This window comes from Rutidosis leptorrhynchoides, chromosome 5, assembly GCF_046630445.1.
Source record: "Rutidosis leptorrhynchoides isolate AG116_Rl617_1_P2 chromosome 5, CSIRO_AGI_Rlap_v1, whole genome shotgun sequence".
NCBI classification, from domain to species: domain Eukaryota; kingdom Viridiplantae; phylum Streptophyta; class Magnoliopsida; order Asterales; family Asteraceae; genus Rutidosis; species Rutidosis leptorrhynchoides.
Genome location: NC_092337.1, coordinates 116,361,165 through 116,433,253, shown reverse-complemented (window position 1 = coordinate 116,433,253; position 72,089 = coordinate 116,361,165). Strand labels below are relative to the sequence as shown.

At 34.0% G+C, this 72,089-nt stretch overlaps 2 protein-coding genes, 1 long non-coding RNA gene and 1 pseudogene across 3 annotated transcripts; 3 read left to right on the top strand and 1 right to left on the bottom strand.

Annotated features, from left to right (window-relative positions):
• Nucleotides 1–36,415: 36,415 nt before the first annotated feature.
• Nucleotides 36,416–36,793, top strand: LOC139848965 (norfluorocurarine synthase 1-like). The gene has a single exon (XM_071838643.1). It carries the CDS (start codon nucleotides 36,416–36,418, stop codon nucleotides 36,791–36,793), a length of 378 nt encoding a protein of 125 aa, XP_071694744.1.
• A 3,654-nt stretch (nucleotides 36,794–40,447) lies between these two features.
• Nucleotides 40,448–43,818, bottom strand: LOC139846708 (uncharacterized). Its single transcript, XM_071836198.1, has 9 exons — nucleotides 43,383–43,818; nucleotides 43,206–43,268; nucleotides 42,956–43,111; nucleotides 42,281–42,877; nucleotides 41,726–42,192; nucleotides 41,534–41,627; nucleotides 41,209–41,288; nucleotides 40,843–41,133; nucleotides 40,448–40,672 (listed from the first exon to the last, which is right to left on the bottom strand). Exons 1-9 carry the CDS (start codon nucleotides 43,443–43,445, stop codon nucleotides 40,630–40,632), a joined length of 1,854 nt encoding a protein of 617 aa, XP_071692299.1. The 5' UTR covers nucleotides 43,446–43,818; the 3' UTR covers nucleotides 40,448–40,629.
• On the top strand, nucleotides 43,782–44,839 carry LOC139846709 (uncharacterized). The gene is made up of 4 exons (XR_011759147.1): nucleotides 43,782–44,213; nucleotides 44,581–44,612; nucleotides 44,686–44,707; nucleotides 44,820–44,839. It is a non-coding gene; the product is annotated as an uncharacterized lncRNA (long non-coding RNA).
• An 8-nt stretch (nucleotides 44,840–44,847) lies between these two features.
• LOC139848963 (UDP-glycosyltransferase TURAN-like) lies at nucleotides 44,848–48,493 on the top strand (annotated as a pseudogene).
• The last annotated feature ends 23,596 nt before the right edge of the window (nucleotides 48,494–72,089 follow it).

Below are 72,089 nucleotides of genomic sequence, written 5' to 3'. Positions count from 1 at the left end.
CGTCATTTGACAACACCGGTACTTTATGTACGCAACACGTCATTTGACAACACTGGTACCGTGGGTCAAGATTAATCCCGACCAATACAAATACGATGGGGTTTTATTTATTTCGATGGGGGTTTTATTTATTAAACACCTAAATATGAACCATTAAAATTGAATTACTAACATCGGACTGCTAACTACGGACTAAGAAATTATTAAAACTATTAAAAGTATAATAAGTATATATATGTGACGATTGTTTAAAATGGAAATATATTGATAAACTATATATGGATAGGTTCGTGATATCAACCGGAGACCAAGTCAAAATATATATATCTTCAAGGCAAAAGTGAGTATATAGTCCCACTTTTAAACTCTAAGTATTTCGGGATGAGAATACATGTATTTTATGTTTTATGTTATGGACACAAGTAACTGAAAAATATATTCTACGTTGAGTTGTACCACTGGCATACTTCCCTGTAGCTTGGTAACTACTATTTACAGCGGTATTGTAAACGCGAATCCTGTTGATAGATCTATCGGGCCTGACAACCCCAACCGGACTGGACGACCAGTATTCACCGGTTGCACAGTACTTCGTTTCGTGACTACACTTGGTACGGTGTAGTAAGATTTCATAATAAAGGGAATATGCGACGTGATTAAATGTTAAGTATGGTTACCAAGTGCTCAACCACTTAGAATATTTTTATTAAAATGTTTACATATGAAATCTTGTGGTCTATATTTATATCGCTGCCGGTATTAAACCTATATCTCACCAACTTTATGTTGACGTTATAAACATGTCTATTCTCAGGTGATAACTAAAAGCTTCCGCTGCAACATGTTGAATTTAAGCAAGATCTTGAGTATGCATATTTGTGTCAAAAATAAAACTGCATATCCGAGGAATTGTAATGTAAAATATGCTAGAAATTGTATTGTTATCATCACATGTAAAGTTTGTAAGTCTAAGATTATCGCTAAACGATAATCATCTTTATATTGTCTAAAGCTTGTATTAACATAAGAGTTATGGTTTGTAATGTAAAATAAATGCAGTTGTTCTTTTAAAAATGTCGCATATAGAGGTCAATACCTCGCAATGAAATCATACGTTATCTAACTCGTTCTTATGGTTAAGGACGGGTTATGACATGTGGTATCAGAGCGGTGATCTTAGCGAACCAGGTTTTCATTAGTGTGTCTAACTGATAAGTCGTTAGGATACATTAGTAAGTCTGGACTTTGACCGGATCTGATTTAACAACCATTGCTTATCATTGTTGGTTAAAATTTATATGTAAATATTATGTAGTACTAATGGGTTAGTTGTTGTGTGATAGATGTCGGGCTCAAAACTTATTATCACATTCAGCGACTCCGAATCAGAATCTTCAGATGGTGTTTCAGTCATTAACCTATCCGATGACGAAAATAATATCTTTGGGGAAGACTCACAAATTCCGGATGAACCAACAATAAAGAACCCGGAAAGTGAACCCGAGGAGGAAAGTGAACCCGAGGAGGAAAGTGAACCCGAGGAAGAAATACAAGAAATTACGAAAGACAAGTTCGAACTAGGAAAGAAACGAAAGGCTAATGAATTAGAAAATTCAAATCCTGAGTTTAGTAAGGATGATGTGGCACCAACTCCACTAGACACTACCACCCCTATTCCCGCTATTCCTATTCGTTCTATCTCGGCATCTAATTCTTCAGCCCCACAGCCAAAATATAGGCAGACAGCTAGGATAAGCGTTAGGCCATTCCTTGAACCTAAACGTCCTAGAAAATAGACCAAACGATGCGCTGCCGTATTAAACCATGGGATCATATAATGTTTTATATAATATTATTAGTGTGGTTTGCTTAATGTTCGATGTAAGATAAGCATATGTAAAATAGTGAAGTATGAAATGCAATAATTTTCCATGGTTAAGTATTATTTAGATTGTAGTAATTGGTTCTGTACTAAGCTATTAAGTATGAACATTAACGGGTAGGTACTACCCTAGATATAATTATAAAATGCTAATAAGAAGAAAAGGCTTTTATAATAATACCTGGTTCATATTGTTAACAAGCTATAATGTACTATAAATACACACTACATCTATAATATTCCATGTGAATAATTATTTTCTTTCATTAGGAAATGGCGCGATTGAATCGAATGACGGAACAAGAAGTCGAGGAATTCATCAACCAGCGAGTGAACGACAGAATGTTATGGGTCGAAGCTGCAAGAGCTGCTGCAGTTAACCCAAATCCTCGTGTAGGATGTACCTACAAGACTTTTCAAGCTTGCAAGCCCTCATCATTCAGTGGAACGGAAGGACCGATCAGTTTAACTCGGTGGATAGAAAAGATGGAGACTGTGTTTAAAATCAGTGGTTGTGTTGAAAAGGACATGACCAAGTATGCATCGTGCACTTCACAAGATAGTGCACTCACGTGGTGGAAAAATTATGTGAAGGCTGTAGGAGGAGATGTAGCTTATGATACCCCATGGGAAGAATTCAAAATAATGTTAATCAACGAGTATTGTCCAAGGAACGAGGTTAGGAAGTTGGAAGAAGAATTACGAAGCCTGAAGGTTGTTGGTACTGAAATCACCAACTACAATCAGCGATTCATGGAATTAGTTTTGCTATGTCCTGAATTGGTTCCAACCGAAGAACGGAAGATTGAAATGTACAAAGATGGTTTGCCCAAAAAGGTCAAGGCAAATGTTACAGCATCGAAACCTAAGACAATTCATGAAGCTATAACCATGGCAAACGAGCTAATGGATCAGGTCATCATGGATAAGAAAGTATCCAATACTGATGTGAAGGTATCAGGTAACAAAAGAAAGTGGAATGGAAATTATGATCGAGGTAACCAACAACAATCTTTTAAGAAACAAGAAATCAGGCAAGGTGCGGGTAGTGGTTTAAGCTTTGGTTACAAAGGACAAAATCCTTTATGTAACCGATGCCATAAACATCACTCTGGCTACTGTAATGTGGTATGCAACAAATGTAATCGAAAGGGTCATCTTGCTGAAGATTGTAGGGCTCTCGTTACAAATACAAATGGTACCAAGACTCCTGCCACCAATGCAAATAGAACTGCTTTGGCTACCATTACTTGTTATGGGTGTGGAAAACAAGGTCACTATAAGAGCCTGTGTCCGAATCTAGAGAAGAATAATGGATCTGCACGTGGAAGAGCATTTGTTATTAATGCTAGAGAGGCGTGTGAAGACCCAGAGCTTGTTACGGGTACGTTTACCATTAATAACTTATCCGCATCTATTATATTTGATACTGGTGCCGATAGAAGTTACGTGAGTAGAGGCTTTTACGCTAAATTGAATTGTTCATCATTACCTCTAGATGCTAAGTACATGATTGAGTTAGCTAATGGTAAACTAATTAAAGCCGATAAAATTTGCCGTGATTGTAAAATAAATTTAGCCGGAGAAACATTTAAAATTGACTTAATACCCGTAGAATTAGGAAGTTTTGATGTAATAGTCGGCATGGACTGGATGTCCAAAGTAGGAGCTGAAGTTGTGTGTGCCAAGAAGGCAATTCGCATTCCTTGTAAGGATAAAATGCCGGTGATGATTTATGGAGAGAAGGGTAACTCAAAGCTAAAACTCATTAGCTGTTTGAAAGCCAAGAAGTGTTTAGAAAAGGGATGTTATGCTATTCTAGCACATGTTAATAAAGTCGAAAAGAAAGAAAAAGAGAAGTGCATCAACGACGTGCCTGTGGCAAGAGATTTTCCTGAAGTTTTTCCGGAAGAGTTGCCGGGATTACCTCCATTTAGATCTGTAGAATTTCAAATAGATTTAGTACCAGGAGCTGCACCAGTTGTCCGTGCTCCATATAGACTTGCACCGTCCGAGTTAAAAGAACTTCAGAGTCAGTTAAAAGAATTACTGGATCGTGGATTCATACGACCAAGTACTTCACCGTGGGGAGCTCCGATTCTATTTATTAAAAAGAAAGATGGATCTTTTAGGATGTGTATAGATTATCGTGAATTAAATAAGTTAACTATCAAGAATCGGTATCCACTACCGAGAATTGACGACTTATTTGATCAACTCCAAGGATCATGTGTGTACTCGAAAATTGACCTAAGATCGGGCTATCATCAATTACGCGTCAAAGAAGAAGATATACCGAAAACTGCTTTTCGGACACGTTATGGTCATTACGAATTTTTGGTCATGCCGTTTGGGTTGACAAATGCGCCAGCTGTATTCATGGACCTCATGAATCGAGTTTGTAGTCCATATTTAGATAAGTTTGTTATCGTTTTCATTGATGATATTCTTATCTATTCCAAGAGTGAGCAAGAGCATGAGCAGCATTTAAGGTTGATATTAGAGTTGTTGAGAAAAGAACAGCTATATGCTAAATTTTCTAAATGTGCTTTCTGGTTGAAAGAAGTGCAATTTCTTGGCCACGTTGTTAGTAGCAAAGGAATTCAGGTTGATCCAGCAAAAATTGAAGCCATTGAAAAATGGGAGACTCCTAAGACACCAACGCAGATACGCCAATTTTTGGGTTTAGCCGGTTATTATAGAAGGTTTATTCAAGATTTTTCCCGAATAGCTAAGCCGTTGACAGCGTTAGCGCAAAAAGGGAAGAAATATGAATGGACATCTGAGCAGGAGAGTGCATTTCAATTACTAAAGAAGAAGTTAACTACGACGCCTATTTTATCGTTACCAGAAGGGAACGATGATTTTGAAATATATTGTGACGCTTCGCGACAAGGTTTTGGTTGCGTTCTTATGCAACGGAAGAAAGTTATTGCATACGCATCCCGACAATTGAAGATTCACGAGCGGAATTATATGACGCATGATTTAGAACTGGGAGCAGTCGTGTTTGCATTGAAGATATGGAGACACTACTTGTATGGGGTTAAATGCACTGTGTTCACTGATCATAAAAGTCTTCAACATATTTTTGATCAGAAACAGCTGAACATGAGGCAACGTAGGTGGGTCGAGCTGATAAACGACTATGATTGTGAAATTCGTTATCATCCCGGGAAGGCGAACGTGGTGGCCGATGCTCTAAGCAGAAAGGAACGAGAACCAATTCGAGTACGAGCAATGAACATAAAAATTCGCATGAATCTCAACTCACAAATCAAAGAAGTTCAACGAGAAGCACTTACTAAAGAAAACATAAGAAATGAAATAATGAAGAAGTATGAGAAGCAACTCGTTATACAGGAAGACGGAATTCGATATTTTGCAAACCGTATTTGGGTACTGAAGTTGGGTGGATTAAGGAAGTTGATATTGAATGAGGCACATAAGACAAGATACTTGATACATCCTGGAGTTGGAAAGATGTACCAAGATCTTAAGACACATTATTGGTGGCCTAATTTAAAGACAGACGTTGCAACATATGTTGGGGAGTGTTTAACTTGTTCCAAAGTCAAAGTAGAACACCAGAAGCCGTCAGGGTTACTTCAACAACCAGAAATCCCAGAATGGAAATGGGATGGTATTACCATGGATTTCATCACGAAGTTACTAAAGACTGCCTGGGGATACGACACCATTTGGGTGATTGTTGATCGTCTCACCAAATCTGCACATTTCTTGCCTATAAAGGAAACGGATAGAATGGAGAAACTATTACGATTGTATATAAAGGAAATTGTTTCAAGGCATGGAATACCTATTTCCATTATATCCGATCGTGATAGTAGATTTACATCAAAGTTCTGGCAATCGCTACAAGAGGCCCTAGGAACTCGTTTGGATATGAGCACCGCATATCATCCGCAAACCGACGGGCAGAGTGAAAGAACGATTCAAACTCTTGAAGACATGCTCAGGGCATGTGTGATCGATTTTGGAAACGGATGGGATAAATATCTACCATTAGTAGAATTCTCGTATAATAATAGTTATCATGCGAGCATTAAAGCTGCGCCATTCGAAGCACTGTATGGAAGGAAGTGTAGATCTCCTATCTGTTGGAATGAAGTAGGAGATTGACAATTAACTGGTCCCGAGATCATACATGAAACTACAGAAAAGATAGTACAAATTAAGGAAAGATTGAAAACAGCCCGTAGTCGCCAAAAGAGCTACGCCGATGTTCGAAGGAAACCATTAGAGTTTCAGATCGGTGACATGGTTATGTTAAAGGTGTCACCATGGAAAGGTGTAATACGTTTCGAAAAAAGGGGTAAACTGAACCCAAGGTACGTAGGCCCGTTCAAGATTATCGAACGCATTGGACCGGTAGCTTATCGACTCGAGTTACCACAACAACTCGCTGGAGTACATAATACATTTCACGTCTCAAACCTTAAGAAGTGTCTTGCAAACGAAGATCTCACCATTCCTCTTGAAGAAATCCATGTCGACGAGAAACTACAATTCATCGAAGAACCAATCGAAATCATGGATCGTGAAGTTAAACGGCTCAAGCAGAGCAACATACCGATCGTTAAGGTTCGTTGGAATGCTCTAAGAGGTCCTGAGTTTACTTGGGAACGAGAGGATCAGATGAAACAAAAGTATCCACACTTGTTTCTTGATGACGCAAAATAGGTACAATTTTAAAATTTCGGGACGAAATTTATTTAACGGGTAGGTACTGTAATGACCCGGACTTTTTCGATCAATCTATACTTATAAGATTAATATTTACATAAATTAAACCTTACCAACATGATAAGAAATCCAAATTATTGAAACTTATGTTTTCGAAAAGAGTTTACACAACGTTTGACCGTCTAGTTTGACCGATGATATCACGAACTATATAATATATGATAATTATACGTTTGTGTATATATATGTATATATACATATTTAACATGATTTATGGATGTTTTAATATCTCATTTTGTATTAATAACAATAAGTTATAAGTATATTTTGAAACTACTAACTTAAGTTTTCAAAATGATAACCATACGTAACGTTATTTGACATAAATACTTATGACCTATAATGTTTATACATATATCGTATATATAATGTATTTAATCACTTTTTAAGGACTTAAATACATAAAACCATATAAGTATATTCACAAAAGATAGCTATATTTGAATTCTCATTCCGTTTTCACAAGATTTCTATACGTATATCTAGAGTATATGTACTCGTATCATACCTAGCTTCTATACGTATTTACTATTGGTAAATACACATCAAATCACCACCAACCAGCCCTTGTTCATGCCTTATGTATAAGGTAATTACTTTTGTATGATTGCTTGACTAAATACATAAAATTACAAACTAAAATCTTGTCTTGGTTCCCCCCCCATTCACGTTTTTAAGAGCCATGGGGGATCATCATTTTGATTCATTTTTACTTCAATTCTCTAGCTAAAAACACACACACTTATGAGCCTTAAACCCCTTAACCATCTCAGCTCACAACCATGAAGATCTAGTTTCAAAAACATCACTTAATTATCATAAGAAAACCCTTACAAAAACACTTCAAGAATCCTTCCAAGAACACAAGTTTACTTCCAATCTTTCATCCAATTCCATCACTCTTTTGGTTCTAGGTTTTTACTCCTCTTTTACAGCAATCTTGTCCAAGTAACTTGAGGTAGTAACTTTGTTCATAACCTTATTCGATTCATATATATATATAGCTATCTTATTTTATGGTATAAAATTTTAACAACAAGAACATAGTTTGAATGTTTTCAAACTTGTTTGCAAACTAAATAGATCCTTCTAACTTAACTTTTAAAATACTTCAAGACATGTAATATATCATAAATATATGCTAATTTAACAAGGTATAACTTGGTTTTTCAAAGAACACCTTAAAAACTGTTTTTACGACGTCGGAGTGCAACCGGGGGGGGGGGGGGGGGGGGGGGGGGGGGGTTGGATAATTAAAAACTATTTTGAACCTTGAATTGGAGGTTTATTTTCTGGAAAAATGATATTTACTATGAATATGATAACACATAAAAATTTCATGATTTAACTCAAAGTATAAGTATTTTTAGAAAAATAATCATTTAATGTTGTTTACATAAGGGAAAATGATTAACTTCATAAGTTTCACCAAAGTTTGACTTATGACCTGTGATTTCGAATACAAACTAAGGTATTTACAGTTCATAGTCTTAAAGAAGAACTCAATCCAAGGAAGTGGCAAGTTGAACCAACGAAAACGGAGTTGTAACGAAGAAACTATGACCAAAACAAGATCGGATATCCAAAACTAGTTTAGCCACGAAAATAATTGGAGAAAAATTAAATGAATCACATCTTTCTAAAATAACATGATATTTTATATATATGTACTCATAATTTAATTTTATATATTTCAGGACCACCCGTAAACAATACGAGAAGATTAATCATAAGATCTCATGATTGTACGCAACACGTCATTTGACAACACCGGTACTTTATGTACGCAACACGTCATTTGACAACACCGGTACCGTGGGTCAAGATTAATCCCGACCAATACAAATACGATGGGGTTTTATTTATTTCGATGGGGGTTTTATTTATTAAACACCTAAATATGAACCATTAAAATTGAATTACTAACATCGGACTGCTAACTACGGACTAAGAAATTATTAAAACTATTAAAAGTATAATAAGTATATATATGTGACGATTGTTTAAAATGGAAATATATTGATAAACTATATATGGATAGGTTCGTGATATCAACCGGAGACCAAGTCAAAATATATATATCTTCAAGGCAAAAGTGAGTATATAGTCCCACTTTTAAACTCTAAGTATTTCGGGATGAGAATACATGTATTTTATGTTTTACGTTATGGACACAAGTAACTGAAAAATATATTCTACGTTGAGTTGTACCACTGGCATACTTCCCTGTAGCTTGGTAACTACTATTTACAGCGGTATTGTAAACGCGAATCCTGTTGATAGATCTATCGGGCCTGACAACCCCAACCGGACTGGACGACCAGTATTCAACGGTTGCACAGTACTTCGTTTCGTGACTACACTTGGTACGGTGTAGTAAGATTTCATAATAAAGGGAATATGCGACGTGATTAAATGTTAAGTATGGTTACCAAGTGCTCAACCACTTAGAATATTTTTATTAAAATGTTTACATATGAAATCTTGTGGTCTATATTTATATCGCTGCCGGCATTAAACCTATATCTCACCAACTTTATGTTGACGTTTTAAACATGTCTATTCTCAGGTGATAACTAAAAGCTTCCGCTGCAACATGTTGAATTTAAGCAAGATCTTGAGTATGCATATTTGTGTCAAAAATAAAACTGCATATCCGAGGAATTGTAATGTAAAATATGCTAGAAATTGTATTGTTATCATCACATGTAAAGTTTGTAAGTCTAAGATTATCGCTAAACGATAATCATCTTTATATTGTCTAAAGCTTGTATTAACATAAGAGTTATGGTTTGTAATGTAAAATAAATGCAGTTGTTCTTTTAAAAATGTCGCATATAGAGGTCAATACCTCGCAATGAAATCATACGTTATCTAACTCGTTCTTATGGTTAAGGACGGGTTATGACAGTTAGGATGCATTAGTGAGTCTGGACTTCGACCGTGTTTACTTGAAAAATGATTGCTTAACAAATTTTGTTGGAAACTATATATTTTTAACATGTGAATATTATGTGATATATTAATCTCTTAACGCGTTTGATATTATGTGATAGATGTCTACCTCTAGAACAAGTCTCATTGACTCACCTAATAATAATGAAGAGTCAAATGTAAATTGGAATGATTCGTGGACTGATTCACAAGTTCCCGAAGAGGAACCGGAAGAAGAGTCGGAACCGGAAGAAGAATCGGAACCGGAAGAAGAATCGGAACCAGATGAAGAAATAGAACCGGTGGGGGAAATAATAAAACGGTTAAGTAAAAGAAAATCCTCAACCAACCGACCAAGGTTAATTATGGTCAATGGTGTTTCCGCCAAGGAAGCAAAATATTGGGAGGATTACCAATTCTCCGATGAATCGGATTCCGACGAGAATTCCGATGATGTTATAGAAATTACCCCAACTGAATTTAAAAAGGCAAAAGAAAATAATAAGGGAAAGGGCATAAAAATAGAGAAATCTAATTCCAACCCCGATGAACTTTATATGTATCGTCAACCCCCGAAGTCCTTAAGTTGTAACAATGACCCGGGAACCTCTAAACCACCAGGTTTTTCTAAACCAATGTGGAAAATTACGGCTCGTATTAGGGGAACATCATATATCCCTAGAAACTTGGCAAAACGAACCAAAACCGAAGAAGAAGAAACAAGCAAGTCGGAATAAGATAGTTGTATTCGTGTGGTGTAATATATGTAATATAGTGTGCTTATGCTTTATGATATATGTAAAAATTGCTTGTATTAATAAGTATTTTTTTTTATGAATCTAACTCTTGTCTATTTTACAGTATAAAAACACAAAATGGATAGACAACCCAATATTTTAAGAGACCTACCCGGAGACATGATTGATGAAATCTTGTCTAGAGTCGGTCAGAATTCTTCGGCACAACTATTTAAGGCGAGATCAGTTTGTAAGACATTCGAAGAACGTTCCAAGAATGCCTTGGTTTATAAAAGGCTTTCGTTCGAAAGATGGGGGATATCACATTGGGAAATCCATAAGTTACGATGTGTTTACTTTGATGCATATATTGCGAGGAACCCAAATGCTATTTTACGCAATGGGTTAAGAAATTATTTTGACTCAATATATCCGAATATTGGACTTCGTGATTTAGAAAAAGCGGCTAACATGCAACATAAAGAAGCATGTTATGCTTACGGATTAGTAATGTTCGCTTCTCACCAAAGTGAGAACAAGAACATCGGGCTACAACTATTAAACAAAACGTTCCCACAAGTGACGGAGTCGGTAATTGGGGTAAGAAATGAGGTTTTTAGATTGTTACGGGACTGTTGGACATTACGTAACCCTCGTCCCTTTGACGACGTTACAACACGCTATCTTATCAACGGCCATAACGGTTATGTTCCACAAGACCAAGGATGGGAAGTAATCCTAGTAAAACCAGAATGCATGACTTGTTTCTGGACGTATGAATTACGTGTCTTTATTGCCTTTGCTGAACGACTTGTGTACTAGCTAGAATTATCTTCACAACCATCTTGTATCAAATTTATTGTGTGCTATATTTCATGCTATATGTAAAATAAGCGGTATTGTAAGTTTGTAAAATATTGTGTAAAAGTTTGAACGCGAAATATTATTATAATCAGTTTTTCATATAGAATTGTAGTAGTTGAATTGTATATTAGCTACTAAGTATGAACTTAACGGGTAGGTACTACCCGAATTTAAACTTATAAAACGCTAATATGAAGAAAAAGCTTTTATAAATGAGTTCATATTATGCTACGAAATACTATTAACTACTCTTAATATTCTGTATGATTAACTTGTTCCATTTGACTATTTTGAAGGAAATGGCACCGACTACTCGACACACCGTGAATATGAATGAAGAGGAATTCCGTACTTTTCTAGCTTCAAACATAGCCGCAGTACAGGCTGCGCTACATACCAACAATAACCTTGGATCTAGCAGTACAGAAAATCGTGTAGGATGCACCTACAAAGAATTCACTGCCTGCAAACCTTTAGAATTTGATGGAACCGAAGGACCGATCGGATTGAAACGGTGGACCGAGAAGGTCGAATCGGTGTTTGCCATAAGTAAGTGTACTGAAGAGGACAAAGTGAAGTACGCTACGCATACCTTCACAGGTTCTGCGTTAACATGGTGGAATACCTATCTAGAGCAAGTGGGACAAGATGATGCGTACACACTACCGTGGTCAGCATTCAAGCACTTGATGAACGAGAAGTACCGTCCCAGAACCGAGGTCAATAAGCTCAAGACAGAACTTAGAGGGTTACGAACTCAAGGATTTGATATTACCACGTACGAAAGATGATTCACAGAATTGTGCCTATTGTGTCCGGGAGCTTTCAAAGATGAGGAAGAGAAGATCGACGCGTTTGTGAAAGGATTACCGGAAAGAATCCAAGAAGATATAAGTTCACACGAGCCCGCCTCCATACAACAGGCATGTAGAATGGCTCACAAACTAGTGAACCAGATTGAAGAAAGAATTAAAGAACAGACTGCTGAAGAGGCCAATGTGAAGCAAGTCAAAAGAAAGTGGGAGGAAAACGGTGATAAGAATCACCAATACAACAACAACAGCAATTACAACAATAATCGCAACAATTATCCCAACAATCGCAACATCAATCGTAACTACAACAAACGGCCCAACAACAACAACAACAACAGCAACTACAACAATCATCCCAATAACAATAATAACCGCAACAACAACAACAATCAGAAGCAGCTATGCCAAAGGTGTGAAAAGTATCACTCGGGGTTCTGCACCAAATTTTGCAACAAGTGTAAAAGAAATGGTCATAGCGCGGCGAAGTGTGAGGTCTACGGACCAGGGGTTAACAGAACGAAAGGAACAAATGGTGTCGGAACGAGTAATGGCGGAGCAAGTAGTGTCGGAGCAAGTTATGCCAATGTAGTTTGTCATAAATGTGGAAAACCGGGCCACATTATTAGAAATTGCCCGAACCAGGAGAACACGAATGGACAAGGCCGCGGAAGAGTTTTCAATATTAATGCGGCAGAGGCACAGGAAGACCCGTAGCTTGTTACGGGTACGTTTCTTATTGACAATAAATCTGCTTACGTTTTATTTGATTCGGGTGCGGATAGAAGCTATATGAGTAGAGATTTTTGTGCTAAATTAAGTTGTCCATTGACGCCTTTGGATAGTAAATTTTTACTCGAATTAGCAAATGGTAAATTAATTTCAGCAGATAATATATGTCGGAATCGAGAAATTAAACTGGTTAGCGAAACATTTAAGATTGATTTGATACCAGTAGAGTTAGGGAGTTTTGATGTGATAATTGGTATGGACTGGTTGAAAGAAGTGAAAGCAGAGATCGTTTGTTACAAAAATGCAATTCGCATTATACGAGAAAAAGGAAAACCCTTAATGGTGTACGGAGAAAAGGGCAACACGAAGCTACATCTTATTAGTAATTTGAAGGCACAAAAACTAATAAGAAAAGGTTGCTATGCTGTTCTAGCACACGTCGAGAAAGTACAAACTGAAGAAAAGAGCATCAATGATGTTCCCATTGCAAAAGAATTTCCTGATGTATTTCCGAAAGAATTACCAGGATTACCCCCACATCGATCCGTTGAATTTCAAATAGATCTTGTACTAGGAGCTGCACCAATAGCTCGTGCTCCTTACAGACTCGCACCCAGCGAGATGAAAGAACTGCAAAGCCAATTACAAGAACTTTTAGAGCGTGGTTTCATTCGACCAAGCACATCACCGTGGGGAGCTCCTGTTTTGTTTGTCAAGAAGAAATATGGTACATTCAGGTTGTGTATCGACTACCGAGAGTTGAACAAACTTACCATCAAGAACCGCTACCCACTACCTAGAATCGACGACTTATTTGATCAACTACAAGGCTCGTCTGTTTATTCAAAGATTGACTTACGTTCCGGGTATCATCAAATGCGGGTGAAAGAAGATGATATTCCAAAGACTGATTTCAGAACACGTTACGGTCATTACGAGTTTATGGTCATGCCGTTTGGTTTAACTAATGCACCAGCTGTGTTCATGGACCTTATGAACCGAGTGTGTGGACCATACCTTGACAAGTTTGTCATTGTTTTCATTGATGACATACTTATTTACTCAAAGAATGACCAAGAACACGGTGAACATTTGAGAAAGGTGTTAGAAGTATTGAGGAAGGAAGAATTGTACGCTAAGTTTTCAAAGTGTGCATTTTGGTTGGAAGAAGTTCAATTCCTCGGTCACATAGTGAACAAAGAAGGTATTAAGGTGGATCCGGCAAAGATAGAAACTGTTGAAAAGTGGGAAACCCCGAAAACTCCGAAACACATACGCCAGTTTTTAGGACTAGCTGGTTACTACAGAAGGTTCATCCAAGACTTTTCCAGAATAGCAAAACCCTTGACTGTAGGGATTTAACAAGTTTCATGATACTTAAAACCATTTAAGAACCAATTAAAAGCGGAAGCATGTAATTACCATTTTAGAACATGTTAATCTTTAACCATTTAAAGTTAAATCCCAATTAGGATCAAGTTGTGATATATACTTACAAACTACAAGCAAGTAAAGTGTTTATACCTTCTCCAAGCTATGTAGTTGATGATGAAGATGATGATGATGAATGGAGCTCCAAAACAATGAAACCTCAAGTGATTATACCCCAAACTTTGCACCAACACCTTGTACTTTGGTTAGGATTTGATAACACTTGAATATGGCTTGCAAAAATTAAATTTGTGAACCACCTATGGCCCTTAAACCCCACGGCTTTCAGCAGCTGTTGGGAGAGTTTTTTGCAGAATTTTTGAAGTGTTAATTGCATGTGTTGGTTCCTACAAGAGTCAAGATGCTTACATATGGAATTGAGAAAGCATGGGTGAAAGATTCCAAGTCTAAAGCATGTGTATCTCATTCCCCATGCCACTTCTCTTTCAAGTATTATTAAATAAGTTTTATAAAATGGGAGGATTAAATTTTATAAAACTTTTATAATACTTCCATATATATATTTGTTATGTACATTTATATTTTTATAAAACCAAACTTTATAAAATTGTAGCATAACAAAATAAATTATTTAACCTATAAATAATTTAAACTCTTGTTATATATATAAATTAATCCATAATTTATATATATATATATACACATCAAGTAATATTTCAGAAAACCATTTTTCTTGAAGTTCAAGTGTCGCGTATTTGATCAATGAACCAATCGTTAAAATCAAAGACGAATAAGGTGTCGGTAAGTTTGTTATTGGGTATGACCCGACTTGGATCATAATATATTAGCCACATTAATTAAATATGTCTCTCGGGCATACGAAATACCTTCAATCTCCCACTTGCACGAGAAACATAAGAAATTAATGCAAGTGATGGATACAGCCTAACACACCGTCCATCACCCCTAATATGTTATGACTTTGTGCCATTCAATAACATCATCCCTTTCGAGTTCCCATCTCGAATATGATTAGGTGAATCTTTCAATATTTCCTTTCGTCCTAGATGTCATGTTAAATCCAAGAGATACAGAGTGATCACTCACTTATAGATTTAACTTTTCAGGCCTTAGACATCTGACTCTCAACGAATAAGAGGGACAAATTCCATCTTGACTACATACGTCCTAGATATACACTTTGTAATATACCTGAGTTCTTCCTTATGTACTACCATGTTTCAGAATAGCGAAGGAAGGAATCAAGGCACAGTACTAGGTGAATATCCGAACCCAATATGTATCTCAGGTCAGAGGATACAATGATATTCGCCTTTACTCAAGATTACATGTGATCAACCACAAAGGCTCTATACAGTAATTCTTGAGAGCGGGTCTTCCAATATTTGTGTCCCACAAATATCTATGAACCTTGGTAGCAACCTTGCCCCCACATTCACCATTTGAATGTTAACCAATCCAAGTTCATAATAGTCTAGACCTCACACTTGTTCCCATAAATGTGATCAACTACGGAATTTAGAATAATGGTTTATTCATGGATAAAATATGCAAAATTGGAACATGACTCATAAATAAATTAATACCATAATTATATTAATGAGTTTGAACTAATTCGTTCCGTTACAATACATAAATAGATCAATTCCAATCACTAGAATATCGAAGCCCTAATGCACAAACATGTCCCTCATGTTTTGGCCCATGTAAAAGCTTCGTGAGTGGATCCGCAACATTATGATCTGTATGAACTTTGTGAATACATATCTTTCCTTTTTCAACTTCATCCCTTATGTAGTTGAATCTCCGCTCAATGTGACGAGTCTTTTGATGGGCACGAGGTTCCTTGATTTGAGCAATCGCACCCTCGTTGTCACAAAAGATCTCAAGAGGGTCCTGAATGGAAGGGACCACTCCTAAGTCGTCGATGAATTTCTTCATCCATGCAGCTTCTTGAGCTGCCAGTGAGGCGGCAATGTACTCCGACTCTGTAGTGGATAACGCAACAACCTCCTGTTTCGAGCTCTTCCAAGAGACCGCACCACCATTTAACATGAAGACATAACCGGATTGTGATCGAGAGTCATCTCGATCAGTTTGGAAACTCGTGTCCACGTAACCTTTTACAGCGAGTTCCTCCTCACCAGACCCATATATTAGAAACATATCCTTAGTCCTCCTAAGGTATTTCAATATGCTTTTAACAGCAATCCAATGACTATTTCCTGGGTTATTCTGGTATCTACTTGTCAAGCTTAGAGCGCATGACACATCCGGTCTAGTACATATCATTGCATACATGATAGACCCAATAGCAGATGCGTATGGGACTTTCTTCATTCTCTCTTGTTCATCTTTCGTGGCAGGACACTGAGATGAACTGAGAACGGTTCCCTTTTGAATAGGTACCAAACCTCTCTTAGAGTTTTCCATCTTGAACCTTTTCAAGATTTTATCAATGTATGTACTTTGACTTAAACCTATCAATCTCTTGGATCTATTCCTATAGATCCCTATCCCCAATATGTATTGTGCATCTCCAAGATCCTTAATGGAGAAGCAACTCTTTAGCCAAGTTTTGACTCCTTGCATTGTGGTAATATCATTCCCAAATAATAATATATCATCCACATATAGTACAAGGAATATGATAGTGCTCCCACTAGCTTTCTTATATACACAAGCTTCATCACCATTTTTAATGAAGCCAAATTTCTCGGCTTCCTCATTAAAACGATGATTCCACATTCTCGATGCTTGTTTCAATCCGTAGATTGACTTCTTTAACTTGCATACACTTTTAGGATATTTTGGATCAACAAAACCTTCAAGCTGGACCATATAGACATCTTCCATAAGATATCCATTTAGGAAAGCGGTTTTGACATCCATTTGCCATATTTCATAGTCGTAGTGAGCAGCAATGGCAAATAATATCCTAATAGACTTTAGCATTGCCACAGGCGAGAAAGTTTCATCATAATCAACCCCTTGAGTTTGAGTGAAACCTTTTGCAACAAGTCTAGCTTTATATGTATCCAAGTTTCCATGTATGTCGGTTTTCTTCTTGAAAAGCCATTTGCAATCAACTAGCTTAGAGCTAGGAGGTTGCTCAACAAGTTCCCACACTTGGTTTTCATACATGGATTGCATCTCGGCATTCATGGCTTCCTGCCATTCATCTTTATCAATCCTTGATAAAGCATCTTCGTAGTTTGTCGGTTCATCCAAATCAACCGTGTAGCAACCATCCACGAGAAACCCATATCTCTCGGGAGGATTACTAATCCTACTAGATCTTCGAACGTCTTGTGTACCTTGATCATCCACTTGATCACTTTCAACATCCTCATGTTGAGTACTAGTGCCAACCAATTGTGTATCATCGGCTTGATCTTGTACCTCTACAAGATCTACCTTCCTTTCACCATCACCTTCCATAAGGAACTTGGTTTCTAGGAATTCCGCTTTCCGAGCAACAAATACATTCTGCTCGGATGGATCATAGAAATAGTATCCCATATCATCCTTGGGATATCCTATGAAGATACACTTCGTGGATCGAGCATGTAGCTTATTTGCTACATAACGCTTAGGATAAGCTTCACATCCCCATACTTTCAGGTATGAAAGAGAAGGAGGTTTCCCAAACCACATCTCATGAGGAGTTCGTTCCACTTTCTTGGTTGGGGCCATATTTAAAATACGAGCCGCGGAGCTCAGACAATAACCCCAAAATGATAGAGGTAACGAGCTTCTTGCCATCATAGATCGAACCATATCCATTAGGGTTCGGTTCCTCCTTTCGGAAACTCCATTAAGTTGGGGTGTTCCGGGTGGAGTAAGTTGTGAGATAATCCCACAACTCCTAAGATGATCTTGGAAGGCATCGCTTAGGTATTCACCTCCTCTATCGGTACGAAGTACCTTAATTGTCCTATTGAGTTGATTTTATACTTCGTTTTGATATTCTTTGAATGCTTCAAACGTTTCGTCCTTATGTCTTAATAAGTAGACATATCCGAAACGACTAAAGTCATCAATGAAAGTAACAAAGTATCTTTCACCATTCCTAGTCATGGGTTTAAAGGGTCCACATACATCCGAATGTATTAATCCCAATAAATCTTTAGCTCTTTCATAGGTCCCTTTGAAAGGTGCTTTAGTCATCTTGCCTTGTAAACAAGATTCACATACTTCAAACGAATCCATTTCATTTGATTTCAAAAGTCCATTCTTTTGAAGTGTATGTATTCGGTTCTTGTTTATGTGACCAAGGCGACAATGCCATAAGTAGGAATCACTCAAATCCCTTTTGAGTTTCTTGGTGCTTGTATGGTACATTGAGCTACTAGATGATGTGTCATCATGAACCAATTCATAAATTCCATTTGAAGGTGAAGCCTTGAAATAGAATACATTATCTAAATAAATATGGATATCGTCATTAACAAAATTAAGATTAAAACCACATTATTTCAAACGGGAAATGGAAATAATGTTTCGACATAAATCGGGTGCATACAAAACATCTTTCAAAATAAGTTCCAAGCCACTTGGAAGTTTTAACACAAAGTCTCCTTGAGCCTTCACTTGCACTTTGGCTCCATTACCCATGTAGAGACTTGATGTTCCCGTTTGCTTGCTACTTCTTTTGAACCCCTGCAATGAATTGCAAATGTGAGTTCCACATCCCGTGTCTAATACCCATGTATTAGAAGAAGTAATACTAAGCTCTATATATACCATATATATATTACCTGAGGTTTGCCCTGCATCCCTCTTGTCCTTCAACTCCTTAAGATATACCGGACAGTTTCGTTTCCAATGACCCATCTCACCGCAACCGAAACATGGGTCTTCCTTGGGGTTTGCCTTCTCGGCTACCTTTTGCTTCTTAGCCTTGTTGATGGTTGGGGTAACCATCTTCCCTTTCCCTTTGCCTTGATGGGCGGGTCCTTTTCTCTTAGCCACCTTTGGCTTAGAGGTCTTACCTTTGGACCCACCTTGATCGATTGTTAACACGGGTAAAGCCCTTTTACCCATGCTAGTTTCGGCCGTTCTAAGCATACCGTGAAGCTCACCTATGCTCTTATCCATCCCATTCATATTGTAATTAATTACAAATTGATCAAACCTTTTTGATAGGGAGTTAAGGATAAGATCGGTGGCTAACTCATTGGAAATGTTTAGGTTAAGACGGTTAGCACGATCGATAAGGCTTTTCATCTTAAGTACATAAGATGAAACCGATTGGGTATCGTCCATACGACAAGCATGTAGCGCTCGAACCGTTTCGAAGCGCTCGACACACGCTTGTTGGAGGAACATCTCCTTCAATTGCGTTATCATGGCGTATGCACTATGATGTTCGAAATCCTTTTGGAGTTCGGGTATCATAGTCCCAAGCATTAAGCATGAGACTTGAAGGGAGTCGTGGCAATACTTATCGTAAGAGGCCATTGCCTCCACATCATTCTCATTCGGTTGATCGGGAATGGGGTCTTCAAGCACATACATTTTATCCTCTTGTTTGAGGACAATCCGAAGATTGCGGAACCAATCCATAAAGTTGGTATGGTTGAGTTTGTCTTTCTCTAAGAGAGACCTTAATGATAGGTGGTTTAGGTTAAGTGGTGCGTTTGGAATGTTGTTGTTGTTATTGGCGGCCATCTACAAAATTAACAAAGTTCGTTTAAGTATCGATTTTAATTTAACATTCAATACCCTTTTAAATTTTAATTGACTTATTAAATATTAGAATCCAACGGTAAATCAAATTTCGGTTAGGTGACCTTTATCCCGTTATTTGATTTAGCTAGGTAGTCATTATATGACAATTGCAATCCTTTTGCAACTTCTAAGTTATGGGATCATGCAATCCTTTTGCATGGCATATTTATCCCATCAACGCCTATTTGTTCATCATGCTTCGGTGACCCTAAGTTCATGATTCCCAAATCAAGTCGTCCTGCTTGTGTAAACATGTAGACTTAACATACAAGTGGTTAGGTGACCTTTATCCCACATGTATGCGAAGTGTACCTTATTCATATTAGTTCGCTCATGACGGTTAGGTGACCTTTATCCCATCAAGAGTTTCCTAATACGTCTAAGTGTTTCCACAAAAAGGAAGGCGTTTAACTTGTTTGCCTTGTTAGTAAGGGATTTTGAGTTTTCGTTAATTCTAGTTTGAGAAAACTTTGCACCATACACCAACATGCATTTAGTGTATGGTTTATTTGAAAATCCATTTTCATGTTATGTAATAAAGCCAATTTTATTACTTTGATATAAACCATTTTATATGTATGATCCTTATCATGTTCTTAATAACCGATTATTAATGTCCTTTTAGCCGTTTTTAATTTAACCATTTAAATTGACGTTTTGCATGTCGTTAATAATGTCAATTTTAACCAATTTAAATTGCCATTTTAGTTTGTTGTTAACTTGTGTGATTAACTTGTAGCATACAAACATACAATCCACATAATCATACAAAACAACCACGCATGCAAAATCATATGTTCACAATCAAGCCATTTTTGGTAGACATTTGTTTAGCCGAAAACAAATGCCACCGGTTAAGGGGTTATAACACAAAGTAGGAGGTTTTAACCTCCCACTTAATCTTGCATCCAAATGCTTCTTCATGTGTTCTTCAAGTCTTCATCATCTTCATCATTTTACAAAATATATCCTAATACATTTTGTCTAGAAAATGAAAATACAACCTAATCTATTTTACATACCAAATATAAAATAAATTACATAACCAAATGAATAATATTACAAACCAAATTGCATGAATATTACAACCACATGAATGAATTAATATTACATACCAAATGAATGAATTAATTCAACCAAACATGCAACCATTCAAACAAAAGGCCAAGGCTTGATTGTGAACTTCAACATACAACAAAATGACCAAAATGGAAGAACCAAACCCAATTTTTGGAGCTTCCAAATTCGGCCAAGACATCAAACCACCCAAAACCAATAATTTTTGCATTTTATTATCATGCATGTACATAAAATGCAAAGTTATGGTGAGTTCAAAAACCATCTCGAAGCATATTTCAACAACTTCGGCTCTGATACCATTGTAGGGATTTAACAAGTTTCATGATACTTAAAACCATTTAAGAACCAATTAAAAGCGGAAGCATGTAATTACCATTTTAGAACATGTTAATCTTTAACCATTTAAAGTTAAATCCCAATTAGGATCAAGTTGTGATATATACTTACAAACTACAAGCAAGTAAAGTGTTTATACCTTCTCCAAGCTATGTAGTTGATGATGAAGATGATGATGATGAATGGAGCTCCAAAACAATGAAACCTCAAGTGATTATACCCCAAACTTTGCACCAACACCTTGTACTTTGGTTAGGATTTGATAACACTTGAATATGGCTTGCAAAAATTAAATTTGTGAACCACCTATGGCCCTTAAACCCCACGGCTTTCAGCAGCTGTTGGGAGAGTTTTTTGCAGAATTTTTGAAGTGTTAATTGCATGTGTTGGTTCCTACAAGAGTCAAGATGCTTACATATGGAATTGAGAAAGCATGGGTGAAAGATTCCAAGTCTAAAGCATGTGTATCTCATTCCCCATGCCACTTCTCTTTCAAGTATTATTAAATAAGTTTTATAAAATGGGAGGATTAAATTTTATAAAACTTTTATAATACTTCCATATATATATTTGTTATGTACATTTATATTTTTATAAAACCAAACTTTATAAAATTGTAGCATAACAAAATAAATTATTTAACCTATAAATAATTTAAACTCTTGTTATATATATAAATTAATCCATAATTTATATATATATATACACATCAAGTAATATTTCAGAAAACCATTTTTCTTGAAGTTCAAGTGTCGCGTATTTGATCAATGAACCAATCGTTAAAATCAAAGACGAATAAGGTGTCGGTAAGTTTGTTATTGGGTATGACCCGACTTGGATCATAATATATTAGCCACATTAATTAAATATGTCTCTCGGGCATACGAAATACCTTCATTGACTGCATTAACGCATAAAGGGAAGAAATTTGAATGGAATGATGAACAAGAGAAAGCGTTTCAGTTATTGAAGAAAAAGCTAACTACGGCACCTATATTGTCATTGCCTGAAGGGAATGATGATTTTGTGATTTACTGTGACGCATCAAAGCAAGGTCTCGGTTGTGTATTAATGCAACGAACGAAGGTGACTGCTTATGCGTCTAGACAATTGAAGATTCACGAACAAAATTATACGACGCATGATTTGGAATTAGGCCCGGTTGTTTTTGCATTAAAGACTTGGAGGCACTACTTATATGGGGTCAAAAGTATTATATATACCGACCACAAAAGTCTTCAACACATATTTAATCAGAAACAACTGAATATGAGGCAGCGTAGGTGGATTGAATTATTGAATGATTACGACTTTGAGATTCGTTACCACCCGAGAAAGGCAAATGTGGTAGCCGATGCCTTGAGCAGGAAGGACAGAGAACCCATTCGAGTAAAATCTATGAATATAATGATTCATAATAACCTTACTACTCAAATAAAGGAGGCGCAACAAGGAGTTTTAAAAGAGGGAAATTTAAAGGATGAAATACCCAAAGGATCGGAGAAGCATCTTAATATTTGGGAAAACGGAACCCGGTATAGGGCTGAAAGGATTTGGGTACCAAAATTTGAAGATATGAGAGAAATGGTACTTAGAGAAGCTCATAAAACTAGATACTCAATACATCCTGGAATGGGGAAGATGTACAAGGATCTCAAGAAACATTTTTGGTGGCCGGGTATGAAAGCCGATGTTGCTAAATACGTAGGAGAATGTTTGACATGTTCTAAGGTCAAAGCTGAGCATCAGAAACCATCAGGTCTACTTCAACAACCCGAAATCCCGGAATGGAAATGGGAAAACATTACCATGGATTTCATCACTAAATTGCCAAGGACTGCAAGTGGTTTTGATACTATTTGGGTAATAGTTGATCGTCTCACCAAATCAGCACATTTCCTGCCAATAAGAGAAGATGACAAGATGGAGAAGTTAGCACGACTGTATTTGAAGGAAGTCATCTCCAGACATGGAATACCAATCTCTATTATCTCTGATAGGGATGGCAGATTTATTTCAAGATTCTGGCAGACATTACAGCAAGCATTAGGAACTCGTCTAGACATGAGTACTGCCTATCATCCACAAACTGATGGGTAGAGCGAAAGGACGATACAAACGCTTGAAGACATGCTACGAGCATGTGTTATTGATTTCGGAAACAGTTGGGATCGACATCTACCGTTAGCAGAATTTTCCTACAACAACAGCTACCATTCAAGCATTGAGATGGCGCCGTTTGAAGCACTTTATGGTAGAAAGTGCAGGTCTCCGATTTGTTGGAGTGAAGTGGGGGATAGACAAATTACGGGTCCGGAGATTATACAAGAAACTACCGAGAAGATCATCCAAATTCAACAACGGTTGAAAACCGCCCAAAGTCGACAAAAGAGCTACGCTGACATTAAAAGAAAAGATATAGAATTTGAAATTTGAGAGATGGTCATGCTTAAAGTAGCACCTTGGAAAGGCGTTGTTCGATTTGGTAAACGAGGGAAATTAAATCCAAGGTATATTGGACCATTCAAGATTATTGATCGTGTCGGACCAGTAGCTTACCGACTTGAGTTACCTCAACAACTCGCGGCTGTACATAACACTTTCCACATCTCGAATTTGAAGAAATGTTTTGCTAAAGAAGATCTCACTATTCTGTTAGATGAAATCCAAATCAACGAAAAACTTCAATTCATCGAAGAACCCGTCGAAATAATGGATCGTGAGGTTAAAAGACTTAAGCAAAACAAGATACCAATTGTTAAGGTTCGATGGAATGCTCGTAGAGGACCCGAGTTCACCTGGGAGCATGAAGATCAGATGAAGAAGAAATACCCGCATCTATTTCCAGAAGATTCGTCAACACCTTCAACAGCTTAAAATTTCGGGACGAAATTTATTTAACGGGTAGGTACTGTAGTGACCCGAACTTTTCCATGTTTATATATATTAATTGAGATTGATATTTACATGATTAAATGTTTCCAAAATGTTAAGCAATCAAACTTGTTAAGACTTGATTAATTGAAATATGTTTCATATAGACAATTGACCACCCAAGTTGACCGGTGATTCACGAACGTTAAAACTTGTAAAAACTATATGATGACATATATATGGATATATATATAGTTAAAATGATACTATGATAAGTAAACATATCATTAAGTATATTAACAATGAACTACATATGTAAAAACAAGACTACTAACTTAATGATTTTTAAACGAGACATATATGTAACGATTATCGTTGTAAAGACATTTAATGTATATATATCATATTAAGATATATTCATACATGATCATATAATAATTTAAAATCTCATTTGATATTATAAACATTGGGTTAACAACATTTAACAAGATCGTTAACCTAAAGGTTTCAAAACAACACTTACATGTAACGACTAACGATGACTTAACGACTCAGTTAAAATGTATATACATGTAGTGTTTTAATATGTATTTATACACTTTTGAAAGACTTCAATACACTTATCAAAATACTTCTACTTAACAAAAATGCTTACAATTACATCCTCGTTCAGTTTCATCAACAATTCTACTCGTATGCACCCGTATTCGTACTCGTACAATACACAGCTTTTAGATGTATGTACTATTGGTATATACACTCCAATGATTAGCTCTTAGCAGCCCATGTGAGTCACCTAACACATGTGGGAACCATCATTTGGCAACTAGCATGAAATATCTCATAAAATTACAAAAATATGAGTAATCATTCATGACTTATTTACATGAAAACAAAATTACATATCCTTTATATCTAATCCATACACCAACGACCAAAAACACCTACAAACACTTTCATTCTTCAATTTTCTTCATCTAATTGATCTCTCTCAAGTTCTATCTTCAAGTTCTAAGTGTTCTTCATATATTCTACAAGTTCTAGTTACATAAAATCAAGAATACTTTCAAGTTTGCTAGCTCACTTCCAATCTTGTAAGGTGATCATCCAATCTCAAGAAATCTTTGTTTCTTACAGTAGGTTATCATTCTAATACAAGGTAATAATCATATTCAAACTTTGGTTCAATTTCTATAACTATAACAATCTTATTTCAAGTGATGATCTTACTTGAACTTGTTTTCGTGTCATGATTCTGCTTCAAGAACTTCGAGCCATCCAAGGATTCGTTGAAGCTAGATCCATTTTTCTCTTTTCCAGTAGGTTTATCCAAGGAACTTAAGGTAGTAATGATGTTCATAACATCATTCGATTCATACATATAAAGCTATCTTATTCGAAGGTTTAAACTTGTAATCACTAGAACATAGTTTAGTTAATTCTAAACTTGTTCGCATACAAAAGTTAATCCTTCTAACTTGACTTTTAAAATCAACTAAACACATGTTCTATATCTATATGATATGCTAACTTAATGATTTAAAACCTGGAAACACAAAAACACTGTAAAACCGGATTTACGCCGTCGTAGTAACACCGCGGGCTGTTTTGGGTTAGTTAATTAAAAACTATGATAAACTTTGATTTAAAAGTTGTTATTCTGAGAAAATAATTTTTATTATGAACATGAAACTATATCCAAAAATTATGGTTAAACTCAAAGTGGAAGTATGTTTTCTAAAATGGTCATCTAGACATCGTTCTTTCGACTGAAATGACTACCTTTACAAAAACGACTTGTAACTTATTTTTCCGACTATAAACCTATACTTTTCTGTTTAGATTCATAAAATAGAGTTCAATATGAAACCATAGCAATTTGATTCACTCAAAACGGATTTAAAATGAAGAAGTTATGGGTAAAACAAGATTGGATAATTTTTCTCATTTTAGCTACGTGAAAATTGGTAACAAATCTATTCCAACCATAACTTAATCAACTTGTATTGTATATTATGTAATCTTGAGATACCATAGACACGTATACAATGTTTCGACCTATCATGTCGACACATCTATATATATTTCGGAACAACCATAGACACTCTATATGTGAATGTTGGAGTTAGCTATACAGGGTTGAGGTTGATTCCAAAATATATATAGTTTGAGTTGTGATCAATACTGAGATACGTATACACTGGGTCGTGGATTGATTCAAGATAATATTTATTGATTTATTTCTGTACATCTAACTGTGGACAACTAGTTATAGGTTACTAACGAGGACAACTGACTTAATAAACTTAAAACATCAAAATATATTAAAAGTGTTGTAAATATATTTTGAACATAATTTAATATATATGTATATGTATATATTGTTATAGGTTCGTGAATCAACAGTGGCCAAGTCTTACTTCCCGACGAAGTAAAAATCTGTGAAAGTGAGTTATAGTCCCATTTTTAAAATCTAATATTTTTGGGATGAGAATACATGCAGGTTTTATAAATGATTTACGAAATAGACACAAGTACGTGAAACTACATTCTATGGTTGAATTATCGAAATCGAATATGCCCCTTTTTATTAAGTCTGGTAATCTAAGAATTAGGGAACAGACACCCTAATTGACGGGAATCCTAAAGATAGATCTATCGGGCCCAACAAGCCCCATCCAAAGTACCGGATGCTTTAGTACTTCGAAATTTATATCATATCCGAAGGGTGTCCCGGAATGATGGGGATATTCTTATATATGCATCTTGTTAATGTCGGTTACCAGGTGTTCACCATATGAATGATTTTTATCTCTATGTATGGGATGTGTATTGAAATATGAAATCTTGTGGTCTATTATTATGATTTGATATATATAGGTTAAACCTATAACTCACCAACATTTTTGTTGACGTTTTAAGCATGTTTATTCTCAGGTGATTATTAAGAGCTTCCGCTGTCGCATACTTAAATAAGGACGAGATTTGGAGTCCATGCTTGTATGATATTGTGTAAAAACTGCATTCAAGAAACTTATTTTGTTGTAACATATTTGTATTGTAAACCATTATGTAATAGTCGTGTGTAAACAGGATATTTTAGATTATCATTATTTGATAATCTACGTAAAGCTTTTTAAACCTTTATTGATGAAATAAAGGTTATGGTTTGTTTTAAAATGAATGCAGTCTTTGAAAAACGTCTCATATAGAGGTCAAAACCTCGCAACGAAATCAATTAATATGGAACGTTTTTAATCAATAAGAACGGGACATTTCAGTACCATGGGTCAAGATTAATTCTGATCAATACGAATACGATGGGGTCTTTATTTATTTTATTTAAGCAACTAATTGTGGACCACTAACATCGGACTGCTAACTACGGACTAAGAAAATATTAAAAGTATTAAAAGTATATATATATATATATATATATATATATATATATATATATATATATATATATATATATATATATATATATATAACGATTACTTGAAAAGAAAATATGTTGATATATTATATATATGGTTAGGTTTGTGATATCAATCGGAGACCAAGTCGTGATAAATACCTTCAAGGCAAAAGTGAGTATATAGTCCCACTTTTAAACTCTAAATATTTCGGGATGAGAATACATGCATTTTATGATTTACGTTATGGACACAAGTGATTAAAAATATATATTCTACGTTGAGTTGTGTACCACTAGCATACTTCCCTATAACTTGGTAACTATTATTTACATGAGGTATTGTAAACGCGAATCCTGTTGATAGATCTATCGGGCCTGACAACCCCAACCGGACTGGACGACCAGTATTCAACGGTTGCACAGTACTTCATTTCGGTGACTACACTTGGTACGGTGTAGTAAGATTTCATAATAAAGGGAATATGCGACGTTGATTAAATGTTAAGTATGGTTATCAAGTGCTCAACAACTTAGAATATTTTTATTAAAACGTTTATATATGAAATATTGTGGTCTATATTTATAACGCTGCCGGCATTAAACCTATATCTCACCAACTTTATGTTGATGTTTTAAGCATGTTTATTCTCAGGTGATAACTAAAAGCTTCCGCTGCAACATGTTGAATTTAAGCAAGATCTTGAGTATGCATATTTGTGTCAAAAATAAAACTGCATATCGGAGGATTTGTAATGTAAAATATGTTGGAGGTCGTATTGTTATTATCACATGTAAAGTTTGTAAGTCTAAGATTATCGCTAAACGATAATCATTATTAAGTTGTTTAAACCTTGTATTTGTAATAAAAGCTATGGTTTGTATTGTAAAAACGAATGCAGTTTTTGAAAAATGTCGCATATAGAGGTCAATACCTCGCGATGAAATCATATGTTATTGTATTCGTCCTTATGGTTAAGGTCGGGTTATGACATTTCTAAATATGGAAACTTTCTAAATTTAGAAACTTTCCAAAAATAGAAACTTTCCTAAAATAGAAACTTTCCTAAAATAGAAACTTTTCTAAAATAGAAACTTTCCTAAAATAGAAACTTTCCAAAAATGGAAACCTGCTAAAAATAGAAACATTCTTGATCACTTACTTCGTTCATTGTTCGCATTTTTGTGTGATTACTACTTTTGCTTTAAGTTGAGTTATAGTATCGTTTTTACATACTTTTCAAAGTATATTTTTGGGATGTGATTACATGCATTTTGTTTGACGTTTAGACACAAGTGGCAATTAAAGTTAAATTATTCATTATGAGTTGAACAAAAATATTCCCTAGTCTGGTAATTGTAATCATTGGTTTCTACTGGTGAACGCGAATCCTACGGATAGATCTATCGGGTTTGACAACCTCATTTCGAGCTAGTCGCACTAGCAATTTATAATCGGAATGTTTAGTACTTCGTATTTAGTTGAAGATACACTTGTTCATTGTATATTATTTATTTTATTTGGCAAGGGTAGATAAAGGGTTAAGTGGTTACCAGGTGGCTCATTGATAATGGAATAATGTTTTATGTTTTCTAACATTTTAAATTTTGTGGTCTAAAGTTTATACGTTTATTTAAACCTATAATTTACTCAACATTTTTGTTGACGGTTTACTCGCATGTTTTCACAGGTACTTGAGTTTGTTTGATGCTTCCGATGTGTTAGAAGAGTCTGCATGCATTTGGGCAGATTTTGTTAAACATTTATGAAACTTTGAACTTGCATTCCATTTTTGAATAATTTAAACTTGCGGGTTTTATTGACAATGTTTTATGTCAACTTTGGTTATTAATATGTTGGGTTGTTTAAACTATATGTTTCCTTTTTGGGAAACTTTTGAAATAAAAGAATGCAATATCGTTTATTAAATTCATTTAAGTTCGATCAAGCTGTGGGACCAAGTGACGGAGCCGTTAAGTGTATTGACGGGGCCATCACAGTACAAAGTCATCACAACAAACAAGAATAGAACAAGAAACTTCGGCACGAGACGAACCGCAAAGTTTAAGTCGGACTGAATCAACTCAACAAGATATTCCAGTCGAACTACAAAGTTTAAGCCAGGAATCAACTTAATAGAATATTCCAGACGAATCACAAAGTTTAGGTCATGAATCAACTCAACAAGACATCTCAAACAAACTGCTAGATTCAAGTCAAGAATCAAGTCAACGAATTTTTGATGCACCACAGAGTTCAAATCATACTAAACCATCTCAAAGAGTCATGATGTATCAAACGAAGGATATGTCCTTCCTCCAAGAGCTAACAGGGGAGTTCCACCTAAAAGATATAATCCTGAAAAAGAAGCTCTCATATCAAGATATCTGATGGCAAATATAGCTCAAGGGAACCTATCAAAAGAAGCTCGGGATTTTATCTCTTCAATATACTCTGAGGAAATCCCAACAACTGTTGAACAAGCCCTAAAATCATAGAACTGGAAGAAAGCAATGGAAGCGGAAATGGAAGCTTTGAAGAAGAGTGATACATGGTGAGACGACCCGTCCTAATCCATAAGGATGAATACAATAACATATGATTACATCGCGAGGTACTTAACCTCTATATGATACATTTTACAAACATTGCATTCGTTTTTAAAAGACAAACTTTCATTTACATCAAAAGTTGACGGTATGCATACTCTTTTATAATATATCTAACTATAATTGACTTAATAATAATCTTGATGAACTCGACGACTCGAATGCAACGTCTTTTGAAATATGTCATGAATGACTCCAAGTAATATCTTTAAAATGAAAAATTGCACAACGGAAGACTTCTTTCATACCTGAAAATAAACATGCTTTAAAGTGTCAACCAAAAGGTTGGTGAGTTCATTAGTTTAACATAAATAATCATTTCCATCATTTTAATAGACCACAAGATTTTCATTTTCAGTTCTCATAAATAAACGTCTCATGCATAGAGACAAAAATATCATTCATATGGATTGAACACCTGGTAACCGACATTAACAAGATGCATATAAGAATATCCCCTATCATTCCTGGAAATCCTTCGGACATGATATAAAACAACATCGAAGTACTAAAGCATCTGGTACTTTGGATAGGGTTCGTTAGGCCCAATAGATCTATTTTTAGGATTCGCGTCAATTAGTAGATCGGTTTACTAATTCTTAGGTTACCAAGCAAAAGGGGCATATTCGGCTTCGATCATTCAACCATATAATGTAGTTTCGATTACTCGTGTCTATTTCGTAAAACATTTATAAAAATTGCGCATGTATTCTCAGCCCAAAAATATAAAGGGTAAAAAGGCAAATGAAACTCATCATACTGTATTTTGTAGTAAAAATACATATGACGACATTAAACAACTGAACAATGTAGGGTTGGCCTCGGATTCACGAACCTATATCATTTGTATATTTATTAATATACATAGTTGTAATCGAACAATTATATTTATTATTATTAGTGATATACTTGTTACTTAGATGATTTATGCATTCCATTAATAACTTACATATATTTATTTTATATATCTTACTTATTATAAAAATCATAATAGAGTTAAGTTATATATATATTAAATATATTTTTATGTAACTAATATTTATTTGGTTAAAATATTATTAATAAATAAAAGTCGTAATATCTTTATAACAATAACATCAGTAGTTATAATAATACTAATACTCATTTTAAAAATGATGATAATAATATCTTATAGTATGATAGTTATAGTAATACTTACCTTATTAATAAAAGCAATAATAATTATGTCAATCTTATTACTAATGTTAATCTTAATAATAATACTCTTCTTAATAATAACAATAATAAGTTTCAAATGATACTAATACTAAAAATAACATTATTAATACTTAATGGTGTTACTTAATAACAAAATGATAATAATATTAGTCGTAGTACTTATGTTTACATAATAATAATGATAATAATAATAATAGTTATAATGCTAACAATATTCTTTATTGTAATTATAATCATAATATTAATGTTAACTAATACTTTTAGCTGGCAAAATTTATAATAAAAATTAATGATGTTAATAATAATATTATTAATGATATTCATAATACATAATAACAATAATAATACTAATAATAATAATAATACCAATTCTTAATAATAATAATTATAATTATGATTCATGTAATAATAACAATAATAATAATAATAACAATAATAATAATAATAATAATAATAATAATAATAATAATAATAATAATAATAATAATAATAATAATAATAATAATAATAATAATAATAATAATAATAATAATAATAGAAAAAAAAATGATAACAAGAGTATACCCTTTATAATCCTTGAGTAAAAAAAATTGTTGCGGACGGGACTCGAACCCTAGACAACTCCCAGCTGGTTCAATTTTTCAGATTTAAACCCATTTGATATAATTATAAAATCGTATTCCTGTGTTCTATCTTCTTCCTCTTCACAATTTAAAATTTACCCAGGATCAAACCATTGCAGCAACACGTTATCTCTTTGATTTTTTTAGAATTCTTAAACAATACAGAATCGATCTTGGTTTGATTAAAATTATTTAAAATAAATAAAAAAAATAAAAAAAAGGCTGTAACAGCATTTATGAACACGACTATGAACTCGATATCAAATTTGAAAATCAAGGATGTTTTAGACAATAATTATAACATGAAGTAACTTTCATTTCATTCCTAGAAACTATTGAGATTGTTAATTGGACTTAAAACATTGATTTGAACTCTAATTTCTCCAAGAACGTAACGTTTTACTTTTTAAGTTTAAAACTTTGACTCAAGAATTAACAATCAATATTAAGAATTGATGCTTGAAACTTTGCAGAAAGCTTAAATGAAAGATTTCTAACCTAACTGCAATAAAGGATTTTGAAGTTTAACTCAAATTCAAGGTGATTGATTTAAAGTTGCACGTACAGAGTAATTTCCTGGGTATTCTTCAAAAATTACATTAATTTGACTATTTTTGACTCTGTAAAAGGTTTCTGTAGTTGTTAGAGAATAATGTGGGTTCCTTTGTATTACTTACACTCAATTGCATCGTTAATAAGCCAAATTTAGTCGACAGGAATCGTTTAGCAAGGACAGAAGATAATAAAATAAAAATATAAGTGAAAGAGATATGAAACTGATTTTGGATTGATTCTGATAATTGTATTCAGGATTGGTACGATTTTGTGGACAAAGAATTCCATTCACAACAGCTGGAAAGTGATGCACAAGAGATTATGAATTTTCTGTATTTGTTTATATATATAATAAATCGTATATATTCGCAGGTATATATCACTGTATATGTATTTGTATAAATATAATACTGGATACGTATTTGTATAATTATAGCAGTATATATGTATAAATAAATCTATTTTTATATATCTGAAATTATATTATATGTATTTTAGATTTAATCTTATAATTTAATAAATATAATTATAATAACATTCTTATTGTTATAAATAATAATAATAAAACATTATAATATAATATAATGATAATAATGTTATTGATAATAATATTTAAAATATTATTAATAATAGAAATATTAATTTATAAAGTTACTAATATTATTAAAAATAATAGTATTGGTAATAATAATACTATATCAATTTATATTTATTACATTTCATATTTATATATTAAAATGATAATACCCCTAATACTGATTGTATTTAATAATAATAGTGATAATAATATTAAGAGTAATGAGGATATTAATAATAATAAGGATAATTTTAATAAGTTTAATAATAATTAATAGTAATGACATTAGAATAATAATAATAATCTATAATAATAATAATTATTATAATACTAATAATAATTATGATACTAATAATAATAATATTACTAATAATCAATAAATGATACATGTATTAATCACATTAGCTAATAATAAATAAATTACAACTAGATAATAATTTTAATCAATCTTATAGTGATATTTATATATTAAGTATTTATTTTGATAATCATTACATTAGATTTATTAACATTTTAATAATTAATTTTAATGAAATTAGTAATAATAAAATTTGTCATAACAGTTATATTTTTAACTCGTAATTACATTTAATATATTTAGTTTACAACTTATTACTTATGTAATGTCTACTAATCACATTCATATATATAACTTTATTTTAACAACTTATTATTTTGCATTTTATTTTACTTGTTTGTTATTATTTCAAGTTATTATATATATATATATATATATATATATATATATATATATATATATATATATATATATATATATATATATATATATATATAAGTATTTATTAATTTGCAACCAATAGTTCGTGAATCGTCGGTAACAGTCAAAAGGGTAACTAAATATATATGAACACAGTTAAAAGTTTTTGAGGTTTCAACATTATAGACTTTGCTTATCGTGTCAGAATTATGTAAAGATTAAGTTTAAATTTGGTCGAAAATTCCTGGGTCATCACACATGGGAGATATGTACCCTTCCCAAAGAAACCAGTAGGATGTCGTTGGGTTTTCACAATAAAACGCAAACCAGATGGCACATTGAAAGATATAAAGCACGTCTCGTGGCAAAGGGCTACACCCAGACTTATGCAATCGACTATTCAGAAACATTCTCTCCAGTAGCCAAGATTGACACTATTAGAGTCCTCTTCTCAATCGCAGCAAATAAAGATTGACCACTACACCAACTTGATGTGAAAAATGTTTTCCTACATGGAGAACTCAAAGAAGAAGGATATGAAAGCACCTCCCGGATTCATGACAAACTTTAAAGAAAGGGAAGTTTGTCGACTTAAAAAATCTTTATACGGTTTAAAACAATCCTCACGGGCTTGGTTTGGAAGATTCGCTTTGTCAATGAAAAATTATGGTTTTAAACAAAGTAATTCAGACCATACCTTATTTCTCAAACAAAGAAATAATCTCATAACTTGCCTAATTATCTATTTCGATGACATGATAATTATGAGAAACGGTAAGGAAAAAATTTCAAAACTAAAAACAAGCTTATCAAATGATTTTAAAATAAAAGACTTGGGCAGACTTAAATATTTTCTAGGGATTGAGGTTTTACTATCCCAACAGGGAATCTTTATTTGTCAAAAGAAATATGTTTATGACCTCCTTGCTGAAACATGAATGATTGATTGTAAACCTACTGAGACTCCTATGATCCCGAATCAAAGACTATATATCGAAGAAAAGGCTGAGCACGTTGATCGAGAACCGTACCAAAAGATTGTGGGGAAACTCATATACATTACACATACAAGACCAGATATTGTACTTGCAGTGGGAGTTATGAGTTAATTTATGCACCAACCTCAAAATATCATATGCAGGCAATATGGAGAATTATAAAATACCTTAAAAGAACAGCCGGACATGGGGTCTTATTCAAACCAAATGGCCATTTAAAGACTCAGATATTTACATATGTAGGCTGGGGAGGAAAAAAAGGGGATAGAAGGTCAACATCAGGTTACTTCACCCTTCTTGGAGGAAACCTGGTCACATGGAGAAGCAAGAAACAAAAAGTAATCGCCCTTTCAAGTGCCGAAGCAGAGTTCAGAGGGATTGCACGATGAGTAACTGAAGCCCTATGGATCCCAAAGCTTCTAACAGAGATTGGATTTCCACCAGAAGACAACAACCAAATAATGTGTGACAATGAAGCAGCGATTGCAATATCAGAGAACCCTGTCCAACATGATCGAACAAAACATGTTGAAAAAGACAGACACTTCATCAAAGAAAAACTCGAAGCAAAAATCATCTCTCTTCCAACCATCTGATCAGAAGACTAGCTCGCAGATATTCTAACTAAGGCCTTCAACGAAAGACTCTTTAACGAAGTATTAGTCAAGTTAAATATTGAAAATCCCACTATTCAGCTTGAGGAGCTTGAGGAGGAGTGTTAGAACATACATCAAAGATAAATCATTGGGATCATAATCAAATTCATCATTTCCCTTTGAGATTATAGCTCACCAACAGGAGGATCACAACAACCAACGGCTAGTGCATTCAACATCAAGATACTTTCCAAAAATATTAACTTTCCATAGTTCCAAGGCTCCTTGCCTTTGTTAGAAAATATAGCCGTTTGTAATATGTGTATAAATAGGCATCCTTGTAAATGATAAAGTATCAATTCAGTTTGTAAACAAACGATCAATACATCATCAAATACAATTCAGTTCATTCAAATCCACAGTTTCATCTTGCAATTATTTCCAATTCACCCTTGAATCATCACCAATTGAAAATGTCAATTTCCTATACACTCTGAGCAATTTCTTTATCCGTCGAACAGATAGAGAGAGGACTTTCTCTACTCTCGGAGTGTTTCACTCTGGGTGAGGAAATGATTTGTCTGTATTCGAGAGGAAAGAGGAAAGATTGTCTACGTCTCACCTCCCCATACCCCATACATGTGAGATTGAGTGTTGTTGTTGTTGTTGTTGTTGTTGTCGTCGTCGTTGTTGTTGTTGTTGTTGTTGTCGTTGCTGTTGTTACTCCATAACAGCCGGCCTAAAAAAGTCATATTCATAGTTTCAGGTTTCATATTAGTTGTATTTCAATCTCAATTGTTTAATTGTTTATTCTGTCAACTTTTATTTTTAATTAAGTGGATTTGTTTTATACGTATGGATGAAATTAAATATATAACTGGAGAATATGCTAGTTGTGTTATACCAAATTAGAAATGGTTATTTAAACTCTTCTAATTCATAGTAATCTAATTATGAAAATGGAGAACAAAAAGCACTTTGTTTTGGTCCATGGGTCAGGTCACGGAGCTTGGTGTTGGTACAAGCTCATTCCCCTTCTCAAGTTGTCCGGACATCGAGTAACCACCTTCGACCTCAACAGTTGCGGTGTCAACGCTAAGCAAGTCAATGAGGTCACTAGTTTCGAGGAATACTCACAACCGTTGATCGAGTTCATGGCTTCTCTGCATTTGAGCGAGAAGGTGGTATTAGTTGGTCATAGTTTTGGTGGTTTTGTCATCTCTCTTGCTCTTGAAAAATTTTCAGAGAAGATTGAAATTGCAATTTATTTGGCTGCCTTAATGCCAAATCATATACACCCGCCAGTTTCTTTATTAGCACAAGTAAAGCATCTTTAACTTGTTTTGTTTTTCCTTGCGAAAAAATGTAATTTCATCCTACCACTTAATAAGCCTAGATAACCAAATTATGTGATAATTCCTTAATATTAACATGTTTATGCTCTGGTCTAAATATAGTCATTTAAAATACATTATGACTTAGTTAATGCATCAACATGTTACTCACACAACAACAACAACAAAAGCCAATACTACATGTGTGGTGTATGGGAAGGTGAGATGTAGACAATCTTTCCTCTATCTTTGAATAAAAAAAAGTCAATTCTCTACCCAGAGTGATACACTCCAAGAAGTAGAGAAAGTCATCTCTCTCTTCGACGGATAAAAAGATTGTTTCCGAATGGACCCCGACCAATAAATAGGAAAAAATTTCAAAAAAAAAATATAATAAAATAAAAAATAAAACATGAGACACCGTGAAAATGGTAGAATTAAATTTTCATGAGTTTTAAATCATACAGATTCAATTGAGCCTCTAAGTGACAATCAACATGTTACTGTTTATAATTTTTTGTTGTAGTAAAGGAAGTATATATATATATATATATATATATATATATATATATATATATATATATATATATATATATATATATATATAAAAGAAAACAACAAAATAATGAAAATTGAGTGAAAAGTTACTCGTATAATTTTTATCCTACATACTAAAAGACATCCATAATTTTGCAGTTTCAATACAAAGGAATAGTAGTTTTTTTTTTTTTTTTTGCGTTCACACACCAATATTTATATTTATTTTTTATTAATTTTTTTATTTTATTTTATTTTTACTTTTTGTTATCTCAAGCTTTGCTAATTTTTAATTAAATAATTGACTTTCTTTGTTGTTTCTATTTCTACTATTTTTATTTTTATTTTTGAATCTCAAGCTTTGCTAAATTTTAATTAAATAATTTACTTTCTTTTTTTTCTTTTCTATTTTTATGTACTCAATGAAATGAAATACTTAGTATATTTTATTTGTGGTAATCATGACTTCAAGGTCAGAGAGACACAAAGATACCACAAGACTAACGACTCTTTTAAAGGGCCGTTTTGTTTTAGATACATGTCCGCTCTTCTGAAATATTGATACATTATCCATATATGAAAACTTTTAACGTAAATAATTCTAACGAACATATATATGATTTTAGAATAATATGTAAGAAGTCGCCCGCATCAACGTGCGGGTTTGTCATAACTAGTTATAATTATTATAGGATTTATAGTCCAACAGAAGATATTGACCTCCCGGTTAAGCTCTTGCTCTGACTCAGGTCATTTCGTCTAGTTAATTTAGAAGTCTCAGTTTTGTACATAAAAAATTAGCCCTACAAACGTTATACCTTATTCAATTCAATAAATATAAAAGATGGGATTAAATTGTTTGATAAATGATTTTTCGTAATCTGATTTACATAAAATATATAAATGAATGAATTTGGCCTTTCAAAATTCTAAGTCTTATTATGTTGGACACTTTGTACAATTGTACATCGCCTTTGATTTGATCTAATCAACTTTATATCCCATTAAGTCAAAACGTTCTTTCTCATCTAAAGTACAAATTAAATTTCCCATCTCTTTTATAGCTATATGTTCAACATACTATCGTCTCCTGCTATGAAAAGTACTAATGTTTGATAATTTATGGACAAAACATAGTCGATGAAAGATCTAATGGACATGGGCGACAGTAAGCTTTTATTTGGAAATGGACCTGAAAACCCGCCAACCTCAGTCAAACTCGGTCCAAATTATTTGGAAACTCATTTATATCAAAATTGCACGAAACAGGTTAGTATTGCTTTATAGAAGACACAAATTATTATTCTCTGATGATTCCTAGATAAGTTAAGTCGATAATTGTTCTCAGGATATTGAGTTAGCAAGAATGTTGGTGAGGGAAAATGGATTATTTATAGAAGACTTCACCAACGAATCCATGTTAACCGAAGAAGGGTTTGGGTCAGTTAATCGAGTTTTTGTGGTTTGTAAGGATGATCGAGTAATGAAAGAAGAGTTCCAACGATGGATGATAGCGAATAGTCCCCCCAAACAAGTAAAGGTGATGGAGCGAGCTGATCATATGGCCATGTTATCACAACCTAATGAGGTTTCTATCCTTTTGCAAGAAATTGTCAACCATTGATATGATGTACCAACACTAAAAGAAAATGGAACAGTGAAATTGTCAATCATTGATACGTTCCGATTTATCATGCAGTATCAAAGAAATAAAACAATAAATGATGAACAACAACAACAACAACAACAACAACAACAACAACAACAACAAATGATGAACCTTGTGCAAAAAAAAAAAAAAAAAAAAAAAAAAAAAAAAAAACCTTATTTTGTTTATTTTACGTCTTGCTATGTATCTAGTACTCATCCAAACAATAACATTATGATGAACTGAGGTGACCTCTGAATATGATATCTATAGCATAATGTTCTTTATGTAGATAACCAAATATTTGTAATTGTTTGTTTTTGCAATGTTTCAATGGTGTTAGTTTCAATTGTAGCTACACTTTCAAGCAGACCAATCGAGATCTGTAGCAATTGTAACCCAAAGTCTTCGGATCTTTTTAAGTTAATTTAATATCTATTTTGCCCAAAAAAAAAAAAAAAAAAAAAAAAAAAAAAAAAAAAGCTAGTGTCTTTGTTTATGATTTTAAATAAGTTCCAATTTGACCAAACTAAATTTTTTTTACCTTTTTTTAATATGGAAAGGTGATCCATATACTACCATTTTTATTTGTACACCACTAAGACCTTGAATAATATAGCGTTTCTAGACCAAACCACTCTTTGATGTCGGTATAAACGCCCCACAAATGTTATAATTTGATGTGTGGCGTTGGTGTTCTAAAAACGCCAAGTTTAGTGGCTTTTGTTGATGATGTGGTAATATATAATTAGTTGGAGCAATTTTATTGATTTCAAGTTAAGAATTGTGGCTGAAGTGATATTTGGGCAAAGAAAAATATGAAGATTAAAATGGAGAAAACCTGCAACTTTATGATGGTTAAATGAAGAAGATGGGTTTTTTTTTTTTTTTTTTTTTTCCACTTAATACCCCTTATTGTATGTTAAAGTCTACAATTAAAATAAATAGGTCACATTCATGTTACTATGATGTTAGTCTAACCCCCTTAAGTTTTTACTCCATATATTTTTTTATAAACACATAATTTATATTTTATTTATATTTACTTTATTTATAGTATATTTAAACATATTTATTTAATAAAACAATACAATAAACAATATAATAAATAAAAATTAAATGTCACGTTAGCGTCAACCTTTCTCAACAAACGCCCCATTACAACTCCTCCATTTTCCCATCATTGCCATGTCAGCGTCATAACTCCAAAAAAAAAACCCTCATCCACTCCACATCAGCACCACCATTATCTATGATCTAAACGTGCATTATGGTGTTGTACAAGTATACAACACATCACTTCAGCCGTAAACTTTATAAGCTAATTCTACCAAACACTCGCTAATTTTATCAAACAAATGCTAATTTATCAAACATGCTTCTGTTTTTGAAAAAGAAAAAAGAAAAGGAAAAAAAAAAAAAAGGCTTGCAATTCTATCCTCCAAAAATTAAAAAGAAAAACCTTCCAACTTATTATACAGTTATCAGTAAGTTGATTTTATAAATTTGACAACCTAAATCAAACAAGTTAAAGTTGCTAAAATGTTGCTTTCAAAGTTGTTTTTCTAAGATAACAGATCGCAGACTTTGGATACTAAAAGATATAAATTAAACTTTTTTAGAAGCTCATACCAATACCAATCACCCTTAATTCTCAGCCATATGGCCTTAAACAAAGTTCCTGAAATCTTGATAAACTGCAAAAGAAATGAATTGTCACAACTCAAAAAGCTTCCAAATTTACCCATTTCCGATGAAAATATTTCCATTACAAGTTACCAAATTAACCATACGCAGCAAACGTTTAGTGTCTAGATCTTCTGTGAATGGAACATTATATGGATATCAATAGGTAACAGATACGTACCGACGCAGAAGCACTTGTGGATTATATGGAAACAAATCTTTCTGATGTAAACTCTCTACAGATTTCTTTAACAAAAGCAAGCAGTCGCGTGCATCATGAAATGGCCTTTTACAAGTTTTTTCATTATTATCATCTGTTTTATATGAAATTGAAATCTTGTCACTTATAGATTCTGAAGACAAATCTTCGTGTGTACATTTTCTTCGTTTGTTGAATTTCTGACTTCTAACCTCTACCCAAGATGGAAATCCTATAAAGGAGTTCCATTTATCACATATAATACGCAAGCACCTGAAAACAGTATTGATGTTTATTGGTTATAGATCACATGAACCAATGAACGAAATAACATATGGTGATACAGGCCTTAAAAGATACTCTGCGCAGCTGGCTCCAGTGTCTTTTGAGATAAGGTAATCAAGAAGCACCTGATGATCATAATGTAACTGCAAATAGCAGATATCAGTTCAAAGATTAACTTTTTAACATTAAATGTGATACAATAATAATATCTTTTTAAGTGAATTTTTCGACCCATGACCCGATCCAACCCGACCCATTCAGACCCAACTCGTCTGAGCCTTCCAAATAATCTGACCCGTTCGACCCATGACCCGTTTCAACCCAAAGCCATTCGGGTCTCGACCCAACCCGACCCGTTTGCCAGGTATAGATATTACTAATGAAATACCTCTGAAAGAAATAGATGGAATAAGTGTACAGGATCAAAGAGTAGGAAAAATATATCCTTCTCAACCGTTTGGTACTTCACATCTTCATGGATCCTATTAGGATGATACAAAAATGAGCGATAACAATGATCTAAAAATAAAAATCAAACAAAACCATATACGAATATACACTATTTAGTTGTGTTGCTCACTGATGTGTATCTCCAAAAGGTGCGTAAGTCAGCTGCAAAAGAACTTCAAATAGCATATCATCTTCGTGCATATAAAGCTGAAGAAAAGACTTTGTAAACTTCCTGCAATTATCATCGTACAATTCAACGTTCACAAGCATATTTCCAGGAAGTTGCTTTTGAACCCACTCGTAAATTGTTGTCAACCCTTTCTTTGAACAAGCGTTTACATCCCCGCATACGCATCTTTCTTTTAAGCCAATCAGTGTAAAAGCACACTTCAAATAAAGGAACACAACCCGTCTCTGTAAATGTTTATGAGACGTTTCATTAAACGGAGAGTCTTTTAAACAATCATCTTCATCATCCTCAGGTTCAATAAGAGATTTATATAATAAATCTTGAAAATATATATCGATAAGATTTAACCATGAAACGACCATTGTACAATCTAGATTGACCAAGGAACTAAGTCTAATCATCAGTACCTGCATATAACAATCACATAGCTTTTCATAATCCATAACAATCAAAGTCAAAATTTAAAATCCCGATTCAATTAAACAACTAACATACCAAAATCTTGTGACGAATGTATTGAAACGTTCTCGTGTAACTAAAACTTTCTCCTTGCTTGACTAAACACCAAGTTAGAATCTTTGGAAAGATATTGAGGATTTCACGAATAGCCACAGTTTCAGGTAAACTACTACATGAAACGATAGAACAGAACAACTGAACCAAATATCCGAAAAACTCAAATTCATCAACAAAAATCTCATTGCATGAGTCCCACGGTATACGTTGAAGGAACAAACCGAGATGGTTCAAGTAAACATCCAAAACTTCAACATCATCTTCATTTTTAACCTGTTTCAAAACAGTACGTAAAGCTAATACAATTGCACCTACCGAATACCATCCTGCACTTTTCAGCACCAACTGCAAACTCATCTCCCAATCCAACGAATCATAATCCAGATGTTTAACTCTCAACAGTGGATCAAATGAAGGCGAAATCACTTTCCACATACAAATTTCAAAGTAAAAACATATCGTTTTCACAAAGTCCTCCCAATAGTTTCCAGAAGCCACAACAAACTCAGATATCGATACAAGCACATTTACTACTAAATGTTGAACATATCGATTCTCTACACCAAGCAAACACACCTATAAAATATCAACATTTACGGACTGCATCATTGAGCTCATAAATAAACTTGATTAAAGGATAACAAGTAATCATACCAAGTCATTTGTAATCTTATATATACATTCAGTAGCTGATGAATGACAAGTCGAATTATCGACTAATGAATCGATTGAAGTAGCAACATGATCACCAGTTTCTGAGTCAGAATCAGAGTCCAGTTCATTAGTCCACAGCTTTATATTACTCAACACCTATAAAGTGATAATTAGGGTTTGAATACATACACAATTCACTGATTGAAATACTATTTCAAGTAACTGTAACTGTAAATTAGTGGTTAATCACCTGAGATAGATTAATTAACAGTGATTTTTCTTCTTCTTTAGTCATTGCTTCCGTTGATTTCACCTGACATAATTTGAAAAATATACGATGAAACGTATATATTTATATGTATATGTATGTATTTATTTATGTGTAGATTAAGAAATTAAAGAAACTAAATTGAAGGAAACAGTTTACTTTATAAGAATGGATGGATTCATTGATGAAACAACAAAGGCGTGAGTATCGAGCCCGGTTCATCTCGCCGTTGCCAGAGATGATTCTGTTTTAGGCGGAAACAGGTCGTTATATTTAATTTAATTTTTAATTTTAATTTTAGAAAAAATTACACAGTTAGTACCTGTGGTTTGTAACCATTTTCATCAGAACACCTAAACTATTTTTTTTGCGTAGTTGATACCTGTGGTTTCATTTAATTTCGTGGTTGATACCTGAAGATAACTGCCGTTAGCATTTAACTCTTAACCCTTCACATGTGCCACGCATGTGAGGGTAATATGGTCCATTCAGTTAATTTACCTCATTATTAAAACACCTCACAAGTACTTGCTTCTGGTACGATTTCTGACTCAGAAAATCTCTCAGGAAGAAGCCTTGTTAATCCCTGAACATTCAATACATTACCCACATACTAATAGCAGCCACTTTTCTTGGCTTCCCATTGGTCCACGTTTCACTCTCCTCGCACAAGCTTTTACTGCTCACGCTTTGCACCCTCTATCCACCACACAATATTTGAACCGGGAGAAGAAAATTCATTCTCATCCATACAATTTTCCATCCTCTACACCATACCTACGACCCATACCTTCAAGTCATCCACCTTACCTTCAATCCATACCTTCACTTTTCCCTTCTAACAATACCCAATTACTTTCTACCAAACAACAATTGAATCAATTTAGGGTTAGTGTCTTTATCACCTGGCGTGTATTTCTTAATCCACATCGACATCTACAAATTAGGGTTTTACCATTTTTTGTTGTTTTGAAGGTTGATGTGCATCAGGTAAAGCTTTCATTTAGTTACATCTATGTTTCTTCTTTTTTATTTTTTCTTTTTAAATCGATTTTGCTTTATTGTACTGATGTGTATTTGTAGTTTGCTTGATTCTATTGTTCATGATTTTTGAATCCGACTGATGATGATGATATCCTCATTTTCAACCATATTTTTGTTCTTGAATAAATTAAAAATATACTCCGTCTCCTCTCCATGAAAATCCAACCGATTCATTAACAAAAGTCGTAGTGTTCAAAAAATGGCTGTTAATTAGGGTTTAAAATCTAGGTATATGATTTAGGGTTTATGTTTTTGGTTTAATTATAAATATTATTACTACTATTTGTTACTGATAATTTGAGTATTGTTGCAGTGTTTTTCAACAACCATCTACCATATTTCCAGGTATGTTCTTTTATTGCTTCGATTTCTCTGATTTTCAGTTTTCTATTCTTAGTTGTGGTTGTTTGTTTGGCAGGATCTGGTGCGTTGTGGACAAGGTAAATCACGTCTGAACCCTTTCTGTCATTCTCATGATTCATAGCTTTATTTATAATTCATAAATTTGTTTTTTAATCGGACTGGAATTTTCTGATGTTTTATGGTTAACAGGGAAGATGGAAGAAGCAAGTAAGGGAAGATGGAAGAAGCAAGTAAGCTAACTGAAAAGGAGATCATCCCTGCAGGTGGAAGCCAGGTGCAACCAATCTCAAAGACAATAATGTCTTGGAAGGTATACTGAAAAATCAAATTTAAAGGATGTGTATCACCGCATGATTTTGAGCTCTATTTTTTTTTCTCCAATTTCGACTTCCCAAATAGGATTATCCGTCCTCTACTGCAGTTTTCATCTGCTTTTATTTACCATGAATAAGAACGGCATAAACAGGCAATCTTGAAGTCGATATTGTTGCATCTGGGGTATACATTAATTTGTAACTTCTTATTATAATATTTTAATTACAGTGATGAATAGTTTTTAACAACCAAAACGAACCAATAAGTAAATTGCACTTTCAGTTAGTTATTTTCTATTCTTTTGGACAGGTTCCGATCCACATTCTGCTATTGTTGATAACCATTCTATACATATCCATACAATGGTAATTTTTCTGTTACAAAATGTAGTTCTATGATGCAAATGGATCCTCCAAACTTAAATTATTATAATTAGTAATATTTATATTTATTCTTTAGAGTCAATGGCCGACTAATAATGGAGCTCTACCAAAGTTATTCTGTCTATTTATGCTTTTGCTGAAGCCGTTGATTCAATTTATTCTGCTTCTTTGGTTTCTTTGTGTTAAAATAAAAGCCCCCGATGTATTCATTGTGCAGGTAAGCTTAAGTTTCTACTTGAAATGTAAACTTCGTCTAGATCCTTAAAAGTTACTGTATTCGTTTTTTTTGGTATAGGATGGCCATTTCAACCCATCTACTTAGGAATAGTCAGTCTTATATTACATATTGAAATGAGTAAAACAAAAACTAAGTTAAAAAGGGAACAGGTTAAAATGTTAAATGGGTCGAAATTTGCCCATGATGTAAGAGCATAAAAATTCTTAAATTGTTTTAATCAAATACAATAGTGTTATTGGAATAATATTGTTTTAGTAATCATATACAATCCATAATCATTTATAGAAAATAAAATGCTTGTGGATCACCGCGACCCGTTACGACCCATTAGACATATTACTCAAACTGCCATCGTCCAGTTGTAGAATAAATTTGTGCTTTTAAATGTTTGCGTTTATCTTTATGGTTATGTAGAACCCGCCTTCTGTACCAACTTTAGTTGCCGTGAAATGTGCCAACTGGCTGAGGCAACCACCCGTGATCATCGATTGGCATAACTTTGCATATACCCTGCTTGCACTGTCTCTTGGTAGAAGTAGTCGTTTTGTTGCAGCATATCATTGGTAAAACTAAATTCATTATTGTCATCAAGAATTTGAGATTGTGGTTAACATGCTAAAGCAAACTTGATATTTTGACCTTTTAGGGTAGAATTACATTTTGGGAAGATGGCAAATGGATCTTTATGTGTCACTAAGGCAATGCAACATGAATTGGAACAAGTTTGGGGAATCAAGTGAGACGGTTAGCTTAAACTTCAAGTTCCCCATATAATGCATCATACTCATGAAAATTGCAAGCAAAAGTTAATTTGGGAAGATTATTGAAAAAAATTTCAATTTTCGGCCCATTATACAAATGGATGGGTTATGTTGATCTTAACGGTTGAAGTATGACTAGTAAAAAAGTAATCAATCGTAGCAGCTCATAATATTCTCAAAGTTACATTTTTAATATATACAACCTTAAAAGCTTTATTCAAAAATATGGATTATAGAGAATTATAGAACAGTAATGGTGATAATCAAGTTTTTGTCTGTTGGTTAGTGTTGTATTAACAATGTATCTTATACCTTTATATTTTCTTTTTAAATATATAGAGCCAGTGTGTTATATGATCAACTTCCTGACTTTTTCCGTCCAGCTCAGCTTGATGAAAAGCATAAGGTAAATGTTAAATACATTTGCATTTTGAAACTTCTAATAATATAACTTCTTATAGATTGTTGATTGCAGTTGTTTTGTAAAATTAAGAAGGATATGTTCCGGTTAAACAGTTCTCTAGACTGCATCAGCTACGGTATTACATACTCCGTACAATACTCTGGACCAATGTTGCCTCTCTGTGTCTTTTTCCCAAAGTTTTTAATTACCATTATACACACTCGCATTTGTAGTAATAACTACCGATGACATGCAAGATCCAAATACTACTCTATTTACAAACAAGGTTGGTGACAATTATCAGTTGAAGTAGAACAGACCTGCACTTATTGTTAGCAGCACAAGCTGGTGAGTTTCACAAACATTTTTCATTTATGAAACCGTTTTCTTTTCAACTATTAAAACGATGTGTAATATAACCATTTACAATTCAATGATTTTATGTTTTAGGACCCCAGATGAGGATTTTGACATTCTTCTAGAAGCAGCAGTGATGTATGATAGACGTGTTGCTGCGTTACTAAATGAGAACAATTCAAATGGGGATGAAGTTTTCTGGGAGGTCATTGATGAGGGGAAAACGTTTTTGTATCCGAAATTGTTGTTTGTAATTACCGGTAAGAATTTAATTATCAATTTAGTCATTGTTGATGTAACAATAAAATGAAAAAAGGTTTTAACTTGAAGTATATTTAAACACCATGAAGGGAAAGGACCTGAGAAAGAGAAGTATGAAGAGAAGATAAAGAAATTGAACCTTAAACGTGTGGCTTTCCGTACCATGTGGCTGTCACCAGAGGATTACCCGTTACTTCTTGGTGAGCATGACTCGATACTTTTCTGATACCAAACATAGAGGTGATAGTTTGACCCAGTTACTTAAAATATGTCAATTTGGGCGGTGGTCATGGGTCAGTGACTTTTTTTCCTTCTAAAGTGGGAACAGGTTGATTGGGTTGATCTGATCATATAGGTTGAAATTGGTCCATAGATAATTTATAATGCATACAATCGTTAAAGCAACTATAATTTTATTTCAAAGGTTTTTATTATCCTTGTAAAAATAATAATTTTGTAATCATAACCAGAATTAATTCTTTATTAAAAGGATGGATAAAAAGTGATCTGTTCAAACCCTACATATTTGACCCGTTACTCAATCCGTTCATTTTTCCACATTTAGAAAATTTCTACATAGGCTTCTACTTGCTATATATTTTACAGGATCTGCTGATCTCGGTGTCTGTTTGCATACTTCTTCAGGGTTAGATCTCCCGATGAAGGTATACCGTCTGCTTAAATTTTTTGTAATATGTGCAGGGAGTGTCCTGCTACATTGTTGTGTTCATGTAATTATCTATAGCTTTTGGAAGTTATTTTATATTCTTTAAGGTTTTTTTTTTTCATTATCTTTTAGCTCTTAAGTTCGCCCGTTTGTACTTACAACACATCTGTCATTGTTCATTTGTCAGGTTGTAAAAATTCATCAATCAACAACAGCCGTTACCAGGATTATGTAAGCTTCATTTGTTGTCTGTGTAGAATACAAAAGATATGCTCCAAAACAACATATAATGCTTTTATAAACTGCTTTTGTGTAATCTTCATTTTGCCTGTAAAAAAAGGAGCAATGTGTAGAATGCTTCTAAACAACCTTTATAATTGTTAACTATTACTCCGTATTTACAATGCTTTCATAATCAACAGTTGCACATATTTTTAGATTGATCGACCGCCGCAACGCGCGGGTAGCCTGTAATTGTTTTTTGTTGTAGTTAGTATATTATTTTGTGATAGGGATGTCAACAAATGATTGTCGTTTGTGGAGGCTATAATTGTTTTTGGTTGTAGTTTGTATGCCCAAAAAACATGAAGTAAAATGTGCCGTCTAAATCGATAACTTGCGTTAAAATCGCATAAACCTTAGAGCAGCAACGCGCGAACCCTCAACTCTTGTTACATGTCAATATGAAACATATATTAAAAAATCAAAATCAAAATACATATATATATCAAAATCATAATAGGTTTCGATAATATTCTAGACTATTTGCAACATTACCATTTCGCTTGTACACAAATTAAAAGTTTAGAAACAAAATCATTATGTAAAACGTTTTGCTATTAAAGACACAAGGTTATCAGTGATGCAAACATTAGCATTTATATTTATGAAGCTACACCGGGCATTCTGCCTCACTTTAATAACAATTATCATCAATTAAAATTAACACTTAAAACATTTGGCCACTAAATTTCAGTTAACCTAAATTCATTGACACGGTCATACACGAGATATACAATTGTGTTTGTGAAAAGACAACTAAACAAGTCTACAAAAAGAACTGTAAGGGTGTTTTAATGTAAGTGATTAATGTGACTTCAAACAAGAAGATAACAAAAATCAAAATCAATTCTATTAGACAATTATTGAGGTTAAAACTTAAAACCCAAGTAGCAGTATAATCAGTTTATACCCAAGTCCAAACACCAATATAATTTCAAATTCACAAAATTAACAACCAATAAAGATTATAGAACGCATGATTTATAACAAATTACTAAAAGTATGAGCTTTCACAAGAATTAAGAGTGGACTTACATTAGCAAGAGACTCTAAAGAATGAACATACTCCTTGTTCCTCTGAACCCATCTCTTATAAGCTTCCATAGATTCTAAAAGAAAATGTCGTTTATATAAATTGAATCAATATTTCAAAACCTCACTCTTTTGACTGAAGTAAATATTCAATTTCTAGCTCAATTTGGGTTTTTCCCCAAATTAATAATTCAGTCAAAAGTTCAAAGCTTGTTGTGAATCTTTGGTAATTTAATCGTTTGTAGAATCTTTTGAATAATTAATTGTAAAAAAAACACAAAAGATGGTAATGATCTCTAGGGTTTTAGGTATCAGACTTTTTGAAAGAGATAAATGAATCGTCCATTTAGATTCCAGATCATGTCCAGCCCTTTTAGATGCGTTTTATATGGACTAAATAATGAAAAGGACGATTATACCCTCACATGTGTGGCACATGTGAGGTGGTAACTGTTAAAAGTAAACGGAAGTTTGGAGTGGGTACTAACCACGAAAGTAACAGAAAACTTATGTACCAACGACGCAAAATTTAAACTTTAGGTGTTTTGATGAAAATGGTTACAAACCACAGGTACCAACGGCATAATTTTTTCTTAATTTTATGTTATCATCACAAGAAGCTATTTCACTAGCAACACTTTTAATACAAAATGCAGCTTAGTCAAGTCTTTTCTAAGAGCACGTTAAATCTCACTTCCATGTAAACGAGATGGGGTCTAATGTTGTATGCAGAACAAGTGTTCGATGAAATACCTGAAATAACGGTTATTTATTACACTGTTCTTATTGTTGCTTATTCTCGTAGTCTGGATGATACCCGTATAGTGTTTAAGTTATGAATACGGTTAAATGATGAAGGGTTTGTATGAATAGAAGTCAAGATACAAACTTGAGTGTTATTGAATAATAAGAACAAAACATTACATAATGATATGTGCAAAGTAAACTAAATAAACTAGCAAAGAAAATTATAGCCAAAGCTTGCGTTGAATGCAACTCCTGAAAACAGATACGAGCATGTGTTTCCAAAGGTACGACGGTCTAAAGTTGCGTACAGCTGGAGTACAGAACTTTCCTGAAAATGCAGAGGTTATTGAGAGTATTTGCTGTGTTTTTGGTGTGTCTTCAATGAGTGGAGGTGGTGTCTATTTATACACCAAAATGGATCATTACCTTAATTTACTTACCAATAATAAGCAACCATAAACTAAAGAATGATAAAGGGAAATTATGGAACAAATTTACAGATGATGGGTCAACAAAACCCACATAAATTGATAGGTCACGGGTCAACAACAACCCAACAAGTTGGGTGCAAAGTTGACCCAAAACAGCTCCATTTCCTCTTAATTTCCAGAATTAATCACCTCACTTTGAAGCACAATATCTCATTCACCACTTCATAACTTTGGACAAATAATATATCATTGTGAAGCCTTTGTCAAGAGCTACGTAACCATAAAATATTTCGCTCATAAATATGTGATATACATATACATATTTAGGTCCAAAGTTTGGGAAAAATCATTTTGAAAAACTAATATTTTTCCAAAGGGTTTTTACCAAACTGGGCTACTTTCACTAGCTTACTACAAGCTTCTCTTTGTCATGGAGACATACTGCTCGGATCTACTTTACATGTACAGTTTGTGATATCTGAGTGATATGCTAGTTTAAACTTCTTTGCTTGTAATATACTCAGACTGCGATGATTTAGAGAGTTCAAAAAAGGTCTTTGATAGTGTGGTTCTAAAGATGTCATGGCTTTAATTCTATCCTAATGATTACACACACATTCACAACAATAATATCTAGTGATTTTAGTGTCATCCAACAATCATTTTTGGTAGTTGCGATTTACGTGTAAACAAGGTTTATTGAGTTATACGGGTTTAGAGAGTGCAGAGTACACGGCCGTAAGAGTTGACTCGATAATGCGATGAAAATAGCAGGGTCCAAGGGGTCGCGTCCCTTTTGTGTAAGAGTTTTTCCCTCCAAAAATGAAGGGTTACACCCTTTCATTTTAAACTGCTTAATGAAACAAAATTTGATAATTCGTTTTGGACACTTTTGGCTTGCACATCACAACTTACATAATACACTTTTCTCTGATAATCTAGTTTGTGATTTTATTGCCAAAAACACAAATTGTGTTCTTATCTTATCTCTGTAAAGATTTCGTGAAACCAAGACAATCATTGGGTCGAAATACTTTATAAAGAAAGCAAATACACGATTCAAGAATCAATTTGGACAGTCAAATCATATCCTATTTCGAACAATTTGTGACCCGAGCCCTACCAGCTCGTAGTTATGGAGGACCGAATCACTCTGTGCTCAAGTTACAAATCAGGATATGAAAGCACACTTGTGTCTACGTATTTTGACAATGAAGATAGTGAGTGTGAGTAACGACCCAACCCGTTAACCAACCAAAACTGCAAAAAAAAAAAAAAATAAATAAAAAAAAATTGAAGCAGGCCTGCCCAGGCTGGGTGCGTGGCGCGCACCCCTACCTGTGCGCGGCGCGCACAGGGCCTGGCCGCCCGCTGTCCAAATTGTTCCGTTTTCGTAAAAAGATCTAACACTTCCCATCATTTTTAGACGAAATGCTTTTCACATCATATTAGTATAAGTAAAACAAGCACGAATCAATGATAAAACGAGTTTTACATTGCGGGGCCCACATACGCCCAAAATACCATTAAGTACGAAATACGAGTTTCGACCACAAAAAGTTTAATTGCCAAACGTCACTAGAGCATGGTGATTGGGGTTAAACTACCCAAATCTTGTTCGAACTTCCAAAAAGCTAAAACCCCCGAGAGCCACTAATCCTAGCGAATATACATATATAACCTACTTACTTTCAATCACATACACAATTACCTCATACACGCTAGCAATTTAAATGACATACTGTAACGACCCGCACTTTTTCGATCATACTATACTTATAAGATTAATATTTACATAAATTAAACCTTGCCAACATGATAAGCAATCCAAATTGTCGAGACTTATATTTCCGAAAAGAGTTTTACACAACGTTTGACCGTCTAGTTTGACCGATGATATCACGAACTATACAATATATGATAATTATACGTTTGTGTATATAAATGTATATATACATATTTAACATGATTAATAAATGTTTTAATATCTCATTTTGTATTAATAACAACAAGTTATAAGTATATTTTGAAACTACTAACTTAAGTTTTCAAAACGATAACTATACGTAACGTTATTTGACATAAATACTTAAGACTTATAATGTTATACATATATCGTATAAGTAATGTATTTAATCACTTTTAAGAACTTAAATACATAAAACCATATAAGTGTATTCACAAAAGATAGCTATATTTGAATCCTCATTTCATTTTTCACAAAATTTCTATACGTATACCTAGAGTATTTGTACTCGTATCATACCTAGCTCCTATACGTATTTACTAATAGTAAATACACATCAAAATCACCACCTAACCAGCCATTATTCATGCCCTTAGAGCTAGGTAATTACTTTTGGATGATTACTTGACTAATTACAAAAATACAAACTAAAATTTTGTCATGTTATCCTTAAAGATCACATTTTTAGGAGTATATATGTATCATCATTTTTGATTCATTTTTACTTCAATCTCTTAACTAAAAACACACACTCTTTCTTACTCTCTAAACTCCATAACAACCCAGCAAAATTCCATAAAGATCTAGCTTCAAAAACCATACTAAAACACCATAAGAAAACCATACAAAAACACTTCAAGAAAACCCTCCAAGAACACCAACTTACTTCCAATCTTTCATCCACTTCTATCACCCTTTTGATTCTAGCTTCTTACTTCTCTTTTACAGCAACTTCATCCAAGGAACTTGAGGTAGAATATATGTTCATAACCTTATTCGATTCATATATATATAGCTATCATATTTTGTGGTATACAAGTTTAACAACAAGAACATAGTTTGAATGTTTTCAAACTTGTTTGCAAACTAAATAGATCCTTCTAACTTAACTTTTAAAATACTTCAAGACCTGTAATATAACTTATGTATATGCTAATTTAACAAGGTAAAACTTGGTTTTTCAAAGTATAAGTATTTTTAGAAAAATGGTCATTAAATGATTTTGTTGTAACGAAAATGATTAACTTCATAAGTTTCACTAAAGTTTGACCTATGCCGTGTGATTTTGAATACAAACTAAGGTATTTACAGTTCATAGTCTTAAAGAGGGACTCGATCCAAGGAGATGGCAAGTTGAATCAACGAAAACGGACTTGTAACGAAGAAACTATGACCGAAACAAAATTGGTTATCCAAGGCTTAAATGACTTCGGGATTCATTGGAAAAATTTACATAAAATCACATACTTCTAAGATAACATGATATTTTATATATATGTACTTATAATTCAATTTTATATGGTTCAGGATCACCCGTAAACAACACGAGAAGATTAATCATAAGATCCCATGATTGTACGCAACACGTCATTTGACAACACCGGTACCATGGGTCAAGATTAATCTCGACCAATACATATACGTTGGGGTTTTATTTATTTCGTTGGGTGTTTTATTTATTGCGGGTATATTAAACATCTAAAAATGAACCATTAAAAATTGAATTACTAACATCGGAATGCTAACTTCGGACTAAGGAAATATTCAAAGTATTAAAAGTATAACAAGTATATATATATATGTAACGTTTGTTTAAAATGAAAACATATTGATATATTATATATGGATAGGTCCGTGATATCAACCGGAAGACCGAGTCAAATTATATATATCATCAAGACAAGTGTGAGTATATAGTCCCACTTTTGAACTCTAAATATTTCGGGATGAGAATACATGTATTTTATGTTTTACGATATGGACACAAGTAACTGAAAAATATATTCTACGTTGAGTTGTACCACTGGCATACTTCCCTGTAGCTTGGTAACTAATATTTACAGCGGTATTGTAAACGCGAATCCTGTTGATAGATCTATCGGGCCTGACAACCCCAACCGGACTGGACGACCAGTATTCAACGGTTGCACAGTACTTCGTTTTTGTGACTACACTTGGTACGGTGTAGTAAGATTTCATATTAAAGGGAATATGCGACGTGAAAATGTTAAGTATGGTTACCGAGTGCTCAACCACTTAGAATACTTTTATTAAACTGATTATATACGAAATCTTGTGGTCTATATATATATTGCAGCCGGCATTAAACCTATATCTCACCAACTTTATGTTGACCTTTTTAAACATGTCTATTCTCAGGTGATTTCTAAAGCTTCCGCTGCATCATGTTGGATCTAACCAGGATCTTGCGTACGCATGTTTGTGTCAAAAATAAAACTGCATATCCAAGATGTTGTACTGTAAAATATGCTAGAAACCGTGTTGTTGTCATCATTTGTAAAGTTTGTAAGTCGAAGATTATCGCTAAACGTTAATCTTCTTTTTATTGTCTTAAGTTTGTAACAAAAATAATGGTTATGGTTTGTAATGTATAATATATGCAGTTTTCTTTCAAAAATGTCTCATATAGAGGTCAATACCTCGCAATGAAATCATACGTTATCTAACGCGTTCTTATGGTTAAGGACGGGTTATGACATGTGGTATCAGAGCGGTGGTCTTAGCGAACCAGGTTTGCATTAGTGTGTCTAAACCGATAAGTCGTTAGGATACATTAGTAAGTCTGGACTTTGACCGGGTTTGATTTTAAAAAAAAAAAAACCATTGCTTATCACTGTTGGTTAAAAATTCATATGTAAATATTATGTAAGTACTAATGGGTTAGTTGTTGTGTGATAGATGTCGGGCTCGAAACTTATTATCACATTCAGCGACTCCGAATCAGAATCTTCAGATTGTGTTTCAGTCATTAACATATCCGATGACGAAAATGGTATTTTTGGGGAAGACTCACAATTTCCAGATGAACCAACTATAGAAATATCGGAAAGTGAACCCGAGGAGGAAAGTGAACCCGAAGAGGAAAGTGAACCCGAAGAAGAAAGTGAACCCGAGGAAGAAATACTAGAAATTACGAAAGAAAAATTCGATCAAGGAAAGAAACGAAAAGCGAATGAATTAGAAAATTCAAATCCCGAACTTAGTGAGAATGACGTAGCACCAATTCCACTCAACACTACCACCCCTATTCCCGCTATTCCTATTAGTGCTATCCCCGCATCTAGTTCTTCGACTCCTCAGCCAAAACGTAGGCAGACAGCTAGGATAAGCGTTAGGCCATTCATTGGAACTAAACGCCCTAGAAAATAGACCGAACGATGCACTGCCGTATTAAGCCATGGAATCATATAATGTTTTGTATAATATTATTAGTGTGGTTTGCTTAAAGTTTGATGTAAGATAAGCATATGTAAAATAGCGAAGTATGAAATGCAATAATTTTCCATGGTTAAGTATTATTTAGATTGTAGTAATTGATTCTGTACTAAGCTATTAAGTATGAACATTAACGGGTAGGTACTACCCAAGATATAATTATAAAACGCTAATAAGAAGAAAAGGCTTTTATAATAATACCTGGTTCATATTATTAACAAGCTATAAATGTACTATAAATACATACTACATCTATAATAATCCATGTGAATAATTATTTTCTTTCATTAGGAAATGGCGCGATTGAACCGAATGACGGAACAAGAAGTCGAGAACTTCATCAACCAGCGAGTCAACGATAGAATGCTATGGGTCGAAGCTGCAAGAGCTACTGCAGTTAATCCAAATCCTCGTGTAGGATGCTCCTACAAGACGTTTCAAGCTTGCAAACCTTCATCATTCAGTGGAACGGAAGGACCTATCGGTTTAACCCGATGGATAGAAAAGATGGAGACGGTGTTCAAAATCAGCGGTTGTGATGAAAAAGACATGACCAAGTATGCATCGTGCACTTTACAAGATAGTGCACTCACATGGTGGAAGAATTATGTGAAGGTGGTAGGAGGAGATGTAGCTTATGATACTCCATGGGAAGAATTCAAAGCAATGATAATCACCGAGTATTGTCCAAGGAATGAGGTTATTAAGTTAGAAGATGAGTTACGAAGTTTGAAGGTGGTTGGTACTGAAATCACCAACTACAACCAGCGATTCATGGAATTAGTTTTACTATGTCCTGAATTGGTCCCAACCGAAGCACGGAAGATTGAAATGTACAAAGGTGGTTTGCCCAAAAAGGTCAAGGCAAACGTTACGGCGTCGAAACCTAAGACAATTCATGAAGCTATAACCATGGCGAACGAGCTAATGGATCAGGTCATTTTGGACAAGAAAGCATTCAATACTGAGGTGAAGGTATTGGGGAACAAGAAAAAGTGGAATGGAGGTTATGATCGAGGTAACCAACAACAATCTTATAAGAAACAAGAAACCACGAAAGGTGCGGGTAGCGGTTCAGGCTTTGGTTACAAAGGACAAAGTCCTTTATGCAACCGTTGTCACAAACATCATTTTGGTTACTGCAGTGTGTTGTGCACCAAATGCAATAGACAGGGACATCTTGCTGAAGATTGTAAGGCTCTCGTTACAAATGCAAATGGTAACAAGACTCCTGCCACCAACGCAAATAGAACTGCTTTGGCTAACATTACTTGTTTTGGGTGTGGAAAACAAGGTCACTATAAGAGTCAGTGCCCGAATCCAGAAAAGAATGGCGGACCTGCACGTGGAAGAGCGTTTGTTATTAATGCTAGAGAGGCACGAGAAGACCCGGAACTTGTTACGGGTACGTTTACCATTAATAACTTATCAGCATCTATTTTATTTGATACTGGCGCCGATAGAAGTTACGTGTGTATAAATTTTTACACTAAATTGAATTGTTCATCATTACCTCTAGATGCTAAGTACTTGATTGAGTTAGCTAATGGTAAGCTAATTAAAGCCGATAAAATTTGTCGTGATTGTGAAATAAATCTAGCCGGAGAAACGTTTAAAATCGACTTAATACCCGTAGAATTAGGAGGTTTTGATGTAATAGTCGGCATGGACTGGATGTCCAAAATAGGAGCAGAAGTTGTTTGTGCCAAGAAGGCAATTCGTATTCCTGGTAAGGATAAAATACCGGTGATGATTTATGGAGAGAAGGGTAATTCAAAGCTAAAACTCATTAGCTGTTTGAAAGCCAAGAAGTGTTTAGAAAAGGGATGTTACGCTATTTTAGCACATGTTAATAAAGTCGAAAAGAAAGAAAAGTGCATCAACGACGTGCCTGTGGCAAGAGATTTTCCTGAAGTTTTTCCGGAAGAATTGCCGGGATTACCTCCATTTAGATCGGTAGAATTTCAAATAGATTTAGTACCAGGAGCTGCACCAGTGGCTCGTGCGCCATATAGACTTGCACCGTCCGAATTAAAAGAACTTCAAAGTCAGTTAAAAGAATTATTGGACCGTGGATTCATACGACCGAGTACTTCACCGTGGGGAGCTCCAATTTTGTTCGTTAAGAAGAAAGATGGATCTTTTAGGATGTGTATAGACTATCGTGAATTAAATAAGTTAACTATCAAAAATCGGTATCCACTACCGAGAATTGATGACTTATTTGATCAACTCCAGGGATCATGTGTTTATTCGAAAATCGACCTAAGATCGGGCTATCATCAACTACGCGTCAAAGAAGAGGACATTCCGAAAACTGCTTTTCGGACACGTTATGGTCATTACGAATTTTTGGTTATGCCGTTTGGATTGACGAATGCGCCAGCTGTATTCATGGACCTCATGAATCGAGTTTGTAGTCCGTATTTAGATAAGTTTGTTATCGTTTTCATTGATGATATTCTTATCTATTCCAAGAGTGAGCAAGAGCATGAAGAGCATTTAAGGTTGATACTGGAGTTGTTGAGAAAAGAACAACTTTATGCTAAATTTTCTAAGTGTGCTTTCTGGTTGAAAGAAGTACAATTTCTTGGCCACGTTGTTAGTAGCAAAGGAATTCAGGTTGATCCAGCAAAAACTGAAGCTATTGAAAAATGGGAGACTCCTAAGACACCAACGCAGATACGCCAATTTTTGGGTTTAGCCGGTTATTATAGAAGGTTTATTCAAGATTTTTCCCGAATAGCTAAGCCGTTGACAGCATTAACGCAAAAAGGGAAGAAATACGAATGGACCTCGGAGCAGGAGAACGCATTTCAATTACTGAAGAAGAAGTTAACTACGGCGCCTATTTTATCGTTACCTGAAGGGAACGATGATTTTGAAATATATTGTGACGCTTCGCGACAAGGTTTTGGTTGTGTTCTTATGCAACGAAAGAAAGTTATTGCATTTGCATCCCGACAATTGAAGATTCACGAGCGAAATTATACGACGCATGATCTAGAATTGGGAGCAGTCGTGTTTGCATTGAAGATGTGGAGACACTACTTGTATGGGGTTAAATTCACTGTGTTTACTGATCATAAAAGCCTTCAACATATTTTTGATCAGAAACAATTGAACATGAGGCAACGTAGGTGGGTCGAGTTAATAAACGACTATGATTGTGAAATTCGTTATCATCCCGGGAAGGCAAACGTGGTGGCTGATGCTTTAAGCAGAAAGGAACGAGAACCAATTCGAGTACGAGCGATGAACATAAAAATTCGCATGAATCTCAACTCACAAATCAAAGAAGTTCAACGAGAAGCACTTACTAAAGAAAATATAGGAAATGAAATAATGAAGAAGTATGAGAAGCAACTCGTTGTACGGGAAGATGGAATTCGATATTTTGCGAATCGTATTTGGGTACCGAAGTTGGGTGGATTAAGGAAGTTGATATTGAACGAGGCACATAAGACAAGATATTCGATACATCCTGGAGTTGGAAAGATGTACCAAGATCTTAAGACGCATTATTGGTGGCCTAATTTGAAGACAGACGTTGCAACATATGTTGGGGAATGTTTAACTTGTTCCAAAGTCAAAGCAGAACATCAAAAGCCGTCAGGGTTACTTCAACAACCAGAAATCCCAGAATGGAAATGGGATGGTATTACCATGGATTTCATCACGAAGTTACCAAAGACTGCCTGGGGATACGACACCATTTGGGTGATTGTTGATCGTCTCACCAAGTCTGCACATTTCTTGCCTATAAAGGAAACAGATAGAATGGAGAAACTATTACGATTGTATATAAAGGAAGTTGTTTCAAGGCATGGAATACCTATTTCCATTATATCCGATCGTGATAGTAGATTTACCTCAAAGTTTTGGCAATCACTACAGGAGGCACTAGGAACTCGGTTGGATATGAGTACCGCATATCATCCACAAACCGATGGACAGAGTGAAAGAACGATTCAGACTCTCGAAGACATGCTCAGGGCATGTGTGATCGATTTTGGAAACGGATGGGATAAATATCTACCGTTAGCAGAATTCTCGTATAATAATAGTTATCATGCGAGCATTGGAGCTGCGCCATTCGAAGCATTGTACGGAAGGAAGTGTAGATCTCCTATCTGTTGGAATGAAGTAGGAGATCGACATTTAACTGGTCCCGAGATCATACATGAAACGACTGAGAAGATAGTGCAAATCAAGGAGAGATTGAAAACAGCCCGTAGTCGCCAAAAGAGCTACGCCGATGTTCGAAGGAAACCATTAGAGTTTCAGGTCGGGGACATGGTTATGCTAAAGGTGTCACCTTGGAAAGGTGTGATACGTTTCGGCAAAAGGGGTAAACTAAACCCAAGGTACGTAGGCCCGTTCAAGATCATCGAACGCATTGGACCGGTAGCTTATCGACTCGAGTTACCGCAACAACTCGCCGGAGTACATAATACCTTTCACATCTCGAACCTTAAGAAGTGTCTTGCAAAGGAAGACCTTACCATTCCTCTTGAAGAAATCCATGTCGACGAGAAACTACAATTCGTCGAAGAACCAATCGAAATCATGGACCGTGAAGTTAAAAAGCTCAAACAGAGCAATATACCGATTGTTAAGGTTCGTTGGAATGCTAGAAGAGGTCCCGAGTTTACTTGGGAACGAGAGGATCAGATGAAACGAAAGTATCCGCATTTGTTTCTCGATGACGCAAAATAGGTACAATTTTAAAATTTCGGGACGAAATTTATTTAACGGGGAGGTAATGTAACGACCCGCACTTTTTCGATCATACTATACTTATAAGATTAATATTTACATAAATTAAACCTTGCCAACATGATAAGCAATCCAAATTGTCGAGACTTATATTTCCGAAAAGAGTTTTACACAACGTTTGACCGTCTAGTTTGACCGATGATATCACGAACTATACAATATATGATAATTATACGTTTGTGTATATAAATGTATATATACATATTTAACATGATTAATAAATGTTTTAATATCTCATTTTGTATTAATAACAACAAGTTATAAGTATATTTTGAAACTACTAACTTAAGTTTTCAAAACGATAACTATACGTAACGTTATTTGACATAAATACTTAAGACTTATAATGTTATACATATATCGTATAAGTAATGTATTTAATCACTTTTAAGAACTTAAATACATAAAACCATATAAGTGTATTCACAAAAGATAGCTATATTTGAATCCTCATTTCATTTTTCACAAAATTTCTATACGTATACCTAGAGTATTTGTACTCGTATCATACCTAGCTCCTATACGTATTTACTAATAGTAAATACACATCAAAATCACCACCTAACCAGCCATTATTCATGCCCTTAGAGCTAGGTAATTACTTTTGGATGATTACTTGACTAATTACAAAAATACAAACTAAAATTTTGTCATGTTATCCTTAAAGATCACATTTTTAGGAGTATATATGTATCATCATTTTTGATTCATTTTTACTTCAATCTCTTAACTAAAAACACACACTCTTTCTTACTCTCTAAACTCCATAACAACCCAGCAAAATTCCATAAAGATCTAGCTTCAAAAACCATACTAAAACACCATAAGAAAACCATACAAAAACACTTCAAGAAAACCCTCCAAGAACACCAACTTACTTCCAATCTTTCATCCACTTCTATCACCCTTTTGATTCTAGCTTCTTTGATAATGCTAAAAACGAACATATATTTCATAGCATTATTCCTCAAGAAAGACAAGCTTTTAGTTGCAATTGTTCTATTTACAAGTGATATTCGTTTAAATAATAAAAGGTGAAGACAAAAGGCAGATTCGACAAATTGAAGACAAAAAGGTCCAAAGAGCTAAAAAGTACAAGATACAATCAAAAAGGTTCAAAATATTGATGAGGAACGTCTCAAAATGACAAGAGTACAAGTTACAAGACGCAAAGTACACGATATAAAATAATACGCGAGGACGTCCGAAAATCCGGAACCGGGACCTGAGCCAAGAAGAAACGCCCGACGCAACGGACCAAAAATATCTAGTCTACTATGCACAAGAATATAATATAATATATATATAATTATATATAATTATATATTATATATATTATTATTATTATATTACGTCGGCAAGAAGAAAACAAAAGTAGTTGGCTGAATCCAGGGTGGCCATGCGACTCGCATGGCCAGAAGCACAAAACCATGCGAGTCGCATGGTGTGAGATTGCTGGTCAGGTCCTATAAATAGCCAGTTTTCTGACGAGTTTTTATCATCCTTTTTCTCTTCCTCTTCAACGTAAATATATTTATATTTATAATTTATATTTTAATTTTAATTATAATTCTAATAATAAGGGTATGTTAGCGAATGTTGTAAGGGTGTAAGTCGAAATTCTGTCCGTGTAACGCTACGCTATTTTTAATCATTGTAAGTTATGTTCAACCTTTTTATATTAATGTCTCGTAGCTAAGTTATTATTATGCTTGTTTAAAACGAAGTAATCATGATGTTGGGCTAATTACTAAAATTGGGTAATTGGGCTTTGTACCATAATTGGGGTTTGGACAAAAGAACGACACTTGTGGAAACTAGGCTATGGGCTATTAATGGGCTTTATATTTGTTTAACTAAATGAAAGTTTGTTAATGTTAATATAAAGATTTACAATTGGGCGTCCCTATAAATTACCATATACACTCGATCGGACACGATGGGCGGGGTATTTATATGTACGAATAATCGTTCATTTAACCGGACACGGGAATGGATTAATAGCCACTAGAATAATTAAAACAGGGGTGAAATTACATTCAAGGGTAATTGGTGTAATTGTTAACAAAGTAGTAAAACCTTGGTTTACACGCAGTCGATAACCTGGTGTATTCATTAAACAAAGTATTAAAACCTTGTTACAATTCGAATCCCCAATTAGTTGGAATATTTATCTTCGGGTATAATAATAATTTGACAAGGACACTTGCAATTTATATTTATGACTGATGGACTGTTATGGACAAAAACCAGACGGACATATTGAATAATCCAGGACAAAGGACAATTAACCCATGGGCATAAAACTAAAATCAACACGTCAAACATCATGATTACGGAAGTTTAAATAAGCATAATTCTTTTATTTCATATTTAATTTCCTTTATTTTATATTTAATTGCACTTCTAATTATCGCACTTTTATTTATTGTTATTTTATTTTATCGCACTTTTAATTATCGTACTTTTTAATTATCGCAATTTAATTTTATCGCATTTTTATTATTCGCAATTTCATTATCGTTATTTACTTTACGCTTTAATTTAAAGTCTTGTATTTATTTTATATTTTACATTAGGTTTTAACTGCGACTAAAGTTTAAAAATCGACAAACCGGTCATTAAACGGTAAAAACCCCCCTTTATAATAATAATATTACTTATATATATATTTGTATTTTTAATAAAAGTAAACTAATATAGCGTTGAGCTTTGTTTAAAGATTTCCCTGTGGAACGAACCGGACTTACTAAAAACTACACTACTGTACGATTAGGTACACTGCCTATAAGTGTTGTAGCAAGGTTTAAGTATATCCATTCTATAAATAAATAAATATCTTGTGTAAAATTGTATCGTATTTAATAGTATTTTCTGCTAAAATTTAATAGTATTTTATACCCCTCTGCTTTGACACCAAGTATTTTTGGCGCCGCTGCCGGGGACAACTCTTAAAAGCCGGAAGCGCAACGCTAATAAAAAAAAAAAAAAAAAGATTTTTATTTACTTTTATTAAAAGTCGTTTTTGTAAAAATTACGTTTTAATCATTCAAAAATATAAAAAGAAAAACAAAAATATAAGTATTTTTAGGATTTTGTTAAATATTTAAGTTTTATAAGTTTCTTTATCTTTATTTTAATTTATAAAAATATAAATTTTATTAAAAATCGTTTATTTAAACTAAAAACAGAAAAAAGAAAATAAAAAAAAATAAAGAAAAACGCGTAAAAACAAAACCTGTCAACTGTTTTTCTGAACCCCGCGACTCGCGGGGTTTTCCTCTTTATTCACCGCAACTCGCGGAGGTCTTCTGACACACGGACAAAACCCTAAAGTTGCATTAATTACGGGGTTTTAATTATTATTATTATTATTTAACTTAATTATTATTATTATTATTATTAATTTTAGTTTTATTTTTACTTTTTACTTTATATATGTATTTTGTTTAATTAGTTTTATTAAAATTGTAAAATTAGTAGTTTTTATTAAATAAATAATATAAAAATAATATTTTTATAAAAAATTGTACTTTTTACAACTTTTTGTATATTTTTATATTTTGTACCTTTTTAATCATTGTAGCGTAACTTTTGTATTTTTAGCTCATATTTAATTTTAAACTTAGTTTTAGCTATAGTTATTTTTACTCCTAGATTTTTAGGCTTTGCCGTAAAATTCCTTAAGAGCTTTTTCTTTAGACTAAGATTTAAGTGCTTTAGAATTTTGCGACGCCTTTTTAAGTTTTAGTTTCTTTTTAAGTTATTTCCATTTGGGATTTAGTTTTTCCTGTAAGCTTTAATATTTTTAGACCTTTTACTATGTATCAATTATCATTCCAATTAGTAATATCAATTTGCGATTATAATTTTAAGTTAGTTGTAGTAATAAGGTTAAATTAGTTAAGTATTTTTAAGTTTTTATAAGTTTCTTTTATTTTTCCGTCACCTTTTATTTTTCAACCATTTTTCTTTTTCGACCTTTTTCGACGAAATCTTTTTCTCTCTTATTTCTCGCTATTCTAGTTTTAGGACTTAGAATTTTTTTTCTACTTCTTATCTAAATTTCTTAAAATTACGAAAATTTATTTTAAGTAGTTAAATTGATAGACATAAAAATTTTCTGGTTCGTAGTAATAGTTGGATTTGTACGTGGACCGGGTTATTGGAGCCAAACAGTCCTCAATTATATTGAGACCAAACGAATCCTGCCCCTCTGCTGCATCTTTTGGCTATTCGAAACGTGGGCAAAATCAGAAAAGTCTATTGATTGGATAACTTATTATAATTTTTCTTTCCTTTTAAAAACTAATAGGATATTCTGTGAATGCACCGAGCAAGACGTTCACCACCTTTTGTACGTTCACCACCTGTAACTCGATCAAGACATCGTTTAACAAATATAACCGCCGTTGATTTTTCTTTAGAATCGTCATCCAGTCGACCAAGTACTTCAGTTCAAAATACCGATAATCCATTTTTTGAACCCGACCTCACAATTGAGAATCCAGAAAATATTCAGGAACGGTTCATAGATCCTGAACCATTAAACTTTCCTCCGGAACCACCAATCATTCAAACAGAGATTGTTGAGGAACGAACTATTAAATCAGAATCATTCAGTGATACCGATTCAACAAATTCAATTATGGAGAATCTGGAACCTTTAAGTATGGAAGACCGAATGAGAGCTAAACGCACTGGCCAAGGTCACGCAATTACTCATCCAGACATTAATGCGCCAGATTATGAAATCAAAGGACAAATTCTACACATGGTGACTAATCAATGCCAATTTAGTGGTGCGCCGAAGGAAGATCCAAATGAACATCTACGTACCTTTAATAGGATCTGCACACTATTTAAAATACGAGAAGTGGAGGATGAACAGATATATCTCATGTTATTTCCCTGGACTTTAAAGGGAGAAGCCAAAGATTGGTTGGAATCGTTACCTGAAGGGGCGATCGATACATGGGATGTTTTAATTGACAAATTTCTTAAACAATTTTTTCCTGCATCAAAAGCCGTAAGACTTCAAGCAGAAATTGTTACGTTCACACAGAAACCAAATGAAACTCTATATGAGGCGTGGACAAGATATGGAAAGTTGTTAAGAGGATGTCCGCAACATGGTTTAGACACCTGTCAAATAGTACAAATATTCTACCAAGGATGCGACATCACTACAAGAAAAGACATAGATATAGCAGCTGGTGGTTCTATTATGAAGAAAACCGAAACTGATGCTTACAAAATTATTGATAATACTGCTTCCCATTCACATGAGTGGCATCAAGAAAAAGATATCATTAGATCATCTAAAGCAGCTAGAGCCGATTCTAGCCATGACTTAGATTCCATTTCCGCAAAGATAGATGCTGTGGAGAGACGAATGGAAAAGATGACTAAGGATATTCATGCTATACGAATTAGTTGTGAGCAGTGTGGAGGACCACATTTGACAAAAGATTGTCTAAATATTGAATTAACAATGGAACAAAGAGAGAATATTTCATACATAAACCAAAGGCCTGGAAATAATTATCAGAATAATTATCAACCGCCAAGACCGATTTACAATCAAAACCAGAATTATAACCGAAATATTCCATACAACAACCAACAAGGTCCTAGCAATCAACAAATATCCAACAATACTTACAATCAGCAAAGACCTAATTTTCAAAACAAACCACCACAACAAACCGATGATAAAAAGCCGAATTTAGAAGATATGATGACGAAGCTAGTTGAAACTCAAACGCAGTTTTTCACATCTCAAAAACAAACCAATGAACAAAATGCTCAAGCATTTAGAAATCAACAAGCTTCTATTCAAAATCTGGAACAAGAAGTAAGTAACCTAGCAAGGTTAATAGGTGAAAGAAAACCGGGAAGTTTACCTAGTGATACAAACGCTAACCCCCGGAATGAAACAGCTAAAGCTATTACCACAAGAAGTGGTACAACACTTAAACCACCTGAAATACCTGTAACTTCTGATGAAACTATTCCTACTCCACAAGAACCACAACCTGATCAAGATAAGGAAAAAGAACCGGTAGTTGAAAAGGTTAATGAAGATAACACAGTTAAGGCTAAACCTTATGTTAAACCATACCAACCACCACTTCCTTACCCGAGTAAAATGAAGAAGGAAAAACTTGAAGCCGAGCAATCCAAATTCTTGGATATGTTTAAACAGATAAATGTAAATCTTCCTTTCATTGATGTGATTTCAGGAATGCCAAGGTATGCTAAATTCTTGAAAGATCTAATCTCAAATAGAAAGAAAATGGAAGAACTCTCGGCTGTTACTATGAATGCTAATTGTTCAGCAGTGCTGTTGAATAAGATACCAGAAAAACTATCTGATCCAGGAAGTTTCACAATTCCATGTTTTCTGGGTAGTCTTAGTTCAATAGAAGCATTGGCTGATTTAGGTGCTAGTATAAATCTAATGCCGTATTCACTATACGCTAAACTAGACCTTGGAGAATTGAAACCAACCAGAATAAGCATACAACTAGCCGATAGATCAATAAAATATCCTAGAGGGATAATGGAGAACATGCTAGTTAAAGTTGGTACTTTAGTATTTCCAGTAGATTTTGTTGTTTTAGACATGGAAGAAGATTCTCAAGTTCCTCTCATATTAGGAAGACCATTCTTAAACACGGCTAAAGCAATGATAGACGTGTTCGGTAAGAAACTGACCTTAAGTATAGAGGATGAGAGTGTTACCTTTTCAGTGGATAGAGCAATGCAACAACCACAATCTGCAGATGATACATGTTATTATATTCAAACTATAGATGCACATGCAGAATTATTAGAAGAATTTCCAGAATTACAAGGAACGGGAGAATGTTCTTTAGGAGAAGGTAATGAACCAATTGATGAAGCTGAAATGTTAGCTACACTTATAGCTAATGGATATGAACCAACAACAGAAGAAATTCAAATGCTAAAAGAAGAAGACAGATATCGATATAAATCATCGATAGAAGAACCTCCGAAATTAGAGTTAAAGCCACTTCCAAACCATTTGGAATACGCTTATTTACATGGTGAATCTGAATTACCTGTAATAATATCGTCTTCTCTTACTGAAAATGAGAAATCACAGCTCATTTCTGTGTTGAAAGCTCATAAACCAGCCATTGCATGGAAGATTCATGATATTAAAGGAATAAGTCCTTCGTATTGCACACATAAAATCCTTATGGAAGAAGGTCATAAAACGTATGTGCAACGCCAACGAAGACTAAATCCTAATATGCAAGATGTAGTTAAGAAAGAGATTATTAAACTGCTAGATGCAGGTTTGATATATCCAATTTCTGATAGTCCATGGGTAAGCCCAGTTCAATGCGTACCTAAGAAGGGTGGTATGACTGTCATCACAAATGAGAAAAATGAGCTTATTCCTACTAGGACTGTAACAGGATGGCGTGTATGTATTGATTATAGAAAATTAAATGACGCCACCAGAAAAGATCACTTTCCCTTACCTTTCATAGATCAAATGTTGGAAAGATTAGCCGGAAATAGTTACTATTGTTTTCTAGATGGATTTTCCGGATATTTTCAAATTCCAATAGCACCCGAGGATCAAGAGAAAACCACATTCACGTGCCCTTATGGTACTTTTGCTTACAAACGCATGCCATTTGGACTTTGTAACGCCCCTGCAACCTTTCAAAGGTGTATGATGGCGATTTTTCATGACATGATAGAAGAATGCATGGAAGTATTCATGGATGACTTTTCAGTCTTCGGTGATACATTTAAATCATGTCTAGTTAATCTGGAACGAATGCTAATTAGATGCGAAAAATCAAATCTAGTACTTAATTGGGAGAAATGCCATTTCATGGTTAAAGAAGGCATCGTTCTTGGACATAAAATTTCAAAAGAAGGAATTGAAGTGGATAGAGCTAAAGTAGATGTAATTGCTAAACTTCCACATCCCACCAATGTTAGAGGAGTTAGGAGTTTTCTAGGGCATGCCGGTTTTTACCGACGTTTCATAAAAGATTTTTCTAAAATTGCCACTCCTATGAATAAACTCCTAGAAAAGGATGCGCCATTCATCTTTTCAGATGAATGTATCAAATCTTTTAATATTCTTAAAGAAAAACTCACTAATGCACCGATCATGATAACACCAAATTGGAATCTACCATTTGAACTAATGTGCGATGCAAGTGATTTTGCAATGGGAGCCGTTTTAGGACAAAGGATTGAAAAACGATTTCAACCTATATATTATGCTAGTAAGACATTACAAGGAGCACAAACGAACTATACAACTACTGAAAAAGAACTCCTTGCTATTGTCTTTGCTTTTGACAAATTTCGATCATATCTAGTTCTAGCAAAAACGGTGGTCTATACCGACCATTCTGCTCTTAGATACCTATTTTCAAAACAAGATGCTAAACCAAGATTAATCCGTTGGATCTTACTCTTACAAGAGTTTGATATTGAAATCCGAGATAAAAAGGGAGCAGAAAATCTCGCCGCTGATCATCTTTCTCGTCTTGAAAATCCCGAATTAGAAGTTCTGAATGAATCGGCCATACAAGACAACTTTCCTGATGAATATCTATTGAAGATAGATTATAAAGAAATCCCATGGTTTGCAGACTATGCAAACTACTTAGTTTGTGGATTCCTTGAAAAAGGATTATCGTACCAAAGACGAAAGAAATTCTTCAGTGATATAAAACACTATTTCTGGGAAGATCCACATCTGTTTAAAAGTTGTCCCGATGGAATAATACGCCGATGTGTATTTGGAGATGAAGCTAGTAAAATTTTAAACCATTGTCACACAGGACCAACAGGAGGGCATTATGGGCCTCAACTAACAGCAAGAAAAGTTTATGAAGCTGGATTCTATTGGCCTACAATTTACAAAGACGCACACCTTCTTTGCAAATCCTGTGATGCATGTCAAAGGGCCGGAAGAATAAGTCAACGCGATGAAATGCCACAAAATGTCATCCAAGTATGTGAAGTATTTGACATTTGGGGTATTGACTTTATGGGTCCATTTCCAAAATCTCATAATAATTTATATATACTCGTAGCCATTGATTATGTATCTAAATGGGCGGAAGCACAAGCTCTCCCAACTAACGATGCACGAGTTGTAGTAAACTTTTTAAAACGTCTTTTTGCAAGGTTTGGAACACCGAAAGCTTTAATAAGTGATCGGGGTACTCATTTTTGTAATAATCAACTTGAGAAAGTTCTTAAAAGATATGGAGTAACTCATAAAATCTCCACCGCATATCATCCACAAACAAGTGGACAAGTTGAAAATACCAACCGAGCTTTAAAACGTACTCTAGAGAAAACCGTAGGATCAAATCCGAAGGAATGGTCCATTAAATTGGAGGATGCACTCTGGGCTTTTAGAACAGCCTACAAAACTCCAATTGGAACCACACCTTTTAGACTTGTGTATGGAAAAGCATGTCATCTTCCAGTAGAAATTGAACACAAAGCATTTTGGGCTTTGAAGACATGTAATCTTGATTTACATGAAGCTGGACGTCTACGATTAAGTCAACTAAACGAATTAGAAGAATTAAGACATGAAGCATACGAAAATTCGTTAATATATAAAGAAAGAACGAAGAAATGGCATGATAAAAGAATCAGAAGTTCAAAAGAATTTAAAGAAGGAGACAGAGTTCTTCTTTTCAATTCACGATTCAAGCTATTTCCTGGAAAATTGAAATCAAGATGGTCTGGACCATTCATAGTCAAAAGAGTTTTCCCATACGGAACGATAGAATTGATAAATTCAAATGGGATTGAATTTAAAGTTAATGGTCACAGAGTTAAACATTACATACATGGTCCGATGGAAGTCGACAACGAAGTTAATCACAATTTCGACACCACAGCTAACTAAGTGTGGGGAGAATCAAGTCTTTAAAGGATAATATGTATTTCTGTTAGAGTTAGATTGTCTGTTTTCGTGTAGTTCTCGAAAATGGAACACGTATGGTCTTTCCCTAGCAGACCCTAAAGAACTAGTCTTCTCCCCCCATTCTGAATTTTTATTTTTTTTAGGTTTTTACGAAATGAAGACTGCCTGTGAACTAAACCATGGTCTAATGCTACACGCTTTGATCACTAAAAGAAATAATGACATACTCCCGAGTGAAATAGTATCAGTAATCAGAGAAAGAATGGACGGAGTTAGAAAAGGATCCAGATGCGAAGATAATAAGTTACAATTTGGTAAAGGAAAATCAAAATCCGCAGCGAAAAGAAGAGCACGACATCTAGAACGATGTCACAAATGCGGAAAATGGTCACATGGAGGTAAATGTTCAAATAATCAAACCTATTCAAATACCGAATTTGTTACTTTATGCAGAGACGGACCGTTCATATGTTTAGAAGAAAAGACAATGAATGCTCGAGGTTACGCCTATGCAGCCATGGAAGACCAATTAAACCGACTATCTTATGAATATAATAGATCATATAACTAAGAAATCTATTTCACAGGTATGTCTGTACAGTTTTTAATTTTATTTTTATTTTTAACCTTTTGATAATAAACGCTAATTTGTTCGCTAAAAAGTATTAAATTGGTATTAAATAAAATTAGGTTTGGCGACCGAAATTATTGATATCATTCAAAAATTTATTACATCACTGCGAAATTTAACGTTTATTCTTAAGGTATAAATATCTTTAAACAATCAAACCAAAATATTTCAAAAATTCGTCATGAGTTAAATTAGGTCTTGGAACCGAAATTACTTTACCGAAAAGAGGGGCGCATATTTTTGATAATATTTGATTGATTAAAGTGGGATAAAAAGACAAAAAGATTTTTAATTTTATTATGTTTTTAATATTAATATTTTAAATTAATATTGTAAACTTTGTAAAAACAATATTTTTAAAATTGTAAATATTTGAAAAATTAATATAAGTTTGGTGTGAATTTTTTAATTTTTAATTTTGAATTTTATATTTATGTTGTGTGAATTTAAAAACAAAAATTTACTTTATCTCATTAAGTTAAGAATATGATTTTTAAAATTCGTCGTAAGTTGAAGACTAGGTCTTTGAACCGAAATTGCTTTACCCGAGGGAGGGACGAGAACTTTTATTATCATTATTTTTAATCTTATTGATTTAAAGTATGCCAAAAACATTAAAAAAACCCAAAAATCTTAGTTTTAAAACAATCGCTACAAAAAGACAAATTTTAAAATTTTGTCGAGGGACGGACTAGGGCATCGTCCCGAAACGACCTCGTCTTAAAAAGAAACAAAATTTTTAAAATTTTATTAATTCTATGTTTTAAAAGTATAAGGTTTTATAAAAAAAAAAAAAAAAAAAAAAAAAAAAAAAAAAAAAAAAAAAAAAAAACCCTGGAATTACACCCCATGCGAGTCGCATGGGGATGGGCAAGAAGCCATGCGACTCGCATGGATGTAAAAAACTGGACAGGATCAAAAGCTCAGCGAGTTCTGCTTCTTTCTCACAATACACACACATATACACGAAAACTCTCCCAAACTCTCTCAAAAATCCGCCATTTTTCACCAAATTTC

Coding starts and splice junctions, on each gene's coding strand:
- LOC139846708 (XM_071836198.1), bottom strand. CDS start 43,445: ATGAACCGGGCTCGATACTCACGCCTTTGTTGTTTCATCAATGAATCC. Junction 42,193..42,280: donor ACATTCGTCACAAGATTTTG/GTATGTTAGTTG, acceptor TGTTATATGCAG/GTACTGATGATTAGACTTAG. Junction 41,289..41,533: donor TCCATCTATTTCTTTCAGAG/GTATTTCATTAG, acceptor TGCTATTTGCAG/TTACATTATGATCATCAGGT.
- LOC139848965 (XM_071838643.1), top strand. CDS start 36,416: ATGGAGAACAAAAAGCACTTTGTTTTGGTCCATGGGTCAGGTCACGGA.